The sequence below is a fragment of the Nelumbo nucifera genome, chromosome 1 (genome assembly GCF_055504915.1).
Source record: "Nelumbo nucifera cultivar China Antique chromosome 1, China Antique-T2T, whole genome shotgun sequence".
NCBI lineage: Eukaryota > Viridiplantae > Streptophyta > Magnoliopsida > Proteales > Nelumbonaceae > Nelumbo > Nelumbo nucifera.
This window is the reverse complement of record NC_142649.1, coordinates 133,330,305-133,402,177: the sequence shown is the minus strand read 5'-3', so window position 1 is coordinate 133,402,177 and position 71,873 is coordinate 133,330,305. Positions and strand designations below refer to the sequence as shown.

The 71,873-nt window shown below is 37.2% G+C and overlaps 5 protein-coding genes, 1 long non-coding RNA gene and 1 pseudogene across 7 annotated transcripts in view; 3 read left to right on the top strand and 4 right to left on the bottom strand.

Annotated features, from left to right (window-relative positions):
- LOC148803844 (uncharacterized) overlaps positions 1-3,050 on the bottom strand; it is a 6,840-nt gene extending 3,790 nt beyond the window's left edge. Inside the window, exon 1 of the mRNA XM_088894329.1 lies at positions 1-3,050. This exon is cut by the window's left edge and continues 2,964 nt beyond it. The gene's annotated coding sequence lies outside the window, so the exon portion shown is untranslated.
- Positions 3,051-3,194: 144 nt separating this feature from the next.
- Positions 3,195-4,238, bottom strand: LOC104608236 (uncharacterized). The gene is made up of 2 exons (XM_010274171.3): positions 3,964-4,238; positions 3,195-3,568 (listed from the first exon to the last, which is right to left on the bottom strand). The coding sequence occupies exons 1-2, from the start codon at positions 4,090-4,092 to the stop codon at positions 3,446-3,448; spliced, it is 252 nt and encodes an 83-aa protein (XP_010272473.1). The 5' UTR covers positions 4,093-4,238; the 3' UTR covers positions 3,195-3,445.
- Positions 4,239-30,744: 26,506 nt separating this feature from the next.
- On the top strand, positions 30,745-37,745 carry LOC104608235 (ATP-dependent RNA helicase). The gene is made up of 2 exons (XM_010274170.3): positions 30,745-34,469; positions 37,114-37,745. The coding sequence occupies exons 1-2, from the start codon at positions 31,216-31,218 to the stop codon at positions 37,505-37,507; spliced, it is 3,648 nt and encodes a 1,215-aa protein (XP_010272472.1). The 5' UTR covers positions 30,745-31,215; the 3' UTR covers positions 37,508-37,745.
- A 1,209-nt stretch (positions 37,746-38,954) lies between these two features.
- Positions 38,955-40,697, bottom strand: LOC104608234 (riboflavin synthase-like). Of its 2 annotated transcripts, none has more exons than XM_088894328.1 (2): positions 39,786-40,697; positions 38,955-38,973 (listed from the first exon to the last, which is right to left on the bottom strand). In XM_088894328.1, exon 1 carries the CDS (start codon positions 40,641-40,643, stop codon positions 39,792-39,794), a length of 852 nt encoding a protein of 283 aa, XP_088750454.1. In that variant the 5' UTR covers positions 40,644-40,697; the 3' UTR covers positions 38,955-38,973; positions 39,786-39,791. The 2 variants fall into 2 exon arrangements, with proteins under 2 accessions (XP_088750454.1, XP_010272471.1); XM_010274169.3 differs by lacking the exon at positions 38,955-38,973 and adding an exon at positions 39,083-39,596 and having other exon boundaries at positions 39,786-40,696.
- Positions 40,698-40,798: 101 nt separating this feature from the next.
- Positions 40,799-42,618, top strand: LOC148803843 (QWRF motif-containing protein 2-like; annotated as a pseudogene).
- A 17,383-nt stretch (positions 42,619-60,001) lies between these two features.
- On the top strand, positions 60,002-60,901 carry LOC104608233 (CASP-like protein 1C1). The gene is made up of 3 exons (XM_010274168.3): positions 60,002-60,279; positions 60,361-60,463; positions 60,564-60,901. The coding sequence occupies exons 1-3, from the start codon at positions 60,125-60,127 to the stop codon at positions 60,792-60,794; spliced, it is 489 nt and encodes a 162-aa protein (XP_010272470.1). The 5' UTR covers positions 60,002-60,124; the 3' UTR covers positions 60,795-60,901.
- A 3,528-nt stretch (positions 60,902-64,429) lies between these two features.
- On the bottom strand, positions 64,430-68,755 carry LOC104608232 (uncharacterized). The gene is made up of 5 exons (XR_737067.2): positions 68,455-68,755; positions 68,075-68,132; positions 65,358-65,580; positions 65,023-65,146; positions 64,430-64,666 (listed from the first exon to the last, which is right to left on the bottom strand). It is a non-coding gene; the product is annotated as an uncharacterized LOC104608232 (long non-coding RNA).
- Positions 68,756-71,873: the final 3,118 nt, after the last annotated feature.

The window sequence follows — 71,873 nt, the reverse complement described above, 5'->3', positions numbered from 1 at the left end:
ACTTTAACTAGCTTGACTGATCAATAATCTCCTGAGATCCATTTGCTGATCTCATGAGCTACAGCGGTCGGTTCAGATGAACTGAATTTCTAATTTCCTGGGTTTTGAGTGCTGTTTATATTCTTTCATTAAAACTTAAAAATTGTTATACCTTTCAAAATTTTTCTTCTGAGAATGGAGATAGCTACAGCCTTCATGTACAAAGTTGGCACTGGCCATTATGATAACTCATATGCCGACATCTTTTCTATTAATTATTAGAAAGTTGCAAAACTTTGAGAACATCTCTAACATTATTATAACAAGATTAAAAAGAAAATTTCTAGTAAGCGTTGAATCAAACGAGTGAAGTGCTTAATTTAATATATTTGCATAGTGTTAAGATTATACAATCTAAGATGCCAAGTTTCTTCTTTGGGTTAAATAAGTACTGTATCATGTCTGTACATCATTTTGGTACGTGGTAGACAAGGCAGCAGCCCTAATGGACCACGCATATATCCACTCACCTAACTCCGCTTGGCATGTATCAAGCTACCAGCCAACCTTTTCCATTTAGCAAAAGTTCTTGTTGAGTTGGAAAAAACTCGGAATAAAAAATTGAGTGTATTATCACCAGAGATTTAAGGTACATGCATGATGGAATGTGAATATATGGTGATGACATGGGCAAACAAGATAGACATGACTAACCCTGAAGGCTCCTCATCATATAGATTTGAGTAGGATTACATACTCCATTCCAGTGGCGAGCCAGGAATTTTCTTATAAGGAGCCAAGTTAAACAAGAAAATGAGGTTAGAATAGAAGAGGTAGGCTGTATAGGGAAATGAGATGGGAAGGTTTGGATCTATTATAGATTTTTTTAAAGAAAAAATAAATAAAGTTTTTAATAGATTTTTAACATGTTAGTTCCAGTTTTTTTAAATGAGGTGGGAGTAGAAGAGGTAGGCTGTGTAGGGAAATGGGGTGGGAAGGTTTGGGTCTATTATAGATGTTTTTAATTTTGAGAGTTGCAGGAGCATTAGAAAATGATCCTTTTCTTTAACATTTTAGTTCCAGTTTGGGGGGGAGCCGCCAAGGACCCACTTTATTACATTTTTTACCTTACCTCTCCTTGGCCAATATTTATGCCTCCGCCCTACATGTCATTTGTCATTATATTGTTCAGATTCTGAAAGCATAGCACCTTTGCTATAATCTTCAATTTCTGCAGAACATTCAACTGAAGATTGGGAGTAATTGTGGCACATGATGAATTATGAACATATGATGATGGCATGGTTCACTCTGAGAGATCCTCACCAAATGGCAGAATACATGTCTAATCATTATATAGCTCAGATTTTGAAAGCACAATTCTCAGGGATCCTCACCAAACTAAAAGACTGAAATTTTTATGTTGAATTTAGAGAGAATTGAATCTCTAATAGCTTCAGCAGCACCGAGTTTTGTATGAAAAAGAATGCCAAATGATCTCAACCGATAAAAATTATAAAGAATTTTTCTTGGATCTTATTTACGATAAAAAGCCATCAGTCGCCTTTGTTGTTGTACAATTAAATTTGCTTTTGCTTTTGGCTCCATTTGGTTCTGCCTCTTGTACCAAAAGTTACTGCCTCCAGTAGCTGTACAAAAGGTCGAGATTTGGATCATATGTAATATGGATGTGGGAGACAAAGCATTTTCGAAAAAAAAAGGACTACTAATTTTAGAAAAATGGCATTCCTTCTAATTATCATAATTTATGTTGCAAACAGAGGGTGATCCTCTTGATTCATATCTTGCAACCTCCTTGCATTTCTCAGCTATTCAGGTTCGTTTTCTCAATGAATATCAATTTCCAAGGAAATTATTCATTTTCCTTTGCTTTACATACAACTGAACACAGCATTCGTCCTTCTTAGGTGAAGCTCACCTTCCAAATCCTTGATTTTGCAAATTGACAATTGTTTCAGGGAATCAGGCACTGAAACAGGTGTTGATCTCCTAAGAATAGGGAACCACAGCATTAATGTGTCAAGTTTTCTGTTCACAATATTTCTCTGAATTTATGCTACCTGAATTTGGATTTTGGGATTCAAGGATTGGTTACATGAATTTGTTTTACCCGTTTTACTGCTTCCATGTTATACATATCAGTCAATGAACTATGAATCTTCATATCTTTTTTCCATTAATTCTGCTTATATTTTTTTAATTTTTATGGGTCTTCTCTTATCCTTCTGTAGCCTTCCAATGAATTACAGCATTTGTCACTGGTTCACCATTGGTCTTCAATGCTCATTGCCATATCAAATCAGTTGATTATTCTTAATTCTATCACCCGTTAGAATCACCCCTGAATTTTTAAGGATATCATTTGTGTTCTCCTCTTACCCAGTTTGGTTATGCTATTTATCAAATCTCAACATCCTCATCCAAGCTCTGCTCATTTTATCAACAAGTCATTTCTCCATCCATGAAAGGTATTAAATTGCCCTGTTAAACCTTTCATTCAGTTTAATTACCAAGTCTAAAATCTCATTACATCTCTCTCTCTCTCTCTCTCTCTCTCTCTCTCTCTCTCTCTCTCATTCAGTTCCAGAAGGAGCTCTGGACCCCAAGAGATAATTTTAAGTTCGGTGCTCAGCATATTGATCCCACTCAACATTCTGACCATTGTATTCCAGAACATTTTATAAATTATAAGAAAAAAGTATAATAAATTAAGAAGCAGCAGTTAATATGAAATGATAGTTATATGCACTGTTACCAGTACAGATCATCAACATAGGTTTAGAGATTGAAAGATATCTTATGAGAATTCTGGTTCCAGTTCCTACCCGAGGAGGTAGAAATTCAATCTCTTCTGATCCCATGTCGGGTTGGATGAATGCCTAATCCTGGCCCCATCCAAACCCAATGAGCTTAATCATTTCTACTGGAAAAAAGAGGTAGACAACTCGCCTTTATGCAAAATCTGGGTCGGGTCTGGGTCTAATTAAAAAAAGAAAAGAAAAAATCAAGGTAGGAATAGGCAACAACTAAGATCCGAGCTCATTAATTCCATAGGTTAGCAGTAGCAGAGCAACAAAATAGGGTGGTGTTGATGGGTCAGATCAAGAATTGTCACTATCTGCAACTGAAGTCAGTAATAAAATCAAAGCCAACCGACCACCAAACAACTAGATTTTTAGATTTTAAGAAAGAGATTTGGAGAAGTTACGATGCTAATCATGCCACTAATTAGAAATTACAACAACATAACATGTAATGTTGCAATTTAGCAATGAACCTGATGCCATTAATTCCCCCACTCATAATCACCTCTGTCTCCTAACAAATATCCTACCAAAACTGTTAAATTTGAAAATAAAATCGAGCAAACAGAAAGGAAGAAACCACACCATATTTCTTTAAAACACTGAAATTATGGGATGTTCTTTCATGTGAGGGATGTTGCTCATCTATGAGCCGTGACGAGCGTCTCAATGAATCTCAATCCGTCGAACCTCGGCGCAAATTTATCCGACGAGGGCTGCATCCTTGCAGAAAAATTATCTCGGCCCTTGCTTGACACAGAGTCCTGGATTAAACAAAAAAGTATTAGAATAAGATGCCATGTTAGTTTAAGATGGATTAATTGCGTTGTATTCTTCAAGAATAAAATCATCCCCCCCCTCCAAAAAAAAAAAGAAACAGAAAACAAAACCTTGGGAGAAAGAGGGAATAAAGGAAATGGACCCAAGAAATACTGACGAAATATAAAGAACGCAAGAAAATCTGAGCCTAAAATCTTACAAACAGTTTAGCTCAAAGAAAAAGACTCGAAAAACCATTAAAGGAATTCGACAATTTCATGAAATAATAAAAAACACATGAGACAACAGAAGGAATGTGCAAAGAAATGCAAATGCTTAAGAAGAGCAGGATGATACGGTGAGCAGAAAGAACGAAAACACGGCTTTCATGAATATTTACCTCGCAATGCGTTTGGATCTTCGAATTGGCGAAGAAATCCGAAGATGAAGAGGAAGAAGTATTAGAAGCAGAGATAGCGGTGGCAGAAGCTGCAGCCATGGAAGCCATCAAGAATCCTGATTTCTTCATTGCCGCCGTATAATCTGAGAGATTCGAGCACGCAGAAGAAACAACACCTTTCTCTCTGCCTCGTGGCTTTGTTGGAGAGAAAGAAAGGTCCTCCCTCCTCTGCAGCTTAACGAGAGGTTGCGTTGAGTTCGGACTTCGGGGAGGGAGCCAGAATGAATATATACAGTAGATTCTGCTGAAAGGGTTGATACGTGTAATTACAGTCTTACCCCTTCAGCCTTCCCTTTTTTCGACTTTATTTTCATTCATCAATGTTTTTAACTCACGAAAATACCCTTTGGGGTCATGAGAAGTCATAGTCAAAGGACACCGTTCTAAGTGGGTGAACCGGGTAGGGTTAATTTCTATAGTCTTAATAAGTCATTCGGTTTCAGCCATTTCAGCCGTTCATCAAAAGATTCAGCTATCGGCTCTCCTGGGATTTCATGTTATCGGTGGTTTTAATGGTTTATTTGGTCAATAGGGTCATTGGTGTGTAATGGAAAAATCTTGAGCTGACAAGTGTGAGAATATGAATTCGAGTCTTAGAACAGCCACTTTGTGAGGCCAAAAGATTAGGTCTACAACTCCTCTCAAGACACTGGATAGCCAGGATTATCGTTGAGAATGGTTTGCTTGGATTGAGCTCTTGATTCTTGGTGGTTGAATGGTCAAGATCTGGTGCAGTTTTTTTGTGATGAGCTTGTTGTTCACTTTCATTTAGTTTGTGACAAGTGTCTCATTGATCTTGCCTTGTGGTTGAATATTTTTGCGGTTTTACGGTTTATAATAAAAATGGTGTTTGGAAGCGTAGACATTTATTGGAACCGATTTTTAAGAAAAAAATGCCCATGCTTCTAAGACCTGTTTTTCACAAAAAAAAATGTTTTAATTTTGTGTGTGAATGTTTTTGCCACATAAGCACTGAATAACACTATGCTGTTTGATAAGGTGATTTTCATCACCGCTTTTTATGTATGCTGACAGGTAAGCACCACGTAAGATACACGTAATTGTCAATCAGTCAACCATTGAGGGAAATAGTTCATCGATGCATGAAACGCCAAATTTGATGTTTCATGCATCGATAGGGTCTCGATTTACGAGACATGCTTGATTTTTCAATAAACATCTGAACCAAACAATGAAATATATGGACGTTTGTTGGAAAAACGGCCACGTTCCAAACATCCCCAAAGTAATCATAGAGTTATTGTGTTTGATTAGTATCTATCAAGATCCTAAATTAATAAGAGATTGGTTAAAAAAAGTAAATGCACCGATGAAAATGCAAATTTGATTCATATAATCAATCCTAAATGGTTGAGGGAGTGCTATACTCCTTGGCTCATTTGCCTAGAAGGTATAAAAACATACTTTAGTGCGATTCCTTGATTACTAGATTTAATGTGCAGCCAATATTAATAATTACATGTTAATAAGACTTGAAAAAAAAATACTTAAAGGAACAGATCCTTGTTTTAATCCACAAATAAACTTTCTTTCGATACAAACCTAATATAAAAAAGGAAACTACTGATCTAAGAAGGCATGGGTGGACATAAACCTTACACCAAACAACTCTACATCCAATAAACTTGATCTGCAATTGGTTGCATATAAAATGGAAGAACATGAAATTTCTCATAATAAAAAATAGTCTTATATAATGCTTGCTTGGAAGTGCAATGAAAACAATCAATATAAAAAAAAAAGAAATAAATTAAGAGTCTTTTGGGGAAATAAATTTTCTATTAAATATCATTCTAAGAAAAATCATTCATTTTCCATTTTTCTTTGGTAAGAAGGGTTTAGGGATTCAATGGTATGGGTTAAATGTCAGATCAGTGCCTCACGAGGGGGTGCCCTACAACGTCCCACAGAGCATCCCCGCCTTGTATTGGCACGACCTTGAGGTCGAATAGTATCAGCTTTAATTGGGTGTTGGGTTAGGCTTGCCACTTGTAAAAAGGGAAGTAATATCAAATCATTTGAATAAAGATTGAATTGCCACATCAGCCATCTCATGCATAACTTGAGTCTTGAGTGATTTCAAAGGGGCTGTTTGGTATCATTGACCTTTCTAAGTATAAATGCCTCAACATCATTGCCACGTAACTACATAAGTGTTTTGAGCAATTTTAATTGAAAAAGTTCAAACAGGCCCAATGCAGGTTTCTGATTTTCGTTGCAGAGCTATAAACATTCAAAATGTCAATAAACCACACTCTATGTACCAACGCACCCCGCCTATGAATTAGCAACTGACCTGACACCTACCCTAACAATACTTTAGGCCTACAAATTCTGACTCTGGGCTGAACCATCATTCTCCTCTTGTAATTGGTCAAAGAATTTAAGTGAAAATAATGATAAAACAATTTGCATAGAAATCCATGTTAGGGGTGTGTTAAGAAATATCAATTATTTTTTCCTCAAAAGCAAAATCTCAACATCAGTCAGAAGAAAAATCTCGAACACCCTGGCTGATGCAGCGCTAACATAGATGAAAGACACATTCTCACCTAACCAGATTCAGATACAAATAATGGTGATTGTGTTTTAACATGGTGTTTGGAAGCGTGGGCATTTTTTAGGACCGATTTTCAAGAAAAAACATCCATGCTTTCTAAGACCCATTTTCACAAAAAAAAAACACTTCTGCCACGTAGGCAGTAAGCAATAATATACTGTTTGGTGAGGTGATTTTCATCACCGTTTTTTATGTATGTGTTGACAAATAAGCATCACATAGGATTTACATCAGTCAACCGTTGAGGAAAACAGTTCACCGATGCATGAATGAGTCCCAATTTTCGAGGCATATCCAATTTTTTAATAATCGACTGAACCAAACAATGACAGCACTTTCGTTGAAATACGGGGGATAGTTTCGTGAATGGGAGAATTTCACGAAGAAAATTACAGGGGTAAAATGGGGATATTGTGGTTCAAGTCATAGCGGAAGTCTTGCCGCGGCATCTCGAGACCTTGATTTTTTCTCGGAGAGTTCACTTCGGCGCTTTCCACAGAATATCTAACCGTATATTAGGAATATCTTTCAGTGACAAATACGATAGATATAACTAATGCACCTTGGGATGTGCATATGTGGCGCTGGTGTGATCTGTTTCTGAGTGCTAGGAAAGGTTAATTTTCTCGAGACAGTGAATGATGTATCAACGCGTGTATAGTACGCGTCATTGGACAACTGTGAGCTGCTGGAGGAAGAAGTGCAAGAATTTGGAGGGATCAGGGAAGGTTCTGCTGGTTCTGCACCTCTAGTACCATAATTATCCTTCATTTCTCATCGAATTACGGTTGTATCCTATTCCACGCTACAATTTTGATCTTGTCAGGTTTGTAGGAACCCAACCCGTATAAATTGGATATAACTGAAAAACCAGTTTAACTCCGGACAACTCAGATTGATGAGATCAAATTAAAAAAAAAAATTATTTATTATCGATGATTTAACCCCGGTCCGGTTTTATTTAGTAAGTAAAGTTGAGGGAACACCTAATTTGGATCTGATTAGAAATTCAATTTTTGGTCGAATCCATAGCCAGCAAAAATGCAATTCCATAAAAAGAACGGCTATGATCTTTCATCATGCATAACGTAGTCATTGCGTGCGTCATTTTGTTCTGACCGGTCGATATTTTGTTTCATATGATCATCGTGACTCGAAAAGGTTTGTGCAGGGGCGGTGATGGTTCGGGTGAACCGAAGGTCTGAATGATAATTGAAGAAGATCAATAACTCCGCATCAGACACGAACCCTCAGGAAATATATGCTGCCGGAAATATATGATATCGGCAAAAACTTTTAACCAATTAATCGATATCATAAAAGTTATAACAAATCAGATTGTTATTTATCAAATTCACGGGTGGTTTAATCGGCCAAAGCCCTTCCGGTATCGAGTTCACTTTTGCTAAGCACATGGCTAAAACTAAAAATCAAAGCCTTTTGATTTAATTCAATTCAAGGTGGGGCCACATCTATAAATCAAAGGTTTATAGATGTTAGCTTCAATCAAAGCCTTTGATTTTGATTTTTACTGTTTCAGCGCAGCGCTAGCAATAGCAAATGTGGTTTGTCGTCCGGTATCATGTATTTTCTGCAGCATAGATTTTTGCTCAAAGGAATTCTCAACCGTTCCTTCTTCAAATACTTTATTCTTTTGGATTTTGTCTTCTAGCGAATCGGGGAGGGTAAAATGACAGACTAACGAGAAACACGTTTTACAAGGGCGTGGGGTACCACGCGTCGTTGTCGTAGAACCACTTCGTGGAAAATGATTCGATGAAATCATCGTCATCAGATACAGCCCAATCACAACCGTCTGACTGGAATAAAATGTCTCAAAAATTTGGGCCCCAATAATGATAATGCGCGAAGGTTGGAGTTGGTGGGTCCCACTGACATCTCTGCTTTTATAATGAATCCTGTGGCATCAGTTTCTAGAAGAACGGGATAGTTCACAGTTCATACTTGATAGATGTTTTATTTTCTGATTTTTTTGGTTGGGATTGACAAGGAGTTACAAGGACACACTGTCTCACATGCCATAGCTGTGTGGTACTGTGGTGGGAGTTGTGGCTTTTACTTAGGTTGTGTTTGGATAAAGTTTAAATCACTTAATTTAAACGATTTTACAAGGGCCTCACCGTTTTAGACTCAATATGCAAAGAGTATAAATATGTACAGTATAAATATATATAAAATAATATAAAATATAAGATTTTATACTTTATATATTTGTATTTGTACTTCTTGAGCTTTAGGATTTTAACATTTATATTAGGGTGTTTAAAAAAATCTTACCAAATATTTAATACACTTTTGACTGAATTTTACTTTTCAACCCCCAAAGCTTAAGGGAAGGATGCATTAAGAGTCTTTATGTTTTCATAGGCAAATATCAATTGAGCTAAAAAAAATAATTATAAAGTAATTGTAAGGCCAGCTACGTTATATGGATTATAAAATACTAGACATTTAAGAAGTGTGATAGAAATATAAATATATATATATATATATATATATATATATATATATATATATTGGGTTCTGGATGAATGATAAAATAGAAAAATGATAAGGTTTGAAATAAAATCATATAAAAAATTAGAAATAACTCTAATATGTAATAAAATGAAAAATAAAAATAAAAATAAATTGATGGCGTGCATGAATAATGGATGACGTGAGGTTGTTTTGTCCAAGGCGAAACATGCAGCACCAGCAGGTCATGCTGTGACATGCCGTACACGCATGCTGGTTCATGAATCATGAGCCATCTCTCTTATAAACTCATCATTTTGTACTAATGTGGTTGCACATTGTTTGTCTTTTTAGTTATTTTCAGCCCCTCTGAATCGATTACGAAAAAAATGAAAAAGAAAACAATAAAAATGTGTATCAATTCACCTGATATGCCCCTATTAACGTATTGGGTGTATCAATATTTTGAACCTTGTTCTTGACCATTGACTCTTTGCTTACCTGTTTTATTGTTTGAAATTTTGTACGAGTCAGGGCAGAAATCCTCTAAAGAATTTAACCAACAAAACTTTTTTGGGCATTCTTTGTTAACCAATTATTTTATATTAATTCCAATCACTTTTTTGGGCTAGAGAGGTCTGATGGACCAAATATTGGTCCAATATGAGTCCATTATAGATGGACCAGGCACAATTCAATCCAATGAATACTTTAGACTATTTTGGACGATTCAATTCAATGCCTAGACTGTCCAATCTGTTCAAATTGGTTTTAATTTAAATTAGATCAAAATCAAACCAGGTCCATTGATACTTGTATTCTTATGTTCTGCTAATAGACCAGATATTTGTTCAATTTAACCCAATCCAATATAAATCCATTATAGATGGACCAGTTCCAATCTAATAAATACTTTGGACCATTAAGCTGATGTTTGGCATCGATGATGATTCCTCACACCTGATTTTTCGGAAATTGGTGATTACTCAATTCAGTGACTTTCCAAAAGTCATCCTTTTAGTAATCACTTTTGAGATTGTTTGGTATTGATTTTCAAGAGTGATTATTTTTCAATGAAGCACTGGATCACCTTCTCTCCCCTTCCGTGTAGGATGCCACCTCACCCAACAAAGATATTTTGTAAACTGATCACATTGGACTTAAACATACTCCCATCAATGAAACATCCTACATGAATTCATTTAAATTTTTTAAAATCCTATTTTTCCCTTTAATAGATGAGCATCTGTTCTTTACAAACCTCTGTTTTCATTAGACAAAACAAAATCAACTTGAACTGACAAAAAAATTTCTCTTGAATGAAATCCAGGCACCCAAAATCACTATTCAACAATATTTGAAATTTTGAAATACATGTTTTAACAGCTTTAGATATTATGATTTATAGTTGTAAAAAAGAACTGGTTTAAAGCACTCAGAAATAAGAGCTTTCTAACTATGTTTGAGAGCACATTTTGGATATTTGAATCATCAATCAACAATGTTGGAACCTGTATAGGGTTTAAATTGATGTCAGAATTTGACTTGAACTGGGTGGCATTCATCAAAAAGCTCAAGATGAGCTTTTTGATTCTGGATACAATAATTAAATGGCATTGTATAATCGATATCTATTCTTGTCGGAATCTGTATAGCAAAAATTCAACTTGAATTGCATGAGATTCATCAATCAATCTCTTCATATTTGGATTTATGATATCTATGAATCTCTCTAAAAATATGAAAAAAAATGAATGACAAAAGAGACAAAGAATCCCAATATATCTTTAAGTCTTTTTGAAAAACTCAGGGTATATTTAAGTCAATTAATAAAAATTAAGGTATTTTTAAGTCTTTTAACAAAACAAACATTGACTTGGTCAACAATCAATTAACCCATATGATCTGTTCAATATATTATTGACTTTTTGTATTTTAATAATTAATATGGCATATTTCTAGTGCTTGGATGTTCTCTTGAATTTGTGAACTTTTATTTTTCTTTTTTTTTAGGGGGAGGGGGGGGGGGGGATTTCATATTCTTCAATAAGAATTGTCAAAATGCACAATGAAGGCTTCAATAGTTTCATTATTCCTCTTTGGGCACCATCAGTTGAGTCATCTTCCTAGAAGAGATTTGTTGGAGAAGGAAAAGCTCCTAGCACCCATTTTATCATTTAGGCTGCATTTGGAAACAATGCAAATAAGTGTGAATGCAAATATGTAGAGTGTAAATCGGTTCATATAAATTGCAAAGTTGGGTTAGTTTTGCACTGACAAATTTACCTTCTTACCAAACAGACTTTTAGCTGTAATGGATGCAAATACGAATTCTAATAAAGCATATGTTTTTTTTTTTTTTTTTTTTTTTTTTTTTTTTTTTTTATAAGAAGCCCATTTGAATGCAAATTTACTTCTTTTTTACTGATGTACTTTTACATCTTATTATCAATGTATATATGCATTGGTTTGTCATTTGTCAATACATAAATGTAATGTTGCCAAATTAAGGCAAAAGTAAAACAGAGCACAAATTTACCCTGAACCAAGATTTACACTCCATTTGCATCGTTTCAAAATGCAGCCTTAAAAAAATGGTGATGCAATGGTGTCTTAGTTCCATTGCTGCCACCCAAGTGTCTTCATTGCCATATCAAATAACCATTATTTGCAATTGTATGGAAAATGAAAAAAATACCCCTTTTGATGTTTTTTTCAGATCATGCCTCTCCAATTTCCTAGGAGGGATTGTTTTTTTTTGGGAAAAACATCAACTAAACAAAGAATGTGACTTCAAAACTCGAAACATCAATGGAGTTCAGATCTGTTCCTCACAGTGTGCCTCACACTGACCTTACAGCACGTATCAGTGGTGCATCTGGAACATCTCTAAATTGTAAATTTTTATTCATAGGAGATGTTCTCAATGCACGGCTGAAATTTACTGTGAGGTCAGTGTTAGGTGTGCTCTCTGAAGAGCAGATCTGAATTCACACTAATGTGGCTCTGATGTGCTACCATTTTCAAAAAAAAAAAAAAAAAAAAACAGCATTGGTCCCAATAGCAGATTTGCAATCCCATCTAGCTGATTGGGCAATCCATATTAAAAAAAACTGCTTAAAAAAATTAAAGAATAAATGGTCATGTGTTCATGAATCTTGAGTAGAATGTGAAGGAAACTTGGGGAAAAAAACTATTGTGGGTTCAAAGTAAAATAGTAGTTGAACAATCCAAAACTCAAATTCTTCGAATAAACCAAGGAAAAAAAATCTAATCCTCTCAATCCAAAGGAAAGGAGTTTGGTCGAAAAAACAATATGGAGTCAGTTACAAAAGAATGTTGAAAAGATGTAAGCCTTTTTGTTGACATGACCAATTTATATATAGCATAGCAACTTCCCTGAAATTTCTTTTTTCTCTTCTTTGCTTTTCATGACTTTGCATAAGAAAGTCAAAAATGCAAATAAAAAGGAAAAAAAAAAGAAAAAGAAAAAGGAAAAGAAAAGTTGTTGGACCTTAGTTGAATGATCAATTATTGGACAAGTTCAATTGCGCTTCAGATGCATTTTGATGAATGATGAAGTCGTTGTATCAAAAGGGTCTTTATTTTTTTTTCCTTTTTCTTCATTTTCCCTAAATAAAAAAGTGTCAATCTCGATAAAAAGTTCCCTAAAGAGGTCACATTTGTTGGTAGTAAGACCCATTCTTTTTCTTTTTGACCGAGTTATTGGATGCTACTTTCTTTCTCATAGATATTGATCTTGAATTCATCTTGCTCCCCACATAAAACATAGTGTTCACTGGCATATATGTTCCTTTGTGGAAGATTTGGTTGTGACATCCTCCATTATTAGCAAGCACTAAAAAAATCCTATTTGAATTCAAACCTTCATTCCATTGGGCCTTCAATTCCCCTACACTTCATAAACTTTGGATTGTTTAGGGATTCATGCTCCACAATTAGTAGCTGAACTCTTTTTTTTCTGGTATTAGTGGAGACACAATGTCCTGAGGCTATGTTTGGTTTGAAGGAAAAGGTAGGGAAAGGAAGGGAAAATGATCAAAAACCTATACCAAGTTGTTACATGGGTTGTGCCTATGCCAAAAAAAACCCAAGCCTGACTTTAACTTGGGTTGAAGTTTTGGGTAGACCCAGCCCAATAATAAAATGGTTATATACGTTATATACATAAATCCTTTTAAACCTGACGACCAACCTTGACTAACCCAGCCCAACCAAGTCTGAGCTCGAGCCCAACTTGAGCAGTGTTGGGTTAAGCTTGGGTTGGGCATGGGTTGATGGGATTAACCTTGGGTTGGGTCAATATCGAACCTGAGGTTTGCAGCTTTAGGATTGGGCTTGGGTTAACCATCAGTCCAACCCAACCCAACTCGCCCAAGTTTCAGTACTAATTTAAACCTGCACTTCCTCGATACGAGGGATGCCTTATGATCAACTGAACATTGAGTGGACTAGGATCCTAATTTTGCACCCTAAATCCTAAATTGAAATGAGGCTTGTTGGTGGTTTACAAAAATATACATCTATTTTTTAAAGATGTTGCTTGTTAGAAAATTAAACATGCAAATGCAATCACTTAATCATCCAATGATGTTTGACTCAAGGTTCAAAATATCGATATGCCTGATACGCCGGTAGGGGCGTATCGGGCGAATCGATACTTTTATTTTTCAAAACCGGTTCAGGCGGCCAGTTTAGGGCTCCTCCACCCCCTAAACTGGTCAGACCCCCGATACATCTACTATAGGGGCGTATCGGAAGGGTCCCGGAACAATACATATCAGCCAATACGAGCCGATACGTGTCGATACTTTGAACATTGGTTTGAATCAAACTGTACGATTATATTGTGATTGTATCCTGAATTCTGAGGTGGAGTGAACGATAAACTAGACGGAAAAGAAGTGTCCGAGGAAAATAGATTAGACATGGAAAATAATTGCTTTTCCCTCTGGATGGTGGCTTAGTGGTTCAACATTATGTTTCATGGATATTTAAAAATATAAAAAATAAATTAAAAACATAAAAAACTACAAATAAATTCATTGTTTTCAAAACCGAACCAGACGGTCAAACTGGAAAAACCAGGAACCGGTCACCTAACCGGTTCCGTTTTCCTCCAAAACCACTTTTTCCCTCAAAACCGTTGATTTTGTTCAGCAAACCGCTGAACCGGCCGGTTAACTGTTTGAACGGTTTTGACCGTTTTTCAATTTTTTTATTTATTTTTTTAATTTTTAATTTTTTTTGTCAGAACGGGCCGGCCGTTTGGGTCGAACGGCCGGACCATTCGAATCAGTAACGGGACCCCTGACTGGTTCGTTTTTAAAAACCATGAATAAATTTGTAAAAAAGATGGGGTGTGTTTCTAATATTATATATTCATCATTATATTAAATAGAGATAGGTGTAAGAAATAAGAAATATTATTATTAATGATTAAATAAATAAAAACACCGAATAGTGTAAAATAAAAATAATAAAAAGATTAACCTATTCCCCTATATGACTAACATGGAAACTGGAATTAGATTCCATAAGATATACATGACTCCCAACGAGGGTTTGATCGAGTAAAGAGATATAAGTTTGTGGGGGGGGGGTACTTTTTAGATTCTTGTTTCCAAGGGGAAAGGCCAAAATGGCCGTTCCTTTAAATGGGAGAATGGCATTCTGTAAGAATGGGAATTAAAATCTCATTCCGTCCAAACAAATGAATGGATTTTCATTCCAGAACCCTATTCTTGCCAACCAAACGAATGGTTTCATTCCCACCAAAGACAATATTGGTATGTGCTTGGATGGTTCTATGTTTTATTTGTGTAATCAGTCGATAGAAACTATTGAAGATTTATTTTGCGATTGTCATATTATTTATATGGTTCTCTTTGCATCTGAGATTGTGTGACATTTTTCAATGCTCTTGGGTCATGGTTTTCGAACCGCTGTTGATTTGGATGATCGGACCATTCGGTCCAGGAACCGTTCAGGCAATTAGTTCCATTTTACCTCAAAATTGGTCTTTGGCAAAAAACCGTTAAATTAGTCAACGATTCATTGACCCGGACGGTTGAACTATCGACCCGTTGACCTGTTCAACGGTTTTGACTATTTTTTTATTTTTAATTATTTTTATCAGAACATGCCATCCATTCAAACCGGATGATCGAATTATCAACCTGAAAACCAGTGGCCAGAACAATTCTATTTCCAGATCGTTTTTTAAAATTATGACTTAGATTTAATGCTTCTCAAGGCTTTCATATAGTTTCATATAGTATTCATACTCATTCTGATCTAATGGAAATTTTAAGCAGCTGGGTGGCTGCTATTTTATTATATTTGGCCTGCTCGAAATGAAAAACTTTTTAGAGATCAACCAATGAATCCTCATTAGGTTGGGTTTAAGGTGAAGGATAAGTTGAAAACATTGATATAGAATATTAAATCCTCACTAGCTGTCTTCCGATGGTGGTGACGAGGAGTGCAACATCAAACATTCAGGTCCCTTTGTAGCACAATATGGGGAATTGCAAGTCGACGCCGTTACATTTTCATTGAATTTAATTGTTTCATGTTAATAATCATGGTGGCAGTAGTGGTGGTGGAGGTAAGAGTTGCCAATGTGTTCGGTCCACTTGACAGAACAAAACTGATTATATAGATGATTTTCATGATTATATATAAAGGGTAAAATACTTAAATTTCATAAATTGATTTAAACATAACTTTGAATTTTGCAATTAGCTAGACTTAAGTATACCTTAATTTTCATCATTATCTTTGATGATTTGAACAAAAGACAGTTTTGTCCTTCAGCTTCTACCTTGGGACTAGAGGTGCATATGGATCGGATTCGATTCGATCTGATCTTATTTGGTCAAAATTCAGATCACCCTTGATCGGATTTTTGGATCAGATCGGATTTGGATCACCTCTATTTGATTTGAGAAGATCCAATCTGATATATATTATATATTTATAAATATATAAATATATATATATATATATATTATATTATATTTATAAATATATATATAATACATATACATGTTATTTATTTGTTTATAAATATTTTTTTATATTATATTTTTATAAATTTGTTATGTTTTTTATAAAAAACATGTATATATATGATGAAAATAATTAAAAAATACTTGTATTTTCTTATTTTTACTTTATTTAAATTAGTATATTTTAATTTTTTTAATAATTTTTAAAGAATACAAGTCGGATTGGATTGGACCCAAAGATCCAACTTATCAATAGGATTCGAATTCAAACCGAGTCCCATCAGATCTTCGGATCAGAATGGATCCAACATGAACGATGTTGGATCGGATCCGAATATACCTAGATTCAAATCCGATCCAATCCGTTTAAATTCCTACTTGGGACACCATCTTGCAAAATTTACTATCTACATCTCTTCTAATTGGTAGCTTACTATTCCCTAAAAGTCCCTTAAATCCCCTCGCAGAACCACCATCCTTAGAATTCATGGCACAATGCACATAGAGAATCCTCCGGTGGTAGGAAACCATTTTGTTACTATTCCCTAAAAGTCCCTTAAATCCCCTCGCAGAACCACCATCCTTAGAATTCATGGCACAATGCACATAGAGAATCCTCCGGTGGTAGGAAACCATTTTGTCTTTGGTTGGGATGCCATTCCAGTAGGCTTTTCACATAAATATTTAGAATCTTAGGCTGTGTTTGGTTGCAGTGCAATTTTATTTGCACTAGTACAAAGGAATGGGAGTACAAATAAAAAATGCACATTCTGGTTTAATTTTGTTATGGATTTTATTTTATTCTACTTAATTTGGGCCTAATTTGACTTCATTTTTATTACAATCAAACAAAGTAAGGTAAAATTTGAAACAAAATTAAATGAAACTTATACCCATATCATTTGCCCTATCAGAGTTTTGCATCAGTGCAAATGAATTTGCACTGCAACCAAACAGAGCCAGATTTGGTTTTCCATATCATATTCCAGTATATAGTCTCATCAGAACTAGATGATAAAGTCTTGTGAACACCTTATAACCAGATTTGATAGTATACAAACTGTTTTTTGTCCTTTTCCATGGCAATGCATCAAGCTGAGGAGACCTTGATAAAGGAATTTGCAGAATATGAGGGACTGAAAAAGGTGTAAAGATATTATGCATCAATTGTACAATCCATGAACCATGGTCCATGCTCATTTATGAGATGAGAAACCTGAGTATCAATCCATCTCTAAAAGTAGGGACCCATGAATCAACAATGGAAATGATATCACCATTTCTTACTAGCCATAGTAGATCAGTCCTTCTTCCACCATTTTCAATCACTTCATTTTTCGGTGACATTAAACATTAACTTAACATGGTATTTGTCTTTTATAACTCGGGCCCAAAGAGATGTATTATCTCTCAACAATCTCCATATTTATTTAACAAAAATAGAGCTTATTGATTCACTTCCCACAAATGTATGTCTAAATCCTAGTTCACCTTCTCTCTTTGTCCTACAAAGTTTGTCCCAAGCAATTGTGTGCAATACTTAACTTATTTGTAGACCCTCCTCACTAGTTTCTTTGGATTTGTTCCATCTTTTTCAAGATATGTTTTGTAAACAAAGTAGTGGCCATTGCATAATGTGGGTGTGCCTGTAACATAGATTTGACCATAGTTGTTCTTCTCGCTTAGGACAAGTATTTAGATTTTCATAAAGCAGACTTCACTTCTATTCTATGTAGATTATGACGAAATGAAGAAACACTGTTCTACCCTTCCCACAACTTAACCCTTAAATACATGTCTTCAATCTTGATTTCCTTCATCTCAGCGATATATTTAGGGGTAAATTTCTTAAACTATTCTTATGGCTTAGCTAATTGACTAAGTGTATCTTTACTATTTGAAAATTGACTAACACTACCCTTATTGTTTTTGGCAATTGACTTAGCATCTGTTAATTTTTTGTTACATGTGACATCACATGACTGATATATTTATTAAAAATTTCTAAAACACTGTTTCCACCTCCATTCCTAAAATTACCCTTTGACTTCTGTTCCTAAAATACCATCCCTAAAACCTTTCTGTCTCCATCTTTGGGTCTCCTCTCAGTCTCGTATGGAGGCTTTCTTCATTATTCCAACATTCTGAAACTCAAAGGCTTCTGAAGTAGCTAGTGTGCAGAATAAATCTCAGTTCCGGTGAAGAGATCTTAGTTCCAACATCCTCAAAGGCTTTCTTCTTCATTACTTCTTTATCTGTTTCAAACAAAAACCCAGGAGCAGAGATTTTGATCTCAGTTCTGGCAAAGAGATCTTAACCAGTATGCTTGTTACGTAGTGATCCCCTCCCTCGTTTTAAAAGATCTAATGGATTCTGGTGAATTGTTGAGAGGTACAACCTACCCAATATTAGATATTTTAATGGGTTTTAAAAGATCTAATGGGTTCTGAGGGAAAATATACTACATAACCAGCATTCTTCCTTACTTCTTTATTTGTACTCTCTTTGGTTTCGGCTGCAAAGGAATCAAATTAGATCCCTTTTGCAACCAAATCTTGTCTAACAAGCGCCAAAGGGAAGAGAACGAGGGGGAGAGGAAGAAATCTACAGAGATGTCGATCTCAGTTCTAGTGAACAAAATGGGAGTGTAAATCTCAGTTCTGGCGGGTTCTAGAGAAGAAAACAAGAGGGAGAGGGAGAGATCTACAAAGATGTCAATCTCAATTCCGACAAAGAGAACGAGTGTAGATCTTAGTTCCGATGGGTTCCAGAGAAGAGAACGAGAGGGAGAGGGAGAGATCTATAGTTAGTTCTAGCCGTAACTAGAGTCTTACTGTTTCCTAATCTACAGTTCTGACAGTTCTAGCGATTCTGAGAAGAAAATGTGAGGGAGAGGGAGAGATCTGAGAGATCTACAGTTCTGACAGTTCCGGCGGTTCTAGAGAAGAGAATGGGAGGGAGAGATTTGAGAGATCTATAGTTCTGGTGGTTCCGGAGAAGAGAACGAGAGGGAGAGGAAGAGGTCTGGGAGATCTACAGATTCGGTAGTTCTAGTGGTTCCAAGAAGAGAATGAGAGGGAGAGGGAGAGATCTGCAGTTCTGGCCCTCCGAAGAAGAGAACAGACGGGAGAGGGAGAGATACACTTTTTGAAAATTTAAAGAAAAGTGGAGGGTAAAATAGTCTTTTTCATATTTTCGTTGACACATTAATGACAAAAAAGGATTAGTCAATTGTCAAAAATAATAGGAGTAGCGACAATCAATTTTCAAACAGTAAAGGTACACTTAGTCAATTAGCTAAACCATAAGGGTAGTTTAAGAAATTTAACCTATATTTTAATACCTTTCTTCTTTTCCGGTGTAGTCCTTTACTAAAGTTGACCCTTGATTTCACCAAATTAATCTTTTGCCCCTACATGGTTTCAAATTTCTTGAGAATGACTTTGATAGCTTTTAATTGTCTTGGTTCATCTTTACACATCACTAAACAATCATCAACAAAAAGCAGATGGGTTCTATGATTGCCATTAGAGGAGACTTTAATTCCCTGAATATTCTTTCTTTACTCAACTTGGTGTAATAAGCAAGAGAGAATCCACATCCCTATTATGAACAAATATGGGGAGAAAGGATCTCCTTGTATCCCATTCTTCAATGTAAAGAATTCCTTTTCAATACCATTCAACTTTATGGAAATTTTAGGAGTATTGATACAAAAATTAACTAATTGACACCACTGATATGAGAATTCCATTTCCTTAAGTACCTTAATTAGAAAATCTCGTCTCATTCTATCATAAGTAAGGGTGTAAACAGATTAAATTCAAAGCAAATCAAGCAATATCCAAATTCGATTCGATATCCAATGGATATTGAAAATTAATATTCAAATTTGAACCTGATTAAATATTTGAATATTTGATTTAATTAATTATTTTAGGTAATTATTGAATATATAAAATAAATATTTTATTTATATAAAGTATATAAATATATAAATTATTCATATAATTTAATTATATATATATATAAATTATATAAAACATTTAAATATTTTATAATATTATATACAAGAATTAAATAATCGGGTGAATTCGGATATTTATCGAATTGAATCAGGTCATATCCGAATTCGACTAATTAGATATTTGAATTATCTAAATTCAATTCAATTATGTCAAATCTCAAATTTAAAATCAGATTTTTTGAATACCATTGACACCTCTAATCATAAGAAAATGACATGTCAATCTTTAAACAAATCCACCCTTCTTTTGTTTATGTATTTTATGGAAGATCTCTTTAGCCATAATAATATTGCCTATACCCTATCTTCCCTGGATGAAAGCCAATTGATTTGGGGCAATATGGTTGTCCAATTTATACTTTATCCTCTCTACCAAACACTTTGTAACTATTTTATAAGCTACACTACATGCACTAATTGGTTTGAATTATGAGACACTAGAAGGAGTTCTCGTTTTAGGAATGAACACAAGGTTAATTAGTGTAATTCACTTCCTTGGGAAATGTTGCTCGGTGAAAGAACTCATGAACCAAGGCAGGTCCCACAATTGACCAATATTTTTGGTAAAAGTAGGGAACAAATCCATCTAGACGCGGAGCTGAAAAGGGTCTCATAGATTTCACTGTATCCCTTATCTCTTCATATAAGGGGGCACAATCATCATTTGTACGTTTCATACATCTTTTCAACTTATATATGTATAAGATGGTCCCTTTTTCCTTTTGTTAGTGGGCAAGGCCAGTTCTCTTTACACTCATCTTCCTTTGACCACATAGGGAGGAAGTGAAATTGTTTAGGACCAGACACTATAGTTTGATTAGTGCTTAAGATTAATATAGAATGGTCTAAAAATGCAAAGAAGAAAGATTTTGGATTTTAGCTTTTGGGTACTTAGAACACCACCAAGGAGTAGCTAAACCATGGTTAAGCTTTTCTTTTACTAACCTTTTTCCCCCTTGTCCATTGGTCCAGGTGAAATGATTACCCACCATTTGAATCTCTTGGAGCATATGAGACTAAATTAATGTTTGAAGGAATTTGGATGTTTTATTACAGGACTCTTTACTCCCTTGATAATCACCATAATCACTTATATCGTCCAAATCCCCTAGCATCATCTAGTGTGAATGATCGTCTATGAATGAAGAAAAGTCCCTCCAAATTTTAGGTCTTTTCCACCAATCAGGATGATCATAAACTAAACACAACAACCAGCTTTCCTCATTTTGACCGACTAATATGTTTGCAACTATCATTCTCTCATCTTTTGAAATAACTAGTAGAATGGCCCATGCAATGCAAGAGATATTTGAACCAATGAATGATACTACAACCAGATATAGATCTTAACCAAGTTGGGTGTAGCCACTTGTTTGATTCTTCACAACTTGTATTAGTGCCACTTTGTTTGGTTGTCCCAAAATGAAATTATATTTCAGTTACTTCACCATAGTTGAGTGTAAGTGGTAATATTAAGAAAACAAAACTGACTTAAAACATGATCAATGATTCCATTTGATATATAATGTAATGTATGTGTGTATATAAGTACACAAAAAGTTCCATATTGCAACATTAGTACAATGGCTTAGAGGGATGTGGAACCAACCATAATGCTTCGTGCTAATCATAAATTAAAATCTAAGGACTGATCCTAATTGGAATGATGTGGCATAGGTTCAGTTCAATTAAAGAGCCTAGTAGTAGGGGGTTTACTCTCAACTTTCTAGTGCAGGATGTTGAAACCAAACCTAGAGGATGCCAAAAGTAAACCAGCACAAGGGTTTTGCTCTTAGCTTGCAAGTGCAAGATGTTGAAAGCAAATAACTTGGATTCTTCATGTAGAACAAGCACTAAGTTTTAGTATTTTTATGGTGTCTTTTGCTGATGGTTAAGAGAATTAGGTGTGTGGGAACTTACAAATTACAAAACACCAGAAAAATGCTTAGAAATTTGTTTTGGGCAAATGTAAGCCTATTAAGGCACATGATTAAACATTGAATTAAACCCAAAGATGAAAAGTGCTTGAAACTTATAAATCAAAACCTATTAAACCAAAACCCTAACTGCTTAAAATTAATTAAGAAAAAATAATTATCAAAGAAACTCAATTTTAATCTACAACATGATGTGAAACCAAAACTCCTATTGCATTTTCAATACTTAAAAGAGTAAAAGAGATAATAGAACTTTGCAATTGAGATAAAGATGATGTTGAAACTTCTTGAAATGAAAGGCAAAATACTGAATATGATTGAAAATGAAGAACAAAAACACTTGGAACTAAGTTCCAAGTGTCTAAAAACCTACATTATTTATGTTCACATATTTTTCCATTCAGTCACCTAGAGGTGTAAACCGGGCCATGCTGGGCTGACACGGCATGACTTGCATGCAGCCTGTGCAAAGTGCAGGTCGTGCAGTTGTGTCAAAATGCAGGTTGAGTCAGGTTGTGCTTTCCTCCCCTGGGATATTTTGGGGGGTTGGCCTGGCACAACTCACGGCCCGAGCCCGCATGGACCCGTGTCGTGCCATGCCGTGGGCCAAGACTTGGGCCAGGCTAGGCTGCAGATCAGGCCAAGTCACGTTTTTTAAATTTTTTGAAAAAATAATGAAAATTTTAACATAAACTAAAAAATATATACAAAAAATTAAAAAAGATATTAAAATTTTATTTTATCTGAATTTTGATGTATATAATTGCTTATATTTGCAATAATAAAATGAAATAATATAACAACATTGAAAATAAAATCATATATATTAATATATTATATATAATATGTATATATATACATATTATATATTATATAATATATATGGGTTGTGTTGGGTTGTGCCGTGGGCCATGTCGGCACGCGGGCTACAAGCGGCATGACCCACTCATTCATGCCGGGCCGGCTCAAAATCATGTTGGATCGTGCTAGGTCGTAGGTGGTACAGCCTGATTTACACCTCTACAATCACCCGTTATTATTGGTTTTTAAGAAAATAAATTAATAAATACAATTAAAGGAATAAAGCATATAAATGGTATAATAAATAATTAGGATAATTTTGGAAATAAAAATCAGAGTTTCTAACACAAAAACTAATGGGCTTATAAACAATGATAAGGCAAATAGAAATAATGGTGAGGATAATTTTGGATATTAAAATTAGGGAGTTTTGACGAATGGGATGGTTACCATTCCCATTTTTATTAATGGTCAATAGAAATAGAAATAGATATCCAAACCCATGTTATGTTTCCACTTTCTAGGCACAATATAACCCCCTAGTTAGTCCCTGTGCTGCACTCCACGGTATTCAGTATATCCAAGTTTTTGGCCCAAAAGTTTGTATTTATTATTTGTAGACATATTTGTTTTTGATAGGAAAAAAATTAATGTCTGGATTATAAATGCGATAAATCCTTTTCAAGAATCTTAAAGTTGTAGGGTTGTTACACCCTCAGACATTCCAGGATAAGATTTTCATAATAACGGAAAGCTTCATTAGAATGAAAAATATAAGATACAAATACAATTGTCAATATCTCCCAAGAAACGATTATGGAATACCTGAGTCAAGCCAAGAAATGGTAGGGTGATGCAAATATGTTTGAAATGCTGAGAATTCTTGCTCTAACCAAGATGGTGGATTGGTTGATTAAACCATAGAGCAGGTATTTCCACATTTAGTCTCCTTAGGTGTCCAACATGAACCTTTGTGGGCTTATGGATAATTGTTATCAGTTGATAGGAGGTAGAGTGGTTTAGTCACCAATATTTTGTAGGAGCTTCCATGATTAGAAATTGGATGATATGCTAAATCTATTCGAGTTGTTATGAAACTAAAATATTCATGTTGGGAAAGAGGATGACAGGAGTTGTAAGTGGGAGAAGAATGGTATTTTTGCAATCAGATTTTTGAATTGCTGAGGAAGATAAACTTATTGTTATTAGTAAATATGAGGTAGAGTGGTTTGGTGACTAATATTTTGTAGGAGCTTGCAAGACTTGCAATTGGATGATATACTAAGGGGCCGTTTGGCAAGTTTTTTTGGAAAGATCTTTTGGTAGCTCTAATAATCAAAAGACACATTGAGCTTTTGCATGAAGATCTGAGCAGTCCGAAGCTAGTTTGGCTACTGCGCATCTTTTCATGTCTTTCTTGTGAGAATAAAGCAAGAAAGACGCGAAAAGCTCCATTTAGAGCTTCCCGAAATCAACCCAAAATGGGCTTCTTGTGTCTTTTTGACGCACTGACTTTTGATCGCTAGATCTGTTATGAGCCAAACGAAAAAAAGACCACAACACGGTTTGTCCGACTTGTAAACAGCCGAAAGACCGTGCGGAAAGATGTGCCAAACGGGGCCTAAATCTATTTCAATTGTTATCATAACCAAACCCAAAAATACCATCTACAGTTATGGTTTCATTTAAATCTACATAGAACCAATCTCTTCAAAGTTTTACTTATTTTTATTCAAGTGAACTCAAATTCTAGTCTTATTATAATCAGAACCAAATTCTAACACTCAAGGTAAGGGTGGATTTGAGCTGAGTTGAGCCGAATATCTAGTTATTCGAGCTCGGCCCGCTCATAAAGTATCAGGCTTGAGCTCGATTCGAATTAGGGACCTGAACTCGAGCTCGAGCTTGATTTGAATTAGATATTTGAGATCGAGCTTGGCTCGAGTCAAAAGCTCAAAAGTTCAAGCTCAACTACCTTTGATTGCAAGTCTTCCTCAGTTGCTGAAATGTCGATCTAAGGTGCTGAGCCGAGATCTCCCTTAGTTGCCGAGGTGTCAAGCTAAGGCCTCCCTCAGCTGCTGAAGTGTTGAGCTGAGGTTTCCCTAATACCAAGGTGTCAAGCCGAGGTCCCCCTTAGTGGCCAAGGTGTCGAGCTGAGGTGACACCCTATGTACATATATACTTGATTAGGCTTGCGAGCCTCATGAGCTGAGCTTTATTAAGCTTGAGCTTTCCTTGATTAGCAAACAAGCCTATATATTAAGCTCGAGTTTGACTTGAAGTTCGGTTTAGACCAAGTTGAGCTGAGCTTGAACAGTTCATGAGCAACTCGGCTCGTGCCACAAGGTCAAGTAAGAACTAACCTTTACCCCAATTGCTATAGTTTTCTAGTTTTACTAAATCTACATAGAGCCAATCTCTTCAAAGTTTTACTTATTTCTATTCAAGCTAACTCAAATTCTAGTCTTTTTATAGTTAGAACCAAATGCAAAAATATGACATTCAAGGTCAAGTGAGAACTAACATTTAGTCCAATTGTTATAGTTCTTTTTGGTTTTACTCAAATCTACATAGAACCAATCTATTCAAAGTTTTACTTATTTCTATTGAAGCAAACTCAAATTCTAGTTTTATTATAGTCAACCAAATGCAAACATATAACACTCAAGGTTAAGTGATAATGGCCCGAGAATCCCATGCAAAGAAATGACATGAGAATCCCATGCTCCATCTCCAACTTTTCTATGGGGAGGGAAGCAAAGTCAGATTGCCACTCTTGCATATTCAAAATAAAGTACTAAAAATGGTCATCCATGCAAAGAAATGGACAAATAATAGAAAGATGGATGGAAAAACAGGGTTTTGCCTTTATGATCATTTCAATAACATATTACCATATTATCGTAGGAGATAACCAAATTAGATATCCCAACAAAAGAAGAGAAGATTTACTGAACCTTTTCCCTTTACTAATTTTTTATCAATAAAGAACTAGTCTTCGATATTTTTTTGAAAATGCCCGAAGGGTGATCCTTTCAACAATTACTCAGTTACATCAGATTCCAAAGAAGGAATCAAAAAAGTAGGTGCTACAAACGAAGTGTGTGCTGAATAACAGGGCAAAGCATGTTTAGCGAGTCTATGGGCAACCCGATTACAAAGCCAGGGAGCAAAAGTAACTGAGTAGTCTTGAGGTGGGATAGGAATCTCTTGCAAAGCATAAGAAGAGTGTAGATACTCCATGGAGAGGTAAGGGTATCCTCCAACAAGAGATTAATCAAGAGTTGTGCATCACCTTCAACTACAACAGTAGAAATATCAAGAGAAGAGGCAAATCAAATGCTTTACAAAAGAGCTAAGGTTTCACTGAAGAGTGCAGGCTGAGGTGCTATCGGAATAGCATGTGCAAAAAGAAATGGTCCATTATTATCTTGAATAATGATACCAATGCCAGATTTATCAATAGCAGTGGCACCATCGAAATTGATTTTCACACTACCTCTTGGTGGTAGAGTCCAATGGATCGTTGTAGTTGGGGCCAAAGAATTGTTCTCATTAGGTACTACTAAAGAGTGATGAATAACATCAGAATGCAACTGCCAATCCACACAAGCCTTTTCTATAATGATTTCTGGGTATTGGTGTTGATGATTGAATATGAGGGCATTCCAAGCAAGCCAAACGTGCCAAAGGATATTGAATTACTGACCACAAATCAAACCAGAAGATTGACCATTACTCAAATCAAGAAAAATCCATTCAACAGTCCATTATGATAAGCTTCTCTCCTGGTATGAATTAGGCCTAAATCTCATAGAGGAACCAAACCATACCAATCTAGAAAATTGGCAGTGCAGAAATAAATGATCCTTTGTCTCTATAGCCGACTCACACAAAGGACATATGTTATTATAGAAATGAAGAATTTTATGGGGTTTACTTCTAGTGGGTAAAGCATTTTGGAGCAACCTCCAAGAGAAGATGAGCAATTTAGGATTGACATTTTTGAGGCTCCAGAATTGACACCAAGTAATGTTAGAAGCCAGAAATTGCTGTCTTGAAGAAGCGAGATGCATAAAGGTTAAAAGTTTGTAACCTGATGCTGTGGTATAGCATCCATGAGGTGTCAGCTTCCAAACTAGTTTGTTTGACATTTTTCCTACCTATAAAGGAAGTCGAATGGAGACAATAGATTGAGCAGTAAATGAATCAAAGGAAGCTGCAATCTGATTATTGCGCCAAGTCATAAAGGAGTGCTCAATAAACTTTGCAACTTTAATGTTGTGGCTTGGTATGGGAGCCATGATAGAGGGAATAACCCAATTTGGTAGCCAAGGGTCATGCATTGCATCAACAATCCACCCATCCCCAATAAGCCAATGAAAACCTTGGTGCAAGACATCTGTCAACTTTAAAATGCCTCGCCAAATGTACGATCTTGAGGGCAATAATGGTATAGACCAGAAATTTTCAGTCTTGACATATTTTGCCCTTAACACTTTCACCCAAAGAGCTGATGGGTTGGAAAGGAAGCACTAACCAAGTTTGAGTATCAAAGCTTCATTAAGAGCTAATGCATCACGGAATCCAAGTCCTCATCATCTTTTGATCTCAAGAATGTATCCCAAGAATGCATATGAAGACCATGCTTATCTGAGTCAAACCACCAAAAATTCGTACAAATATTATTAAGATCAATACAAATAGCTTTGGGTAAGAGATGAGACTGCATGATGTACTGAGGTACAACATGAGTGGATTTGATTAAAGTTGTGTGACCCGCATGGTTCAGAGTGTGTTTCTTCCAAGAACTAAGTTTGGACTTCAATCTTTCAACCAAATAATTCCATTCAGAAGTTTTTGATCTACCTAAGAATAGTGGGCCTCCAAGATATTTCATTGTATGGTTCATAATATTCATAGCAAAACGATTGGCCAGTTGAGTTCGCACTCGTCGGTGAGTATTAGGACTAAAGAAAATTGCTGATTTTGAAAAATTAACTTCCTGATTAGACCATTTGCAAAAGTCATTTAAAAGATGAAGAATAGTTGTAGTTTCACAATGTGTACAACGACCAAACAATTACAGATCATCAACAAATAAAGGGTGAGATAGACGAACTCTAGAGTTTCCAAAGTGGAAATCGTGCAGTGTGCCCTATTGGATGTTTTGCTCAAGTAATATAGAAATATATACTTATTTATACTTTGTAAGGAGGTCTTCGATATTTCTTAATTATTATGAAAGAACGCTATAAATATATATATGTGCCTAGAACCCTAAGGCTATGTTTGGTTTGAAGGGAAAGGATAAGAAAGGAAGGAAAACCTATATAAAGTTTGTAAAGGTTTCCCCACTTTTTCCTTCAAACCAAACACAGCCTAAGTGAAGGGTCTGCAGTTTGTGCCATCCTTTTTATATATCCTCGATTGCGATGTTCAATACAAGTTCCGTCCTTTGAGGGATCAAACCTCAATATATAGAATTGGCTACTCCCTGCCCCTTGCCTGATCCATCAATACTACCTACTATTATTGGTTTGGGAGAAACTTTGAAGAGAAGAGGAGAGGATTCTTTTTAACATGGTATAGAGGGAAAAATAAGGGTTTTTCAAAAATTAAATAGGTCATCTGATGCCACATTTAATAGTTATTAACGTGTTAATAATAATAGAAGGTAATTTAAGTCCACTAGGGTCAATTCGCTAAGTATGTTTAAGTTTATTTTATGTTTTAAAGGGTAAATTTCACAAATCACACATAAGATGATGATTATGATTAAAAATAGGGAGAATCTATGATGCAGAAAAGATATGATATGGAAAGAATTTTGACCAATCAAAACCCACCCATGGATTTTGATAAATAACACCTTATTTGCTATCACGTTTATAATTTCAGTTTATTGGTCAGTTGTTTTTCCATATCATAGTGGAACCCTTAAAAATACTAAACAGATGGCCTCCATGTCTTCTTGTACTTCCAACACTGAGTCAGAATTTGTATATCAGCCAAGAGAATGGTTCTAATAGATACCAGGATCAGTTGGCCTCCATAGCTTCCTCTGATTTACATCCAAGCAACCAATCAGCACATGATAGATTCCTTTCACCAGTTCTTAGCGCTAACTCCGAATTGTGTAGGGGTGTTGATTGGACTGGATTTGGTCCAATCCAATCCAGTCCAATGTGAATCCATTACAAATGGATCAGGTCCAATCCAATCCAATAAATAATTTGGATCATTTTGGATTGGTCCAATTCAATGTTCAGACCATCCAATTTATTCAAATTCATTTTAATTTAGATTGGTTTTAACTCAAACTCAGTCCATTGATACATATATTCTTATCTTATATCAATGGACCGTGCATTGGCTTAATCCAACCAAATTCAACATAAATTTATTATGGAGTACGGGCGGACCAGGTCCAGTCTAATCTAATAAATATTTTGGACCAAATTGGTCCAATCCACTTTGTCTTTTTGGTCCGTCCAATCTATCCAAATTGATTTTGGACTAGACAGGGTCCAGTCAAAAACCAGTCCATTGACACCCTTACTTGTTTGGAAGCTCGGATTGGTATTCATAAATAGGCCTTATCAGATTGTGGATAGGGGTGCAATTTGGGTTGGTTTAAAATTTATTATATTTGAAATGGGCCTCAACCCTAATTTGAGTCCAGGCCAGCTCAGGTTTTTCACCATTGTGGATAAGGGTGCAACTTGGCTCGGGTTGGACTGAAAATTTGTTAAACTTTTAATGGGCCCTCCTTACCCCAAATCCCCTTTCTTAATTTCCTGTTTTTTTTGATTTTTTTTTAATTTCACATAATTAACTATTAAACCAATAAAACTTAACTATTTCTAATAATCATAAATAAAGAATTATTTACTTTTCTAACGTTTAGCTCTGTCAGTCTGAGACACTGTCAAAGTAAAAAAGAATTTTAGATTTTTAATCATATATGTGAAATTTTGAGATTTCACCTATTTTTAAAAAAAGACCTATTCATGAGCTGAAGAAACTAACGGACTAGTCCTGCCTGGCCCATTCTTTATTGCACATGGACAAAATTTTAGGCTTATGGGTTCAGGCTTATACTTTAAGCACCAGAACATCAGACCCAACTATTAACTATTTTTTGAACCAGGTTTATATTTTTTTAAATAAGCGCAGTCCGAATCTGAGTTCTGTCTGATAATATAATATTAATTTATTATGTTATTATCGAATTATTATAATATTAATTTATTAAATTACACCTTTAGGGAGGACTTCTTATAAGTTATATCTAGAGCGGGATTTGGGCTCAGGCCCAGTCTTGAAGCTTTACTTAAGGGTTAATCCTAGGTTTAAGATCTAGGCCTGATGTTTGGGCTGATTTAGGTTCGGGCCTAAACATTTTACCTGACCCTGCCAGTGAAGAGAAGAGGCCCACTACTTTTTACCATGGGTTTTGAACGGTTGTTGACTCAGACGGTGGGACTGTTTGGCTCAGACACTGTCCAAAGAACCGATTACGTTTCACTTTTAATCTATTGCTTAGCCAAAAATTATTGACTAAATCAATCAGCAAGCAGTTGACTTGAGTGGTCGAACCATCGACCCATTTGATCCAAACAATGATTTACTTTTATTTTTTAAATTGGAACGGACCATCCGTTCGAACCTGATGTCGAACTTCTGACCCGAAAACCGGTGGGCGAAGACGTTCCGATTTGGTTCGATTTTTAAAACATTGCTTTTTACCGGTATTATTCCGTTGTCTCCAAAGGGGCCAAATAGAAATTTTCGCGAAAACTCGTGACGTTTCGGCAAAATAAAAGTCTGATGTCGAGGGACGGACTTTTATAGCCGTGCAGGTGCAGTGCAAGGGGCCGAAAGATTTTTCGCCTAACTCTGAACTCTGAAGTTTGAACTCGATTACGATAGACGATAGTATCGGCAGCGTAAGATTTGAGTGAGTAATTGCTGACCGCCAAAACGAGAATTTGGAGCTTGAAGGAACCGAGGCTGTTCTCGTTATCACTCAGGAGAAGGGGGCGTATTTTAGGGTTTTCGGTGGGGAAGATGCTGGACTGTCTCAGACTCTGGAGCATATATTCTAGCGGAGTGCGGTTGGAGGAAGCTTGATTTATAGAGACTTTGCCAGTTCTAAACCTAAAATTTCTGACTGCCAAAAGGAATTCTCGAAGATCAGAACCGCCGCAGTTTCAATCCCCGCGGCTCAGGCGGCTTTCAATCTCAGGTGCGCAAAAACCCTTAACCTAACCCTCATTTCCTATAAATTTCTTTCTGTATTTCATTAGATCTCTTCTCTGGAGCCCAATAATGGCGGTTGAGGTTCAAGATGAGGGTTTGAAGAAACTTGAATACTTGTCCCTCGTTTCAAAGGTCTGCACCGAACTCGAATCCCATCTTGGGTTCGGTGACAAGGTCTTGGCCGAATTCATCACGGACATGGGTCGAAATTGCCAGACTGTCGATGAGTTCGACGCGAAATTGAAAGAAAATGGTGCCGAGATGCCGGATTACTTTGTTCGAACGCTACTTACTATAATCCATGCTATTCTTCCTCCAATACCTAAAACTGAGAAGGAAAAGAAGAAAGATGCCGCCAATGGTAAGAAGACGGCATTCCCAGGTCTTGCAATTGCAGATAGTAAAGAGAGAGCGAAGGAGCTGGAGAGGGAAATCGAGCAAGAGACGAGGGGACGACGAAGAGATGAAGAAAGTAAACCAAGGGATAGGGAAAGAGACAGAGACAAAGACAGAGACAGAGACAGAGACAGAGACAGAGACAGAGACAGAGACAGAGACAGAGTTAGGGATAGGGACAGGGATAGAGATAAAGAGAGGGATTGGGACAGGGACGGTAGAAGAGATAAGCATAGGGACAGATACAAGGATGAGATGGATGATAGGAGAGACAGACGCAGAGACAGGGATAATGACGATAGAAATGATTCCAGGAGTAGGGCAAGACACAGGGATAGGCATACAGGAGATGGGAGAGATGGATATGAAGAGAACGATTATGATAGGGATTCTAGAGAGGATAAAAGAGACAATAAGAACCGGCAGGACAGCTTTCACCATTCAGATGAGCCCGAACTGTTTAAGGTTTATGCAGGAAGGGTATCCAGAGTGATGGACACGGGCTGCTTTGTCCAGCTGAATGATTTTAGAGGCAAAGAAGGATTGGTCCATGCCTCTCAGATTTCCAGTCGAAGGGTTGCAAATGCAAAGGAAGTAGTGAAGAGGGATCAGGAGGTATTTGTGAAGGTCATTTCAATGTCAGGCCAGAAAATGAGTCTTTCAATGAGGGATGTTGATCAGAACACTGGAAAAGATCTCCTTCCAATGAAGAAGAGTACAGATGATGATGCTTTGAGGGCAAACCCTTCAGGCACAAACCAGGGTCCTGTAACAAGGACAGGACTTTCAGGGATTAAAATTGTGGAAGAAGACAATGCCATCCCTTCAAGAAGACCCTTGAAGCGAATGAGCTCACCAGAAAGATGGGAAGCAAAGCAATTGATTGCTTCAGGTGTTCTAGATGTAAGGGAATATCCTATGTATGATGAAGAGGGGGATGGGTTGCTCTATGAGGAAGAGGGTGCTGAAGAAGAGCTTGAGATTGAGCTGAATGAGGATGAGCCAGCTTTCTTGCAAGGGCAGAGCAGATACTCTATAGATATGTCACCAGTGAAGATCTTCAAGAATCCTGAGGGTTCATTGAGTCGTGCAGCAGCACTGCAATCTGCTCTCATTAAGGAACGGAGAGAGATGAGGGAGCAGCAGCAGCGGACAATGCTTGACTCCATCCCAAAAGATCTGAACCGTCCTTGGGAGGACCCAATGCCTGAGACAGGGGAGAGGCATCTTGCACAAGAGCTGAGGGGTGTGGGTCTGTCAGCCTATGACATGCCTGAATGGAAGAAGGATGCTTATGGGAAAGCCTTGACATTTGGGCAGAGATCAAAGCTTTCCATACAGGAACAAAGACAGAGTTTACCCATTTATAAATTGAAGAAAGAACTGGTTCAGGCGGTACATGATAACCAGGTGTTGGTTGTCATTGGAGAAACTGGATCAGGCAAAACAACACAGGTAACACAGTATCTAGCTGAAGCAGGATACACAACTAGGGGTAAGATTGGATGTACTCAGCCTCGTAGGGTGGCTGCTATGTCTGTTGCAAAGAGAGTTGCAGAAGAGTTTGGGTGTCGTTTAGGTGAGGAAGTTGGATATGCTATTCGGTTTGAGGATTGCACTGGACCAGATACAGTCATTAAGTACATGACTGATGGTATGCTCCTTAGGGAAATTCTGATTGATGAGAGTCTTTCCCAGTACTCTGTGATCATGCTCGATGAAGCTCATGAGAGGACAATCCATACAGACGTGCTTTTTGGCTTATTGAAGCATCTTGTTAAACGGAGACCTGACCTTCGTTTGATTGTCACATCTGCCACATTGGATGCAGAGAAATTCTCTGGTTATTTCTTCAATTGTAATATATTCACCATTCCTGGAAGAACATTTCCAGTTGAAATCCTGTATACAAAGCAGCCAGAAAGTGATTATCTAGATGCAGCATTAATTACTGTCATGCAGATCCACTTGACAGAACCTGAGGGGGACATACTTCTATTTTTAACTGGTCAAGAAGAGATTGATCATGCTTGTCAGTGTCTTTATGAAAGAATGAAAGGCCTGGGGAAGAATGTGCCAGAACTGATAATATTACCAGTCTATAGTGCCCTTCCTAGTGAAATGCAATCAAGGATTTTCGAACCTGCTCCACCGGGAAAGAGAAAAGTGGTTGTGGCTACGAATATTGCTGAGGCTTCTTTGACTATTGATGGGATATTCTATGTTATCGATCCTGGATTTGCAAAGCAGAATGTTTATAATCCCAAACAAGGACTTGATTCGCTGGTCATAACTCCTATTTCACAAGCATCTGCCAAGCAACGTGCTGGACGTGCTGGGCGTACAGGACCTGGTAAATGTTATCGTCTTTACACTGAGAGTGCATACCGTAATGAGATGTCACCCACTACAATTCCAGAAATCCAGAGAATTAACCTTGGGCATACCACACTTACAATGAAGGCTATGGGTATAAATGACCTTCTGTCCTTTGATTTTATGGATCCCCCTTCCCCTCAAGCTCTGATCTCTGCCATGGAGCAACTTTACAGTCTTGGAGCTCTTGATGAGGAAGGGCTTTTGACCAAATTGGGAAGGAAGATGGCAGAATTTCCACTGGAGCCACCTTTGTCTAAGATGCTCCTTGCTAGTGTAGACCTTGGATGCAGCGATGAGATTTTAACTATCATTGCAATGATTCAGACAGGAAACATATTTTACAGACCCAGGGAAAAACAAGCTCAAGCAGATCAGAAGAGGGCCAAGTTTTTCCAGCCAGAAGGAGACCATCTGACTTTACTTGCTGTTTATGAGGCCTGGAAAGCGAAAAACTTTTCTGGGCCTTGGTGCTTTGAGAATTTCGTTCAGTCTCGATCTTTGAGGAGAGCACAGGATGTCAGAAAGCAGCTTCTTACCATCATGGACAGGTATGATGATTCTCCAGTTTCTTTTGTTTAGCCATGGTATTGATGAAATCTTTGATGTTAACTATAAAGTAATAAAATAGTTGATGTTTTCATTTCTTCTCTTAAGATTTTTTTTGCCATACAATTGAGCCCTGTTTGCTGATGACATCATATCATCATTTATTATCTTCCAAGCCTTATCCCAAATATATGCGCTTGGCTACATGAATCCTGTTTCCCCAGTCTGTTCTATTTAATGCCATATCCATTGTTAAATTATTGGCACTTAAATCATTTCTTACTACTACCCATGCCTTTTTAGTCTACCCCTTGCCCTTATAGGTTCTAGCCCTTCAACTTGAATCACTTCTTATGGGTGCTGTTGATGGCCTTCTACGCAGATGATCAAACCCTCTTAGTCTAATTTCTCTCATTTTATCACCTAATATTGGAGCTACTCTTAAGTCCGACCTAAGCTGATGACACTACAAACAAACAAATAACAAAGAAAAAAAGTTAGAAATGATAGCAAAAAGAATCCAAAATCCACCAAGAATTGAACTAATGATTAATTATTTGCATATATTCATTTGTTCCTACATATAATAATTATTGTTGGTTGGATCTGCATTGTATACATTTTGTTATTGTTGTCATCTTTCTAGTAAAGTGATTAATTCCCCTATATCCTTACTCTTTTTTTTAATGAACGGGAAGTTTCTTATGATCTAGAAAATTCTCTTATTATGCTCTTTTTTTGTTCTAATTTTCCTGTCTTTTATGTGCTTGAAGTGTTGAAAATGTTGCACTCAAACCCATCATGCACTGTTCCCGTTTGTTCACTTTTACTGTTTTACATGAATCCTACAAGTCCAATCACACGGGAGACAGTTATAACCATAAATAATAAAATATTTCCTGTTCAAGGACCGTCTGTCTAAACACACACTGGTCGTCTAGTATTTGGTTCACAAGTCGAAGTGGGTGGTGAGGTTATTCTTATGCTTTTACTGCCAATTGCTTCAGCTTCCTACTTCCTGTGTAGGGGTGGAAAATGGGTGGGTTGGGTTGGGTGTGGGTTGAGTACCAATCCAACAATATTGACCCACTAGCCCATTTGCCCACCCATGTTAGTGGACCCACCTTAACCCACCCATTTGACCCTCTAATTCAAATTTTCAAATTAGACTTTTTTTATTTTTTTTCTATTCTAATTGCAAAAAAAAAAAAAACATACAATTATATATTTCAATTACAAAAACATAAAAAAAATTCAATTTTTTCAAATAAAAATAAAAATGCGTAATAATACAATAAATGACAAAAAATATATATTCCTTGTAAATCAGAAATTGCAGAAAAAATTAGAAAACAATAAAATTAAATAAAAGAAAAGATAAATTGTAAAAGCATAGAAAATTGAAGAAAATACAAAAAATTGCAGGAAAATGCTAAAAATTGCAGAAATGCACAAAATTGATAGAAATTGCTGAAATCATACAAATAATAAAAATTTCCAAAAAATTTATTTTTATCTAAAAAATCAGAAATTTCAAAATAATAAATTAAATATAAAATCCAAAAAAATTGTATGTTTCAACTAAAAACAATAATCACAAAAAATACAGAAAATGATAATAGAAATCTCCAGAAATTATACGTTTCAGGTAAAATAGAAATGATTACAGAAGAATGATGAAAATTTTTATATATATTTCAACAAAGAATATAATAAAAGAAAAATTACAGAAAATGATTAAATATAATTGACCGCGGCAGTCACAGAAAACGATTTATCTAAAAAAAACTAAAAAATACATTTTGACTGCGGTGGCGCCTCCTAGATCAGATGGTCCCATTGCACTCGCCGGCATCATCTTGCTCGCCCCTGTTGCTCCTTCCTCCGTTCAATCATCGGCATCAATAACGCTGACAGTAAGCTGGAACCTTCATTTTGCCACTTATTTGAGATCATGGTGCAACGATTCAACAGATTGATGTCGTTGCTGGTGGAGGCGAGAAATGGAGGCAGCGATTTGAGCAAGAAACAATGCACTTGAGCAAGCCCTAAATAGTGAGAATGGTGGTGGCAGGAGTGATCGTTGGTGGTTTTGCAAAGTCCTAAACAGAGAGAGAAGAAAATCCCAACTGAGAAGAAGAGAGAAGAAGAAAGCCCTAACTAATAAACAGAGGAAAAGATTCGAGGGTCAATGGGTAACCCTTGAGCCAACCCCACCCTGACCCTTTCCCCCTGACCCTAATGGGTCACTCGACCCATGTTGACTCATCATTAGAATGGGTGGGTTGGGTGGGTCAGAATTGCCAGCCCTATTCCTGCGTTTTCCTTGAGTGATTTGTATATTAGACTCAAGATTTAGGTCCTTTGAATTATAATGCTATGTATAAGGTGAAACAATGAACCCCATTGAATAATACTTAAATACTTAGGAATCCATTTATCAAAAAAAAGAATAATACTTAGGAATCCAGTCCTTTTATTTTTCAATATATAGATATAAAATTTGCTAGTAATTTCATATTATATTGAGTCCTGGCACTGGTCATTTGCATGGAGGAGAAAACAAAACACAAGGCTTCTGCACCATCTCAGTTAAAATATATATATTTTGGGAGTTGTTCTAATCCATAAATGTTGCATTTTCAGGTACAAGTTGGATGTTGTGAGCGCTGGGAAAAATTTCACAAAGATTAGGAAGGCAATTACAGCAGGATTCTTCTTCCATTCTGCCAGAAAGGATCCGCAGGAGGGTTACCGAACATTAGTTGAAAACCAGCCAGTCTATATTCATCCCAGCAGTGCTCTTTTCCAGAGACAACCAGACTGGGTCATCTACCATGAGTTGGTGATGACTACAAAGGAGTACATGCGTGAGGTTACTGTTGTTGACCCGAAATGGCTAGTTGAACTCGCACCGAGATTCTTCAAGGTTGCTGATCCAACCAAGATGAGCAAGCGCAAACGTCAAGAACGCATTGAACCGCTTTATGATAGATATCACGAACCCAACTCTTGGCGATTAAGCAAACGGCGCGCTTGACAGTTCTTATCGGCTGTTTTACCATGTTCCATTTTTCCTCTTCCATTTAACTGTAAATATTTTCATCAATGGTTAACTACTTTAGATTAATTCCTTGTCTGGGTCTGTTCTTTTGTAACGTTTTTTGTGGATGATCCTGTTTCCTGAACATCTTCTATATTGGAGATGGAAGAGTTGTCATAAATCTATACCTATTATAAAAACGAGAATGGTGCTCTGAGCCTAATTTTTTGTATTCCAAGTCTGCTTCTACCCTTCTTGTTTTCAGTCCCCTTACAGAAATTATCACTCACCCCAATGGATTTCAATAGGGATGCATGCCCAAATTGTATTAAACATTGCGTTTCTTTTTAGCAATTGTAAAGGTCCGTGATCTTTATCTCTCGCGCACACACAACTTCATTCTTGTTGCTTATTTAGTTTTAATGGGTATTGGTTAAACAAGTTAGGGTTTTGAGTTAAATGTAGATTGTGCTTTTCTGATTTTATCTTTAATTAGGTTTAGATTTGTGGACGCAAATCCATTGCTATCTCCAGAAGCGGCAATGACAGTGGGAGCGACTGATTCTTTCTTTTTCAAGGCACTTCGTGGAGTAACACTGATATCGAGTATTGGTCGTACGGTATCTTTTGGTCTTGATACACCCTATTTACAGGTGTTTCAGGACCCATTTATTTCAATAAAAAAAGACTTGGAAAGTGAAAACTTTCCGAAATTTGTTATCAGATGGTATTTGGTTGCATGCAAAATGGCTACAGAAAACATTCACTTTTCAAAAAAAAAAGGGTATAAAACTACAAATTAAAGGAACGTTGCCTTCTAATTTTCTGCACAGTAATTGGTTCTTCCGGATCATATTCTGCAACACATTTTTCAATTACTCAGATTTGTTTTCCATGTTCAATGAAACAGGAAAAATTTTGATACGGTTTTCTGTTCTTTCAACACCAAATTCTACTAGGCCATAACTAGTTCTGGCTTTGCAATTTGGAAAGAGCACGAGTGCATCACCATCGTAAGACTTGAGATTGGCCATAGTATTGAACAACGCGATTCATTTAGTTAAAATTCGAGCAAATTATACTTCTAGGTTGACCTCAGTGGGGTCTTTACAGAGATATATGGTGAAAAGTTACTGCTTTGCCTATCTTTGATTTTTCATTCTCTGGCACTCTCATATTTCCGATCACTTTGTTTTGTCAATGAAAGGGTAGTGACACTGTAATTTTAGAAAAACAGAACCACCAAAAGGAGCATGGTCAACTCCTATCACTAAGCCAGCAGTGACTCAACAGAACTAGGTCGTGCTCTGAATGAACTGGAACTGCACCCCTGGCATTGCTGGTGTAATTGAAATCTTTCAATTGTGCACTTATCCTTCTATACTTAAATGTGTTATATAACCTACAAATGTTAGGTTTCAAAGAGCTTTTATTGTGAATTGTTGCAATTGCCTTTCTCCTTCCTGAAAATGCATAAAGCTCAACTCAACTCCATTAGATCTAATACTGAAGAGCTACCATAAAAACATATTCTTCCGGTTTTTGTCACATAAGGTGAAAATTTAATTACCAGAGAAAATCTAAATGTGGCATTTCCATACTAAAGCATTTCTCAATGAATTTGCCTATTTCAGTTTTCAAGGAGATTGATTAAGTGGAGCCACAATTGACAGATGCAATTGCAATCATCAACACCATGATAACAAGCAGAACAATGGACTAATAAGAATTACATGATATCACTGTTACACATTTGATTCTGTAAGTGGGGAGTGGTAATTTTGACATGACCAACCAACTGCTTCTTGGTTATTCCAGGTTTGGGATGGCTAATCTCATCCATTCAAAATGGGATCATATTTGAGTGAATCCAGTTTCAAACGAGGATCAATTCAGTTTCCACCACATTCTTTCTTTATAGAAGATCACAACTAACAGGCTGGGATTTTTTTTGGCTGTTAATAACCTGGTAACAATCCAGCCCCGTAACCCAACCAGTCAGTCAACCATTGCCGCCTTTAGTTACAGCAAGAGAGATAGGACCAACAAAAGCAAGATTTGCAGATTAGTCGGCCTATAGATGTCCCTATAGCGACACAATGAACACACATAAAGCCTAATTCTATCAGACTATCCCCAATGTTGGTAACAGAAAAACAACATACAAAATCTATTTCTGTTCTCCACAATAAAACCTTGAAACATAAATTGAACAACATAAAAAAAAGGGAGCAACCGGAAAGCCAAAATGAAAAAAAGATATAAACTTCAGTACCTTTGATCACGAGGATGCAAAAGAGCTGGTGAACCCACTTTTAAGGAGTCTCTCTACGTACTTCCCAAGTATATCCACCTCCAAATTCACCTTCTGCCCAATCTTCTTCAGAGGAATGACTACCTTCTGCTGTGTATAAGCAACCAACATGAAATTAAAGCATTCCTCCTCATCAAACACCTTGACGACAGTCAAGCTTGTCCCGTCCACAGCTATAAACCCTTTCGGCACAATGTACTTCAACAACTCCGGCGACGTTTTAACCTTCACCCACAGAGAATCTCCTTCTGGCTCCATGGAAACAATCTCACCAGTTCCATCAACGTGGCCCTGGACGAAATGCCCACCCATACGAGTAGACGGTTGGAGGGATCGCTCCAAATTAACGAGAGAACCCGGAACAAGCTCAATGAGTGAAGTCTTCCGGAGGGTCTCAGGCGAGAGACCCACCGAGAATTCTGACGTCTCCTTGTCGAATTCGGTCACGGTGAGGCAGGTGCCATTGACGGCGATGCTGTCCCCAAGCTTGACATCTTCAAGAACTGTTTTTGCTGAGATTTTCATCTCAAACCCGCCGTTCTTGACGAAACCCAGTTGCTTGATTTCGCCCATCTCTTCGACAATTCCAGTAAACATCGACTGAATTTGATTATAACGAGAGAGGTTGCAGCGGTCAAGATATTTGACTTGGAATTTGGGTCTGTGGCTAGTGAAGAAGGTAAAGGACGATCTGAAGCTGAGATGGGTTGCAGAGGAAACACGCAACTGAGGATTTGAGATGAGGTTCTTTGGTGGTTGATCAAACCTTAGATATTTGGATAACGAGAATGTGAGATAACAGCAAGAACAAACCGCCATTTTTCTCCTCGTTCTTGGAAGGAAAAAAAAAAGGGTAAAATACAAAAATCTCCCCTCAAGTTTCTGACAATCATAGGAACCTTTCCTATAGTTTTATTTTAACAAAAGCCTCCTCTTTATTTTTGAAAAATTCAACAAATACCTCCCTTCCGTCAATGATCAAGACGGAAAACGTAAAGAGATTATCATTTTTTCAAAATACCTATTTTACCCATCTCTCTATGATCGGCTCGAATACTGTTCATCTTCTTCCTCACACGCATTGCGGCAGAATGGCGGTGCACTCTCCCCTCCAGAAGATTGCAATAGACTTCTCCATCAAGGCACTCCACTTACCTCCTCACAACAAGAAGAGATTCACCGAAATCCAAAAAGACTTCCTCTATTACCTTTTGAAAAGGACAATGGCGTCGTTGGTTCTCGGAGACCGAAATCCAAAGAAATCACTTCTAGGTACATGTCCCCTTCCACTTCCACCTCTTCTATTTCTTCCTCTTCTTCTAGACAATGCCCACCTCCTCTTGTTTTGAGGTCCACTACCTTGACAACCGCTTCAACACCATTGTCGTCTTTGATCAAACAGTCTCAGTCTGCTGAGTAGAGGCGTCTGGTCACTCCTCGACCCACCACCCAACTTGCCTGATTCGATGAGGATGGGCAATGCTGCCGAAGTTTCAGTAGCTTCAAGAGTTTATTAGTTTCGTTTCATGGGGAGTTGTTCTCACTTCCGATTAGTAAGATGAAGGCTGCTCCAACGCCCAATTTGGCTAATACTAGAAAGACTACACCGGAGCAGAGGAGGACAACGCCATTGATAGGGAAGATTGATGGTCCTGGAGGAATAGATCAGATGGAGAACTCAAAATCCATTGATCAGCAACGTTGGCTGGGCAGAACTAGAACGACAAGTCCTTTAACAAGAAGTTTAGATTACACTATTGACAAGAGAAAAACTCATTGGATCTAGAACCGTGGTTCATGCATTGCAGCAATCAATGATCTAGAACCGTGGTTCATGCATTACATCGGGATACAAGCATTGCCGACTTTGTAAAGACTGCTCATCATGCAATGGATGCCAATTCCACAAACTCCCGTTGAGGTTTGTAACCGCAGGTTTTTTTTTTTTCAAAATTACATGGGGGTTTGTTAAATTAAAATCATAGTTCATTCTTTTCTCAGCAATCTTTCTCTGACTCTCCTTTTGTTTTCATTCCAATATTCTATTTCCACCTAAATCAGGTCCTTTAAGACCTTGAGTTGATCTCTTTTTCTGGGAGGAGAACATAGGTGCATTCTCGATCTTGAATTTTCTCTTTTGATTTGTCTGGTAGAAATTTGTTTTTTTGAGAGTTTGGTGTAGGGTCCTTGCATCCCCTTTTTTTCCCTTGCAAAGTTTGTATTATACAGATGAGTTGCTTTTCTTGTACGAGTCCTCAGGGAAAGGATGTAAGAAAAATTGAAGACAGTAACAACGTTCGATCTCGCTCTCGCCATTTCTGTAGTTCTTCAGGTCACTCTCTATTCCTTCATTTCTCTTTGTCGATTCAAACCTTCTGTTGATCTCCTTACCATTACTTTGGCTTACAGGAACCCGTTTGCAATGGATGCCAATTCCAAAAATGGGTCATTAGTTCCCTTCGATCTCACTGCATTTGATATTGAGAGTGTCTCCTCTGGTAGAACTTCTAGAGTACAGGAGCGCAATGGGGTTTCTCAAGCTTGGGTTGGGCCTCATGGAATCAATGTACCTGCTAGGTTTTGGTAGGAAACAAATAGCCGGTTGCGGCATTTACAAGACCCTGGTTTGCCATTGTCGACGAACACTAGTTCAAGGATGACAGCTCTACCAAAACTTATTTCATCCAAGAAACCATTGAGTTTAAGCGATAGTCCCATATCATCTCCTCGGACTATCTCTACTACCGGCAGCAGGACGTTGTCAGATATTGGTGGGTTGCAGCATCTTTCGTGATGAGGAGGAACAAAGTGGCTTGTGGGGAAGCCTTAGACAGAGAAAAGAAGAAGAGGGAGAGCAAGAGGAGACGTAGAGATGCCATTGATGAATAATGAAGAATGATAGAGAGAGGGGGAATGATGAATAGTGCTATTTCGTGTTGGTGGAGAGAGAGAGAGAGAGAGAATCAGAGGGAAATTCAAGAAGAGGGAAGGTTGGAGGGGGAGTGCACCACCATTCTGTCATTGTGAGTCGTGAGGAAGAAGATGAATAGTGTTCCAGATGCACATTAATTCGTAAAAGGGTAAAATAGGTATTTTGAAAAAATATCATCTCTTTAACATTTTATGTCTTAATCATTGACAGAAGGGAGGTATTTGCTGAATTTTTCAAAAATAAACGGGAGGCTTTTCCTAAAATGAAACTATAGGGGAGGTTTTTATGATTGTTAGAAACTTCAAGGGAGGTTTTTGTATTTTACCCAAAAAAATAAAAAAAGATTCTTACTATGATACCGAAAAGATATGATATCGGAAAAACTTTAGACTTTAAGGTGAAAATTTGGTTTAAAGGTTTCAAGGTGTCATTTTTTTTTCTGTTAGTAAAAAAATAAAAACCAAAATAGATATAAAAAGAAAGGGGCTTTTGTATAAAAATTAACAAAGTTACGATTATTGACAAAATCAGATATTTTTGAAAAAAAAAATTCAAAACAGTGAATCGTACAAAAAGCTTATTATTTATGACCAAATTTCCCTTATTAAAATCCCATCCATGGTTTTCAAAACCGGACTAGACCGGGAAAACCGGGACCGGTTCCATTTCCCCCCAAACTGGATTTTCTCAAAAAACTGTTGATTTTGGTCAGCAAACCACTGAACTGGGTGGTTAACCGTTTGAACCATTTTGACTGTTTTCTATTGTTTTTAAAATTTTTTAAAATTTTATATTTTTATGTCAGAATGGGCCGACCATTCGACCCGATAACCGGACCCCTAACCGGTTCGGTCTCTGAGTCGATTTTAAAAACCATGATCCCATCCATTAATCATTAGGCCAAACTTTTTCTTTTTTTCTTTCATTATCTCTCTTTGGTGTCTTTCTTTTTTTATCTCCCTCCTCACTTTGTTAGACCATTTGTTTATTTTTCTATCATTTTTTTCATATTTTTCTTGTATGTTGATATGAAGTTGGAGGCTTCTATATTGTAGAAAACATGGCTCAAGCTCCTTACAATGGGAAGATAGGACTTGTGTAGCCGACTACAAATATCTCTTGCAAGAATGCCCTCTATACTTCCTAGAGAGTAAAAACCCTAGAAATTCATCGTTGTCTTGCAACTTTACGTGTTGTTGTAGTCATGGAGACTGCTAGAACGATAAAGGATGTTTTGCCTCATGAATTCGTGAAAGCGTATGTTGCTCATCTCAAATGATCGGGGAAAATGGAGCTTCCTTGCTCACCAGATTGATATTATGAAACACCATCCGGTCTTAGGAATCATACAAAACCTTGTGGTTTATTGGGTTCTAGGTGTATTTGGTGGTATAACTACAACTAGATCGTCAGGGCGATAGATGTTTCCAACTATAAATGATGTTCCAAACTTGCAAGCAATCATCCAGTCTTTTCAATGTCTTATGGTTTTTAAATCTTTAATACACTATCCAGTCTTCCCCATACCAGATGGTCTATGCATCTATGAAAATCATATATAACCATGTGGTTTGTTTGGTTTTAAAGGAATTTGAGTGTGTTAGATCACCTGTATAATTGATTATTGTAACTAGGGGTAAGCAAATGGGTAGGTTCTATGTAAAACCAACCTAAAACCAACCTTAAACTGACCCTATCCAATTTGTTAAAGGTCCTTTGCTTTTGATAATTGTCTAGATTAATAAATTGTATGACAGTCCTATTTGAATAAAGCGTCAAGTTTTGCATTTGATAGGGCCATTAACTTTGGCATGGCCACTCGAACTTCTGCTGATATGATGACACTCACTACAACTGCTGCAACATGTAACGTATTACATCCAATCTTACTATAATTCAAGCTCTTCAGTTCAGATTGACATGAGCTACAAGCTGATTAGTAGAAGCCAAAACTTGGATTCACTCATCCATTCAATGCATCTCACTCCTCAGTGATAAAACCAGGCTGAAGTGGGTGCTTTAAGTCTGAATTATGCCACAGATTTGAACAGTAGTAATTGAACTATTTCAATATCCTGATTATTGTTCTAAGCTTGAAATCTGGTGCATCATGAACAGTAAGGCATTCACATAGACTGATAGAAATTTGTGTTTATGTGCATTAATTCTCCATGCATATACATTAAGTAGACGTAGTTGAATCCATAGAAGCACTCCATGCATGCAAGTATACGCCTAGTTTCTTTCATTTAACCAAGGTTTTGTTTTTTCTATAATTTGATTGCTTTGTAGTTGTTGTAGTTGCTAATCTGGGTATTGACGCTACTAGGTCTAAGAGGAGTTGCAGTGCTTAAATCAAGAGCTACAGCTGATACATGCTTCTCAAGGGAAAAAGAAATGCTTGCCCGAGGGACCCAACTATCAGTGTGCACATCGTTCGGTGAGCAAGAGACTATTTGAATGAAAGAGAGAGAGAGAAGGTTCTTAGTTGATAATTTCTATGGATTTCATGCTGGGCGTACACAATTTAGGTTGGTATGCATCTACATCAAGAACAATAAGCTCATCCATAGACTGCTGGGAAAGTAGACTGGGAAAGAAATGCCTAGGAGGATTTCTAACAACTTCTAAGGAGTGTAAGATCTCTTCACCTTTATAGCATGTTTATATGTATGTAATTTGTGTCTCAGAGAATGCATTTTACTGTAGAAATGGTGCCCTCTTTTAGATTAATTTATTATTTGATTTGTTTAGTTTTCTGCTCTGTCCAATGTTGTTCTTATTGTTCAGCCCAACTCTACTTGGGTTTTCACACTCATTTACTTAATTTTCTCAGACAAGATTATCAATGTGATGGAGGAAAGAAAGGAAGTTCAAGGTTTCTACTGGCTAAGCCTTAATACCAAGTGGAGGCAATATCTATTTATTGTTCGAAGATGAGAAGCAACGTAATGTCCGGCAATCAACCACCTCGCACCTGTTGCATAACCAGAAATGCCATTGGTGATCAATCCCATCAAAGAACAAGATCTATCTTTCCACTGTTACATATAAATAACATAGATTTGATTTGCATTGGAGAAGCAGAAACCTCTCCTCACAGAATGTGAGCTATATGAATAGAAGTGCATGTATGTAAGATATGAAACAATATTTGGACATATATATGAATAGACGTCCACGGACATATATATGATCATAAAAGTATTCAACTAATTAAAACATTTCTGATTGAGAGGATAATGTAGGGAGAGAGCTGTAGACTTTATGCAATGGATGCATTGCCTTGCTGTTGCCAGTCTTCTCTTGGATATGTGGGTGGATACATCGGACCAAATTTATGTGCTAATTGTATTATTTATGATATTAATTTGGAAATTGTAATATATTTTTAACATATTTGTGTATAAATACAGTTGGGATGTAATTCAACAACCGTTTACAAATATTTATGAGAAACATTATTCAATTGTCGCCACTTTACAATTAGCAACGATTGACTTAATTGCTGTGTATGTAACTTTAAGGTAACAAATTCTTGATTGTTGTTAATTCAACAACAATTCATAAAAAATTGTTGCCATAAATATTTATAAGAAATAATTGTTCAGTTGATCGTTATATAAAGAACTTTGGGGCAAATTTATAATTAGCAACAACTAACATAATTGTTAGGGATGATACCATTAGGCAACAAGTAATCGGTTGTTGCTAAAAAACTATGTAGGTAACCATTTTATATATTGTTGCTAAAACAATTTGTTTGGCGACGGTTTTAAATGGTTGTTTCCAAACATTATTTTTGTCAACAATTGGACTGACTGTTGTAAAAAACATATTTCGCAACACTTGGTTGTTTTAAAACACTTTTAACAACGACTTCGCTAGCAATGGTTTATCCTAAAGGTCAATTTTCTATATTGGAAACAATATTAGAAACAGTTCTTTTAGTTGTAAGTAAAACATTTAGCAACAGTTCTTTTAGTTGTTTAGCAACAGTTTTTTCTACATTAGAAACAATATTTGGACCGTTGCTAAAGGTCAATTTTCTTGTAGTGGTAGGGTCTAGTTCCAAATTCTTAGAATCGACCCCTACCCAAATCAATGGTTTATCTATCCTACCCAAACCGACCCAATGAATTAGCCTTGGTTGGCCTTGGTGGAATTGGCCTTGGAATCGAACTTGCCTTGAAATAAACTTCAAAATATTTTTAAGAATGTGAACATTTTAACTTAGGCACTCATTGTTACAAAAGTCATGGTTTCACTTGACCATTGAGTTACTTAAGTAATTTGATCATTTGTTTTCATTTTAATATTTGAATGTGTATAATAAATAATATAAAAGGTAATTTATAAAGTTTAAATTATAATATGATAAATTTGGAGCCATATATTAATATATTATAATAATCTACATATTAAGTTACTCAATTTAATCAATAAACATAATATAAGTTTTAAATTATAAATTATCATTATTGAAAACCAACTTTTTAAAGGACATGTTTCTTTTTTTTAAGAGGGAGAGTAAAAAAAGAACAGGTTCCATGGGTAAACCCTAGAACTGACCCCAGAACCGTTAAGGCCACAATCGACCTTAGAATCGATCTTTACAGGGTAGGTTCTGGTTCCAAAAACTTGGAACCGACCCCTATAGGGTAGGTTCCAGGTTCTACCATGGAACCAAACCAAACCGACCCGTGCTCACTTCTAATTGTAACTATAATTGATGACTCAAAATTGTAAGCAACCATCTAGCATGTATAGTGCTGAATGGTTTCTAAGTTTGTAAAACACAATCTGGTTTCTATTATACTAGATGGTCTGTACAATTGTGGGAATCATATAAAACTTTGTGTCCTATTGGGTTTTAAATGAATTTGAGAGTGTAAATACTATTTTGTCACATGAGTGATATATATTTGCAATCGCAAATTATGATTCAAAACTACAATTAACCATCCCGTATTTGTAATATCGGATGGTTACCAAGCCTGTAAAATACCATCCTATTGTCAAGTTGTTAATTGTGTGTCTAAATTTTTTCCATGCAATAATGCATAAGTGAAGTGATTTCTTGTACCAAAGTTTTAGCGACCTGTTTGACCTGTATGGATGCCCTTTTTAAGATTTCTACAAGAATTTATGCTAAAAGTGGAATCCAACAAGAGTGGTTTTTACCAATGAATTCATTATCAAATGGGACCTCTATCAATACAAGGTGGTGGTGGGATTTATATTCCATTAAAAAGTTAGAAACAACGAACACATAGATAGAAAGAGAGAACACCCTCAACTATAGAACATGTTATTTCAATATGGTCCTTTGAGCTTATAGGGGCGAGCTAAGAACCAACAGAGGCATGGAAAAATGGCACAGACTCCCTTTTTGCTTTCGTTCTTTCAGATTGAGATGCCAATAGAGTCATAAAGTAGGTTTGCTTATGGGAGAGATAGATTGGAGATTGGGGGAGAGAGGTATAGAAAATAGTGAGAAGAATCAGAGAGATAGAGATTGATGGTGCGCAATCTGGAAGCTCCTAGCTAGAGGATGATCTAGACCTTAGTCGTGTAGCGAGTTGGACCAAGCTACAAGACATAGGATTAGAGCACCCGGGGCGGTTAACCCGATAAGGTCGCTCCGATGCTTAAGTTAGTACTATGTTGTGATTGTGAGCTAGAATTTGAGTGCTAGAGAGCTTGGATGCAAGTACCTGGACCATGGAGGGGTTGACGCTTTTATATAGCCGAGTTATTGTGGGTTTCCCAGAACAATTCCGAGATCTGCGGCCTGAATGGACGAGATCCATTCCTGCTTTAGTCGGGGAGTAACGTATCAGTCAATGAACTTCATTATCACCGTCCGATTCGGACGGGGAGAAGATAAGGCTTGCCGTTATGCAGTATGATCCTGCAATATCCGAAGTCTGTTGGGAAGCTACTTTGATTTATTACGTGTCACTTCGGTTCTCAAGAGCAAGGATGCAGTGTTCACAGAAGAGGTCGCTCGTTGGGCCGACTTGCTAGTTGCTCAGCTCGGGGCCCGAGCGGCCACACACCGTATGGTGGTACGTTCTTGAACTTGTCTTTCAAATTGTCTTGTACTTAGATATTTTGTATACCGATACTCGTTTTCTTCTCTTGGTAGGTGAACTCCTCCATCCACACCTGGCTTATCAGTCCAAGGTGAATCTAAAGCGGGCTCTTGAAGTCGATGAGTCTTCTCGAAATGCCCACGCCGAACTGAACTTAGCTTGCAACAAAATTAACCAACTGAAGGACGACGCACGAGCTAAGAAGGAGCTGCTAACTCTGCTGATGTCAGAGAAGAAGGAGCTCGAAGAGCATGAAATGGCATTGAAGAGGGAGGTCGAGAACCTCGAGGCCCACGTGAAGGAATGAACCGAACTACTACTTCAGGCGATGGAGGAGGCCAAGGTTAAGGCAGTTGAGGAGTACAAGTCCTCAGTGGAGCTTCGGGAAAGGCTGGTCGAGGCAGGGACAGCGGGTTACCGCAAGGGGTTCAAACTAAGTAGGTGGTTGACCCGGCGTGAATTTCCCCACCTCGACCTCAACGCCATAACCACGTCAAAGATCACCGAGGAGATGGCCATCAAAGCTGCAAAAGATCCGGACTTCGAAGCGGAGAGTGATGGCGACCTGCTTGATGACAAGGAAGAGGAGACCAGTGCTGGCGAGGACCGTATGGTGACAGATCCTCTTGCCAAAGTCTCCAATAAGGATGAAGAGCCCCAAACAAATTGAAGCCTCTTTCCTTAGACCTCCCCTCCTTTTGTAATGCTCAATGTTCCGAGCCTCCAAGCTCGGTCAGTTGTAATCTTTCTCTTTTTTTTTGTACTTGAAGTTCTTTATTAATGAAATACAAGTGTTTTGCAATTTTGTGTGCCAAGTTTTCTAAGTGTAGATTACTCCCGAGCTGGTGAGCTCGACACTAATAGGAATACTCTAATCGCCTTTGTATGCCAGGGCGAAGAGACACTGTAGGGTACATACCCGACCTATCTGTGACTGGGTCACTTTGCTTTATGCCAAAGAGACTGGATTTTAAGTTGCCTGTGCCGAAGAGGCGACTACGACTTATCGTGCCGAGGTCTGTTATCAGCTCGACACCATAGCCCTTAGGCTTTTGGGAGTCTCTTATGGTCCTCTCTCCAACTCGTTGTCTATTTGACCAGTTTGGTAATTTCATGAGTGACTCATACTTGGAGTTGTGGATTCATACATAGTATCTTCTTAAGTTGTCGATGTTCCATGCTCGAGATACTAGTTTCCCTTTCAAAGTCTCGAGCTCATACGTGCCTTCCCCGTACCCGTCTTATACGGTACGGACCTTCCTAGTTCGGTTTGAGCTTACCCACACTGGGCTCAGGTACCATAACTTTCCGTAGGACTAGATCGCCAACACGAAACTGTCATTTATTGACCCTAACATTATAATACCGACCTACTTTCTGTTGGTATGTCATAGTATGGATGTAGGTCAGGTCTCGTACCTCTTCTACAAGGTTGAGGTTGGTACAGATCTCGTCATTATTTGTTTCCTCATCATAAGCCTCAAGGCGCAACGTGGACACTTCGATTTCTAGTGGGATCACCGCTTCTGTACCATATGTGAGGTTAAAGGGGGTCTCACCTGTCGCTGTCTTGATGGTAGTCCGGTAGGCCCAAGGAACACTGGGTAGCTTGTCCACCCACAACCCTTTAGCTCGTGCAAGATGAGTTTTCAACCCGCGAATGATGGCTCTGTTCGTTACTTCGGCTTGCTCGTTTGCTTGTGGATGTACTACCGATGTGAAGTTCTGTTGAATCCCCATCTCAGCGCACCAGTTCTGAAATTTAATATCTTTAAAGTGCTTCCCGTTATCCGAAATCAAGATTTTGGGGAGTCAGAAACGACATATGATGTTTTTCCAAAAGAAATTTTGCATGTTCTGAGTTGTAATGCTTACTAGCGGTTCGGCTTCCACCCACTTCATGAAGTAGTCTACCGCCACGACTAAGAACTTCCTCTGTCCGGTTGCTGGCGGAAATGGACCAAGGATGTCGATTCCCCACTACGTGAAGGGTCACGGGCTAGTAAGATACTTTAAGTCGGTAGCAGGTTGATGGAGGATGTTGGCATGCCTCTAACATCTGTCACATTTCTTGACAAGTTCGAGTGAGTCTGCTTTCATTGTGGGCCAATAGTAGCCCTGCCTTAATGCCTTTTGGGCAAGGGCCCTACCCCCCAGGTGTACTCCACATAGACCTTCACAGATATCATGAAGTACAAGCTCAGCTTCTGTGGGTCGTAGGCAATGTAGGTAGGGGAGCGTGAATGATCTCTTATACAGTCGTCCATCTATGAGGACGTACTTGGCCGATTGTCGCTTTACCCTTCGAGTTGCATTGCATTCTGTAGGTAGGGTTCCATGGAGCAGATAATCAACAAGCGGGTTAATCTAGCTCGGTTCCACTTGCAACACGAGAGTAGATAATCCGATTGTCATTCTACCCTCTATGTACACAGTTCGCATAGTGTTGTCGCTCGTACTTGCTAGTCGTGACAGGGCATCGGCCTCGACATTCTCGGACCTAGGGATTTGTCTAATAAAGAAGGAACGAAAGCTCGATAGGATCTCTCTGACTCTGGTTAAGTAGGCTGCCATGGTCGTGTCACGAGTTTCGTAGTTGCCATTGACTTGGTTAACTACCAGTTGAGAGTCACTACAGACGATGAGGTGCTTCGTTTCCATCTCCTTTGCTAAGTTGAGCCCGAGAATTAGCGCCTCATACTCCGCCTCATAGTTCGATGCCTTAAATCCGAAGCGGAGAGCATACTTTAGCTTCACCTCGCTCGAGCTGTACAGTATCAGTCCCGCTCTGCTTCCTCATTGGTTAGATGAGCCATCGACATAGAGGATCCAGGGCTCCTCGTCCCAGGTCAGTACTGCTATGACCGGGACCGGTGCCGCACTGGTTGATGCCTTTAACATGCGAGTGGGCTCAGTCAGTTCAAGGGCCGGTGTGCTGAACGTGCATTCTGCTATGAAGTCTTCCAAGACTTGGGCTTTGATCTCTGGTCATGGCTCGAACCGGAGGTCGTATTTGCTGAGCTCCATGGACCACTTTGTCAACCTCCCGGAGACCTCGGGTTTAAGTAGGATGTGCCTCAGAGGTCTATCCGTAAGGACAACAATGGTATGGGTTTGGAAGTAGGGGCGTAATTTTTGAGCTGCTACCACTAGTGCGTACACTAGCTTCTCGATGTCGGGGTATCTGGTTTCTGCGTTCTGCAGTACCTTACTTACATAGTAGACAGGCCGTTGAACCCAGTCTACCTCCCTAATTAGTACCGAGCTGACTACCTCATCACTTGCGGAGAGGTACAGCTTCAAAACATCACCTTCCTCAGGTCGGGTTAAAACGGGGCGGTACTTAGATACCTTTTGAGCTCGTTAAACGCGAGTTGACATTCTTCAGTCCATTCGAAAGTCTCATTCTTTTAAATAGCTTTAAAGAAGGGGAGGCATCGACATGCTGACTTGGACAAGAAACGGCTTGCTACCCGGCCAGTCAACCTCTGGACTTCTTTTATTTTTCGAGGTGGACTCATGTCCATAATTGTCTTTATCTTTTCTGGGTTGGCTTCGATACCACGCTAGTGGACTATGTAGCCTAAAAATTTTCCCGAAGTGATTCCGAAGATACACTTATTCGGATTTAATTTCATATTATATTTTCTTAAAATTTGGAAAACAATGTCTAAATCATTAATTAAAGATTCAGAGAACTGGGTCTTTACAACCATGTCGTCAACATAACACTCCACTTTATTGCCAATTAAAGGGTCAAAAATTTTATGTACAAGTCGTTGGAAGGTTGCTATAGCATTTTTCAAACCAAAGGGCATAACTTTATAGCAATATAGCCCTAGTTCAGTTACAAAGGTAGTTTTGTTTTGGTCACCTGTGTCCATCCTAATCTGATTATAGCCAGAGTAGGCGTCCATGAAACTCAGCAACTCGTGCTCTGAAGTCGCATCTACTAGGTGCTCAATTCTGGGTAGGGGGAAGCAATCCTTTGGGCAGGCTTTGTTCAGGTCAATGTAGTCGACGCACATGGGCCACTGATGAAGTCTACAATGTAGTCGAGCACTGGATTTGCGACCCAACTCGAGTAATGGACCTCCCTGATGAAGTTTGCAGCGAGGAGCATCCCGACCTCCTCATCGACTACCCTCCACCATTCCGGGGCGAGGTTGCGTTTTCTTTGTCGGACTGGCCTAACTAAAGGGTCCACATTCAGTTTGTGAGTTATGACACTAGGGTCAATTCCGGGCATTTCTGTCGCAAACCAGGCAAAAACGTCTAAATTGTTAAGTAGAAAACTTACTAGTTGATTTCGAAGCGGTTCGCTTACGAGTGCTCCGATCTGGAGAGTCTTGGTTAGTTCGGTTTCGGACACTGGTGTGTGGACCGTCTCCTCCACTGGGGCAGCTCGCTCCTCATTGTAGTCTGTCGGTCGTTCCAGTTCGACGTCCTCTGCTATCTTTGCTTTTCTTTTGAGAGCAGTCGCATAACACCTTCGAGACTTGAACTGGTCGCCTCGTACAACATGCGTAATAAGCCAACCTATGATTCTGTTGTACGGGGATGGGGTAGTGACCACCAGGAATGTGTGTTCGAACCGGACAATATTTGGCCATGTGCCCGCCTCCACCGGTACTATGACACGACCTATAGGCCTAACTTCTTCTCTGATGTACCCTACTAGTGGGGCGTCTGCCGGCGTTAGGTCACTCTATTGTAATTGTAGCTTGTCAAAGGTTTCCTTGAAGAGGATATCTGCTGAACTACCTAAGTCCACCAATATCCGCCTTACTTCAAAGTCATTGATGACCATCTTCACGACTAGGGCGTCATCATGAGGATACTGGATCCCGCAAGCGTCGTCCTCGGTAAAGTAGATCGGTTCTACAATCCGAGGTCATTTGGGTTGGTTCTCTGCTTCGTGCTTTAGCTCTCAGAATGATGTTTTCCCAGCCGCCACTATGCACCCCGCTATAATAGATCCCCCGGTGATCATATTAATCACTCCGCGGATCGGTCTCTCTTTTGGTAGCGGGCGAGGTGGCTGTTCGTTCTGTTTGCTACTCTCTGGGGCGTCTTTTTTCCGTTCTCCTTGTCGGTTCCCCTGTTCCTTTTCTTCGTGTAGAATGTACTTTTTCATGTATCCACGACGAATTAGCTCTTCAATTTTGTCGTGGAGGTTTCTATAGTTTTCAGTATTGTGATTGTGGTCCCGATGAAAGTGGCAATAGACGTTCGGGTTCCTGGTCATTGGGTCTCCGCGAAGTCTAGGTGGTCATCTGACGATAGGGGAATCCTTTATTGCCATTAGGATTTCTCCTCGCTTCGTATTCAAAGGGGTGTAGTTCGTCCTCTCCACTAGAGGGGGATTTGTTTCTTCGCTTGGGGGACTTACTTTTCTTTCTTTTCTTGTTGCTCATCCCCTCTTCCGCCCTCTTCCTTTTTTCTCCTAGCTGGTTGTCAGTTTTTTGGTTTATTTCCTCTTCAGTGCTGATAAATTGGTATGCCAACTGGAGGAAGTCGATGATATTTTTTGGTTTGTTGGCTACAACGTGCCACTTGAACTCTTTATGGGTGATGCCTTTGCGTGCTGTGGTGAGACGTACTGCTGGGTCAAGGTCAGGTATTTGCAGGCATGTTTTGTTAAAGCATTTGATATAGCTACGGATTGACTCTCCCTCCCTTTGCACCACGTTCAGAAGGCTCTCCTATGATTTCAGACACTTCTTACTAGTGATGAAGTGGGCCATGAACATGTCTGCAAACTGCGCCCAACTTCCGATAGAACCCGATGCCAGGTTTTTGTACCAGGTCCGAGCTACTCCTTTGAACATGATGGAGAAAGCCACGCACATACAAGCTTCATCGGCCCCGACGAGGTGCATTTGGGATTGGAACGTGTCCACATGATCATTGGGATCAAAGGAACCATCATACTTGTCTAGTGGTGGGACCTTGAAATCTTTTGGCATGGAGGTTGCTAGGAGCTTGGGTGTTAGGGGAGAAGGCTGGCTCAAAAGAGCAGGTATTGTTCTTGTGGCCACTGAGCTCACCTCCTCTCTTTCCCAACCTTGGTCAGCTGGATGGTTGGGCTTTGCTGCTGGATCATTTCTTGCTAATGAACGACGAGTCTTGCGATGTCGCCGCTGCTGCTTCTTAGGTGGAGCGACATTTGTACTTCCGGCCTCCGTGTTGTTAGGCACTTCGATCTTACTTCGAATAGTAGGGCGAGCTGGTTCGGAGATTCTTCTCGCCACCTCCTCTTCGTCATGTGTTCGATGTTGGTTGCTGCAAGGAACCGAGGGGTTTCTCCTGGAGCCCGCACCTCGGACCTCGGATCGGTGCTCCACGTGGGAAATTTGCTAGTTGGGACTCTCAGGCTGGCTAGGTTCGGGTCTATTCCTCAGGCTTTCTCTTTGAGAGGCAGGGGGTACGTCAGTCACCAACAACACCCCGGGGCGGGGTATGTCCCGAATTGGAGGCCAGTATTTGCGAAGTTCTCTCCCTGTGAGGCGGGGACTAGCACTGGTTGTTCGCTGGCTGGTTTGGTTGTAGTGGTGGGAACTGCTGCTGATACTGCTGATAAAAGTAATATTGCTGGAACTGATGAATCTGCTGCATCTGAATCTGCATCGTTTGGACACTCTGGACGAGGTTGCTGAACTGCGAGTGTCCAATCCCAAGGGAATCACGGAAGGATCTGAGAATGTGGTGCTCACCTGGGGAAGCGGGACACTCACCTGTTGGGCAGCGTGGGGTGCATACACTAATGAGACTCCAGATATGGTCAGAGGAATGGCAAACTGGCCGATTGTCACCAAGGGTCCTTGGCGAGCGACTATCTGCTGCTCTTGCCCCCTTGTGATGTTCATGTTACCCTTACCGTTGTGGTTGAAAGATGCTATTGAGGTTGAGACTGAGTTTGAAATTGTAAAGAGATTGGGATGACCTTTCGATTGTGTTCCCATAGACGGCGCCAATTGATGGTGCGCGATCTGCAAGCTCCTAGCTTTAGGATGATCTGGACCTTAGTCGGGTAGCGAGCTAGACCAGGCTGCAAGACCTTAGAGCACCCGGGGCAGTTTACCCGGCAAGGTCACTCCGATGCTTAAGTCAGTACTATGTTGTGATTGCGAGCTAGAATCTGAGTGCTAGAGAGCTTGGATGCAAGTAATTGCGCGTACCTAGACCATGTTGGGGTTGACGACTTTATATAGCCGAGTTATTGCGGGTTTCCCAGAACAGTTCCGAGATCTACGGCTTGAATGGGCGAGATCCGTTCCCGCTTTTGTCGGGAAGTAACGTATTAGTCAATGAACTTCATTATCGCCGCTCGATTCGGACGGGGAGAAGATAAGGCTTACCGTTATGCGGTATGATCCCGCAATGTCCGAAGTCTGCTAGGAAGCTACTAGGATTTATTACGTGTCACTTCGGTTCCTGGGCCCCAAACTTGATTAGCAGCTGAGGTGGCATTACGCCGAGGTGAGTTGTTGTCGAAGTGACTTTACGCCGAGCTCCGCATAGCGCTGACTAGGATCCCCTTGCTGAGTTGTCATCCTACATGCAGATCGCGTTCACATGACTTTTATTTACTAGATCATGCCAAATTACTCCTCATCAGAGATAGAGATAGAGATAGAGATAGAGATAGAGATAGAGAGAGAGAGAGAGAGAGAGGCTTTTAAACATGGGGCAATTTGGTCCCAATAAAGACTTTTTTCTTCTCGCTATTTGTTTTTGCAATTTATTTTGAAACATATCTAATTTTGCCAATTCAACAAACTTTGTTAATTTTTATGCAAAAAACCCTAAAAAGAAAGCCTAAATATTAAGGTTACAAAGTTAGAATTTGGAAAATTACAAGAATACAATGCATACATGGAGGGTATCATGACCTGATGGGCCAGGTCAGCCAAAACCCAAACCTGACTTGAATTTAAGAATCAAAACCCTAACCCAGCCCTACACCTAAATAGACCTAACCTTAAATCCAGCCCATAGGGTTAGGTCGGTTCAAGCTGGGTTTACCATTTAACCTAACCTATTGGCATCACATATTTACTTAAACACGTTTAGAAATTCACATATTTACTAAAACCTACCATATAGTTTACATATCATTAAAACACCCTTGTCATTTGCAACTCCTTTATCTAAGCCACCATTCATCAGAAGTTGCTTGTATTTAAGTTGGGAATGGTCATGTTACCCCTTAAAAGTGATTGGAAAATGCGAAAGAACATAAGTCCTGGGAATTTTATTTTTTTCCAAAAATGCCTCTAATAATTCTCATATCATGTGCACTCCATGCCTTCTCTAAACCAAATTATGAGGGGAGGGTTTTATTTTTAAAAGGTTGATATGAGATCCACTAGGAGTATTTTCAAAGTAAAAAAAAAAAAAAAAACCTGAACAAATGACTTTTTTTTTCATTTTCAGAGGTCATATGTCAATTTGCAAATGGAATAAATAGGTTTTGGTGAAAGGTCGATTAAGTAAAGCAATTATAAACTATAGGGTGTTTTAATTAATAATATATGCAAACTAAAGGATAGATTTTTATAAGTATGTGAAACTATAGAAGGTGTATAAGAAATGACCCATAAATATATTGCACCAATGGGAAGACTTGGGGAACAAAAGTCTCCTTTTATGCCTTGTTTTCTTCCCTACTAATCTCTCTGTGCAACATAACTACATCTATGAGTGAAAAACAGAGTATCTGCAACTTGTTCCTTGCCCTCCCATTCAATTAACATACGATTATTTTCAAAAAAAAAAAAAAAAATAGACATACCCTTGCTTCTCAACCCATCCAAAACTGAAATTAAAAAGTCGTGTTCTTAAATTTCTGATTGGAAAAACTTGTTTTCATGTTACATCATCATGTTTCATATATCATAGTGCTCCAAAGTTTCTTTCGTTTTCAGAACTGATATTTAATGCCTTAATGGTTTCAAAAACTTGAATGTTTTTTTTTTCTTTTTTTTATAAATAAAACCAACTTGTTTAGCTAACACTGTGATTTCAAAAACGAAAACCCTCATTAATTTGTTGGCCTTTCCTTGAAATGATGAATATTGAATGTTAAAAATCTCATTCTTACCTTCGATTTTAGAAACTTTTTCATTAGAAGACAAAGCAAGAAGTTTTTCAATTCAGCTGTTATCAAATGGCCCCTTAATTTGGAGATTCAATTTTGTCATAAAGTATAAGAAAAAAGCGGAAAAAAAAAAAAAAAACTAATGTGACAGTGATTATTGGGCAGACCAATTGAAACTATGGAGCAATATGATACTTTAAATAGGGCAAATGTTGTGGTGCATAAACTACAAACCGTGAAGAAAAAACATGAAACAATGAATTAGTGTGACACCTTTGATGTTTTTTAATGTCTTTGACATGATTGATAAATAGCCCTTGTAAAATAAGTAGACTATGTAATACTTTTAACATAATTAATTGATATCAAGATTTAATATGTCACAAATATATATATATATTAATAGCCTCTACTCTCAATGCTGAGATAGAAATAGAATATACTATTAGATTGTAATGTGTATGTTATATATATTTTCTGCATATTAAATCAAGATTTCAAACAATTAGATCAAAGCTTACTTTTCATTGATTATGTTTCATAAGATGTATTTACCATTAAAACTTTAACAATATTAAAGATGCTTGTCATTCTATCACTAGTTTTACATTTTTTTATTCTGCACCATAGATTTTGCTTACTTTATACATTTAAGGTTCTTTTTGCCAAAATCAATGAAGTAACGAAGTCAACAAAAAAAAAAAAACCATTAGAAAAAACATGATTAATAGAAATTTAGTACTGGAAAAACCCTCAATGAGGTTGTATCCACTTTAAAATTTAGAGCGCCCCTCTCTCTCTCTCGCAATTTTTAATTTTATAAGATTTATATTTTTCCAGTTGTACATATAAAATTGCATGTCAATCAATCTATATAAATATAAATTAGTGCAATATCTCAACATTGGTCGTTGATGTTTCCTTCCAACTGACAAGTGACGACAAAAGCTGTACGTGTTATTGGGCCTGACATCTAATCCCTTTGATGGGTCCCTTGTTCTAGAGCACCTTTTCCTTATCTATGCTTGAGACTTTCTAGTGACAGGCCCAGGGCCCAAAGTTGAGTTCATGTTGGGCTGTTGGCCGAGCCCATCTCACTTCTCTCTTATTTCTTTTTTCCTAAGCTGGGATTTGTTGCGTCTACTAAGCTTATTTTCACCAACTATTTTGGATCTGCCTACCTCAGCAGTCTGGAAGGAGTAGGACAAAGATCTCATAATTTCTCTAAGGGGCTGATGCATGCATGCACACCAACCATATAAACTTAAACTAGCGTGAGTCAGATGTATCAGCAGCCATGACCCATGAATTAATAAAAAAGAAGAAAGTTAACAGAAAAAGAAAAGCTACCAGCAACATGTACAATTGCACACTCTTCCAATGGTGTACAAAGACGTCGAGATACAAATTTTGACTTCAGAAATAGTATTTTATATGGTTTTAGTCATAAAAGGACGAATCAATTTATTAAGAGACCAATCGTCTCCTCACTTTAAAATATTTGCACAACTACTGAATTAATAATAGAATCATGCATGATCTGGAATAACTCTTCCATCCTTTTGTTATTGATTTGGTTTGTTCCTCTGGTTATGCCCTTTATTTGTTTCTTCTATTTGCTGTGAACAAAGTCAAAAACATTGTCTCAGGCCTGGAGGTTAATCAGCTAAATCAAATGGGTAAGGATCATAAATGTGAATGAATGATCTGTTTTAGCCTTTCTGAAGTGTGACGAAATTTCAACCAGACGGGGGTTGATTAGTTTACTTAAATCAAACTCGAGAGGGAGACAAATTTTTGTTTGGTTGATACAAATTACTGTTGAGTTTCTAGTACTTGTAACAGAGAAAAATAAATTGCAAATCTGCTCATTAGTCTCTATCAAGTAGATGAACACTCTCAACTAACCTGAATCTCTATTTACAATTGGAGAAAGGGATACTTCACTTAGAAAAACAGTTTAACCAATGGATATCAGTGATGATTGTCAATTTTGAACATAAAAAACAGAAAAGTAGTACACCCTCCCCCATCTGCTTTTGCCAAACATATGACTTCAAAGCCAATATTAAAACTTGTTAGTCTTCTACACCCCCTCCCCACCTTCCTCCTCTCACTCAACTCAACTCAACTCAATCGCCATTGAAACTCACCATACGTAGGTACCATGGAAAAGAAGAAGAGGGCTGTCCTCTTTGTTTTCAGGTTCCTGGCCTTTGCTGCAGCAATTTCTGCCACCATTGTCATGGCGACAAGCAATGAGAATGCTTTCTTTTACGGCATAGAGTTGGAGGCAAGCTATAACAACTCGCCTGCCTTAACGTAAGTTCTCTGCTTGTTCACTCAGTCGTCATCTCTTCTTCCTTGCGCTGGCTACTGAAACTAAGCTTGTCGTTGTTGCAGGTATTTTGTCATTGCTTATTCAATCGTAACTGTTTATGGGTTTCTCCTCCTTTTTCTACCTCCGTCTAGCAAGCTCTGGCAATTCGTGGTGGCCGTCGATGTGGTAATATAACAGTTAACAACTACTGTGTTTCTTGCTTGAATTAATGCTTTATCATTTGATCTGAAACTAATTAAGGTAGCGTGGGTTCTGGGTTTTCTAGATTGCCACAGTGTTGGTCACTTCCTCCTTTTCGGCCGCCTTGGCAGTAGCTTATGTGGGCAAGCAGGGAAACTCTTCTGCGGGTTGGCTGCCTATCTGCGACCAAGTCTCCGACTTCTGCAAACAAATAGCAGGAGCTCTAGTTGCAGGCTTCGCTGCCATGATTATCTATACAGGGCTCCTCCTTTATTCCATCCACACTGTTCTGGATCCTCTTCTTGTATTCGATTAGGTTCTCAGAGAAACGATTCGCCCGATAAAGGATTGTACTGTGATTAATTATAATATATGTTCTCTGTAAGATAAACTTTGAAATGGTGAATCGGTTGAATAATCAAATTTTGTTACAGGGTTAATGCCATTAATGTGGAGTTGGTTAAGTTAAAAACGCTATTAAAAACCCTACTATATATGAGCAATATTAGGCTTGCACTGCAAATTTGTATCGCTAGCTAGCGTTTCTAGGGCGGCCTTATGTAATTTGCCATTTGTCCCAGGTTCCCATTAATTAATTACGTCTCAGTAGAACCCATAGAGGAGATTAATTGGGCCAAATTAAATCAGCTTAAAATACAGTTCCCCAAGTTCTTTTTTTTTCCCTATAATTATATATTTGGAAGTTGAGTCTTGTATTAGAACTCTTGGAATATAATGAAATCATCAGTTGGTCAACTACTCGCATTGGTTCTGGCAGCCTGTCTCTAGTCTCTCCTAGGAAGGACACATCCAGTGTTTAGGTTCTATTAGAACTCTTGGAATATAAAATAGGGTAAAAGAATTAAACCTTTTCACATTGCACATTGTTTGCAAATTTATATATATATACCAAGTAGTAGAGTTTGCCACATCAGAAGCCTTCTTCCTGCTCCATTATTCAAATCGAGCAATTTTAGAACACTCGGAATCTACTCCCCACAAGTTCAAGTTGTTCCCACATCCATATCCATATAGTATCATCACCATGTATTGGGAACATCTTCCTATGAATGACAAAGGAGATATTTCCAATGCAAAACTGTAATGTCTTGTGTGTAGAGATGTGGGAACAACTTGTAGATAGCAGATCCAAACCCATTCTAGAGGGGGTGCAAAAAGATACCATCTAGAAGCACATGGAGTTGCCACCTGGCATGGCAATCTACCATTTCTTGCCCCTTTAGCGGTTGTTTGGTATCGATGGTATTTATAAGATAAACGTTTTATATAATTTTGTCATGAAAAACGAGAGAAAATCTACTTTAAACATGCTGAACTTTTTTTATTACACCTCAGTGCCATTAGGCGCCATAAAAGCCAAACAGTGAAAATTCGTATTGAGAATGAAAAACATCAAAATTGGTGTATTTTTAATAAACGGTTTACACAATTTTTGAGAGCGGCTCAACCAAATAACTTTTTAGGCATTTTTTTGTTAAACACATCTTCAATGCTAAGCTGGCACCGTTTCTTCGAGAAGCTACATCGATACCAAACACCATCTTAATTTACGGAGAAAATCCGGCATGATTTTGAATTTAAAAAGAAAACAACCCAACACCATTCTGAATTGTGATAAAACAAGAAGAAAATAACCCCACGATTCTTTCTATCCTCTTCTACCTTCCTTAACCACAGTGGTTTCTTCACAGTTTTTTGGACGAAGTAGGGGTGGAGCATTCAGCCATTCACTGACAATTGTTCACAAACGTTTGCCACTTTGGTATTTTTACTCAAATGTATCAGTCTTTTTTTGAAAGATCCTTGCCTTCCCAAGAAGTTAATTATTACCTTTTTCAGATTTCTAATTGCCCCTTTCTATCTTTCTACTGAAACACATTACCTAGGAAAGAGATTTTCACTTGATTTTTTCCAATTTCTTGCCAACCATTGGAGCATCTCGCACTTATTGGATCTGGTCGCAGTTCATCTCTCTTCAGATTTTCTTACAAAAAATAGGTATGTTCTAGATTTTTTTTTGTTTTTTTGGTCCATTAAATGCATTATTCTTGGTATTTTTTTAACGTCTGGCATTCGTTTAAACCATTGAAATGGCATCTATTTCTCTTTAAACCACTCCGACTACTTTTCGTCGTGTTCACATCTGTTGTGCTGTGTTTACGGTTTTAAGCGAATACAATAGACAAAACGCGGTGAAGAAGACGATCTCCATATTCGGGTACAAATTGGGTTTATAGAATCATACTCGGTCCATTTAACTTAAGTCACGTGGCTTAAGTTAAATGGACCGGGTGCTTATAAGTGGAAAACTAACCCATATCTAGCCCGTTTTAATTGTTGTTTACTATTTATTAAATAGTTAAATAGATAAATATTAATTAGCAGTACCAATTAACCGTATTAATTTATTAATAGTCTTTATTAAAAAAATTAAATTTCTTGTGAAATGTAGGTCCAAGCCTCCATCGTCTCCACTATAACAGAAATCAGTACCGGAATTGTCGATGTAAAGAGCTTTCCTCTCTCCTTCCCTTCATCATTCATCCGTTCACCAACCCAGACCGGATTGAATCACATAACTAACACCCGAAGTAACATAACCAATAGAAGAAGGAGAAGCAGGGAGCAACAGTTGAAAAGATGCAAATGGAGTATAAATCTCGGTTTAAGGTAAATTTGCATTATGATTCACTTTTGTTTGTATTTGGCAACATTACATTTTTGCATTGACAAATAATAAACCAATGCATATTTACATTGATAATAAGATGTAAAAGTACATCAATAAAAAAGAAATAAATTTGCATTCAAGTGAGTTTTTGATAATAAAAAAAAAAAAAAAAAAAAACATATGCTTTATTGGAATTTATATTTGCATCTATTACAGCTAAAAGCCTGTTTGGTAAGAAGGTAAATTTGTCAATGCAAAACTAAAACTTTATAATTTATATGAACCATTTTACACTCTACATATCTGCATTCACACATATTTGCATCGTTTCCAAATGCAGCATAAGGAGTTTCGTTTGCAGGATGAGAGGACACAACGATAGAACTTTTAAGTTTTATCCCTAACTTCATTCTCTACAGCACCACTCTGCATCGGAAAATGACCCTGGAAACCAAACTACAACTCAACTAACCTGAGTTAATGTTGGGAATAATCCTTATATTTTTCTTTGTGAAAAATCACAGAAATTTTAACCACAAATATCAAGAAATTTTAACCACAAATATCAAGCATGCAATAATAATAAAACAAATAACAAAAAACAGAGCAAGTAATAATAGTAGACACCAAGTTTTTTTACATGAAAAACCCCTCACACTACAAGAAAAATGATCTTTAGCTATGGACAAAATTGTAGCTAAAAATCCAAAAAACCATAGCTATAAGTTTATAACTACGGACTAGCTACGGTTAGAAAATAATAGCTACAGTCGCAGTGGCTATAGGTAATAGCTACGGGTGCTATCATCCGTAATTAAAGCTAACTTATGGCTATAGTTTATGTCTATGGCTAAAGACTGATTCAATAATTATATGTGACGTTTTAGCTACGATTTTTTAGTTAACCGTGGCTACAAATTTGATACTATAGCTATGGTTTGTTTTACAACCATAGCTAAATGTTGCTCTATAGGTACGGTTTCAAAATGCATGCTCGAAGCTATAACATTTAGATCTATAGCTACGGTTCTGAGACCGTAGCTAAAAATATAAATCTATAACTACAATTTATTTTGACTGTAGTTAAAAGTTAAAACTATAGCTACAGCTTAAGTAGTCTGTAGCAAAAAAAAAACATGAATCATAGCTATGGTTTTTAACTATTCGTAGCTAAAATTGTTGATATATGGTTGATGGCATTTTTTTTTCCTGTATCAAATACAAGCACAACATATTCCATTTATAATAAAAGATGAAGCTTGAATTCAAAATTCCAATAAAAGATTTTATAATGAAAAAATGAATTACATCTCAAGGTGTTTTAATTGAAAATAAGTTAGAAATGAAAAAAATGTGATTTCTATTACAAGTTCAAGGTTCTTGAATACATGAAACTCAATCCCCCCCCCCCAAAAAAAAAAAAACTTGACGTGTAAAATTCGATCAAATTGGTGGTCAGCCGCACATGTGAAGTTATCTCCTTTAGCATGTTTAACCTATAAGAAAATAATTGAAAATAAGTTAGAAATCACATTTTTAAAGATATAAAATCATGTATGAAAATATAATTATTAACTATGTAATATAAATTTACCTACTTCATTCCTAGCCTAATGTTTAAACAAATTAGAAGTACAAGGATTGAATATCAACCACATTATGCATTGAGCAATATAATGGCGTGGCAATGTGTATTAATTTCTGTTTTACCAACAAATAATTAAAATCAAGTAGAGAACTTAAAAGCAACAACTAGAGGTGGACTCTTTAAGTGCACAAATGAGTGAAATGCAACAAGAAAATAAACAGTTGAAAAAAGAAAAAAACAAGATTCAACTAAATGGTGTCCCACCAAATCAGGGGTTCTGGGAGAGAAGGCTACTTTGATTTGACCCGAGTGCCTGAGCGATAAGTGAGTGAAAGTAGTGAGGCAGAGCAGCACCACTCCCTTAAGTCTTAGTCGGAGCTTTCACACTCTGTTTCAGGAAGGGAAACCACACAATGAGTTTGGGGTCTCAATCATACATCAATCAAAAGTGCCAGTTAGCACCGCCTCCTTTGTCTCTAACTTTAATTCTTTCCTGCCACCCTATAATAGACAATCTATACAACCATCTCTTGAATTGTAGGATGTAGATTCAGGCCTCATGAAGCAATTCTTTGAATTTTATAACAACAAAATCTAACCTGAGCCCCATGCTCCTAGAAATTCAATTGCTCCAATCCAGATAATTGAGGTAGATGCTCTAACACTAACTAAATGCCCAGGAGGAATTGCATGAAGCAATGTTGCTTTTGAGTTTTGATGGAACAACTTTTGGCATTGGGGAGTCTTCTCTAATGGGAAACGGTTGGAACTTGGAAACTAAACACCACGTACATTGGCCATTTGCATTCAGATTTTGGTTTCCTGGAAAAAGAAAAGAAAAAGGGGGTTAGTCTGCAAGGTACTCGTTCTCTTGCAGCCTTATTAGGCCTAGTAAAAGTAATCACACCAAAAGCAATATTAAAACCATCATCTCCAACTTGGGCTAGCGTTTTCCTGTTACTGTTGGTTTGATTATGAGTTAGTTTGGATTGCCAATGGTGATCAGATCTCTGATTACAATTTATGGCTGGATTTTGGCACATTTAGAACCACACAGACACCTTGAAGATATATTTTCTTCGGCATTTATGGTATGAGGTACCACAGATTTGAGATTGCTGCTGGCCTACTACAATTACTCATGTGGGTCAGTCCATTGGAATGATCTACCAGATCCCTGCATCTACAACAGATAAGTGATCACTATCGCCGACACAGAATTTACTATTGTAGGATTTTAGTAAGTTTACCTATGACTGATTTTTGGTTGTTTTAAGATCCAAGTGCAATTTGGGATATATCTAGTGGCAACCATGATTGGCAGTTCATTTTCTTTCCATTTTGCATTACCCTCTCATTTGTTATTTCTAGTCTCCTAAAACAATTGATTTGGACCACACAATTTGCCATTCTTCATGACCAGACCACTGTAGTATTCAGCTTCCTTGTTGTATTCCTTGCTTCCATTACCATGTGCCTTTGTTTACATTGAACTGGACAGTTTTCAGTTAGCCACTTAATGGTTGTCCTTGAGTCACCTTCCACTATAAAATTTTTGCACCCAAATGACTAGCCCAACTTTAGTCCCTAAAGTACTGCAATTTATTCAGCTTCTATTGATTTCTTTTACTTGATTAGTCCTAAATAATAGCAGTCACCCCTCCTTCATGGTTTCTGAAAACTCCTCCAATGCCTAAAATTCCAGGATTGCATAGACTACAACCATCAAAGTTTAATTTTAAGAGATTCGTTGGTGGTGGACACCATTCTGCCCTCAAGAGGTTTCAATTCCCTGTTTAGTTCTGAAATTTTAAACTCATTTTTTTATCAATAACAAAGCTATGACTGAACCATCATCCATCATGGTTACATTAGGCTATGGGAGACAGGTTCAGGTAAGATGGTTTGGGAAACAAATAAACCAGGTTCAGAACAAAGGAGCAGGTCTGGGAACTCAATTTTACAATGGAGACTGATGGTGGCTTCATTGGTCCTACCCATCCCCTTTAATCACAAAATAACAAAACTAAATTACACATAACCCATTTATTTGCAAAACATCCCCTATTTGGTTTTATCATTTTTCTTGTGATTTAAGGAAATAAGGCCCATGACACTCCTTACCAATAACACTAGCATTTTCTCTTTAATGAAAATGTACTTCATTACAATAGCAAGTAGGCCACTTAGGTGGGATATGCAAGTATTTTCTTATCAGAAAGTCATTACTGTTTGGTTAGTTGCCTGCAGTGGAAAGGAGAAGAGGAAAAAGATTAGCTTTTGTAGAAATTTAAATGCATAGATTTTGGAAAGGGTGAATCCAGTTGTTGTGAAAACCATGCCTTCTTATGAAGACTATTCATTGTGTACATTGTGTAAGTTGGAATCAATCTTATTCTGCAGACACCTGGACTGGTAAATGTGGATTTTGTCTCTACGTTGAGCAGATTTTTAGGATTTTGTCTCTATATTGGTTTTCTAATATTCTGTCCATTCCTTTGGTACAACTTCATCTCAAATTATTGGAATGGGATTTGCAGGTTGTTACTAGCTTGGCCGATCCTCCTACTAATATCTCAAATCCACACTTCACAATATCTGCTTGTTCACCTAAGGCACTCACCAATAGACAATTGTTTCTTGAATATATTAAATTGAAAAGACACTTTAAACATGTCAGTTTTACCCATACAGTGTTGCTCCCTCCATACTATTGATGATATAAATTTGAGCCAAATGAAACTTGCCACAGCCTAATGGCTACAAATCCTCTTTGTCCATCCATTTTCATCTCATAATACTATTTGCAACCGGTTACATGAATCCTGTTCTACCTATCTACTCTCTTTTGGATAATATCTCTATTAAGTAACTAGCTTTCATTTTTTTTTCTTTTTCTCTTTCTTTCACTTCAACCACACCTTTACTTGTGTATCCTTCTATCATTCAGTATGTTTCTAAGCTTCGCTATGTCAGAAGTTAAAAAAAAATAAAAAATTCTTCGTATATATGGGCCTATAGAGCCAAAACAAGCCTCAGAATTGTGCAACCTCAGAGCCCTAAGTAAATAAATCAAGTACCATTTTAATCACCAAGTCTTACAACCCACCCCATAGGTATTCTATGTCAGAATAGAAATAAATATGTCGATGAAAATGTATACATTTAGGAAACCTTGTTCTTTTTCAACACCCAAAACTCTTGTACAGCTGAGGTGGCACCACTAAATATGTTGTTGCATTTATCTGAGCAGAACTAGAAAAATAAAAAACAATGTCGAAGCGAATGAAGTAGAGAGCCAAAAACAGAAACTTACATCAACAATGGCACCAACGGCCTCGGTTAGAGTAGGCGAAATGTTGAGCAAATCACGTCTGATCAGATTTTGTGAACAGTATCATTAGTAGCAGAAGATTTAGATTGAAGGAAACTAAAAATAAGAAAAATAGCGAAAATGAAGTGATAATGGTTATTAGTAGGAGCCTGCAAAGGGATTACAAGTGTATCTTCTCATTAGACTCTTAACTGGCTTCTGAACAAATGACAGTTTGAGGTTTTGTGAGAAGATGATTGAAATTGAAGAGAAAAACAGATAACCTATAAAAAATACAACATATTACACAGGAAAAATTGCAAAAACAAAAAAAAAAGAAACACAGATGGGTTTCTTCACACGCTACATGAAAGGTTACTGACCTGGAATCGATCTTCCTGTTCTAAACCAAATGTTGGTAGACCTGGAATCGCTATCATCTGCTGAACTCCAGTCCTTAACAGTGAGTAAATGACAAGACAACTGCTTAGACAATGCTGAATGGGTGGTCGGAGCGGTCGAGGGCTATGAATGGGTGGCCAGATCAATGAACAGTGGTGGTAGTGCTAAGTGAGAAATGAGAATGAGAGAGGCTGAGATTAGGGCTCGATTAATAGGGCTAAGCCACTACGATGGCAGAGAGAGGAAAGACAAAGAGCGGGAAAGGGAGAGCAGACCGTAAAGACGAAGAGCAGGAGAGAGTTTCAAATAGAACAAAACCCCTCGCATTTGGGGTTGTCAATGGGTTGGTTTTGCTAGACCAACTGAACCGAACCAAACTGATTATGCCGGTTCGGTTCTTTCCCAATTAATGTAATATTTGATTCAATATTTTTGGATTATAGAATAAATTAATATAATTTAAGAGTGGATTGTGTGGAAAATACTTTTTTTTATTGATTTATTATCCATTTAAAATAAATTAAATCCCTAAATTCAAAGTCTATTATAACATATATCTTTTATTCTACCTTAAAAATTTTAATATAAAATATTAGGATTTGATGTCAAAAAAAGGTGTTTTTTTTTTTCCGCAAATATAACAGGGTAAGGTGTGTTAGAATTTTGGAACATGTAGATAGCAAAATAAAATAAAAACAAAAGCAGATCATCCCCATAGGACAAATCAAGTTCAAAAGTTTACAGACAAGATAAATTGAAAGTATAATTAAAAATTTGAGAAAATTGATCAGGGTTACACAAAACCTGGACCGATTCATCGGTTCTTAAGATGGACCAGCTAGGTGGACTGTTTTGGTCCTTTTTTTTAAGAGAACAAGGCTAGCGGTAGGATCGAACTAGTATATAGACCACCGACTAGCTAGCTGATTTAATTGGTTCACCTTTCTAAACATTGGTAGTGTGTATATGTTTTATTATGTTGAATAAATAATATGGTTTTGAAATATATAGAATAAATAATATAAATAGATCTTATTTATAACTTTTTTAGTTTCTCATCTTTTATAAATAAAATAGCTAAAAATTACATTTTGAGGAAAAAAAGGTTTTCTTGGCAAAATGGGTGAGCCAAGGTGCCTTTGGTCCATGAAGCACATACAATTATTAATTAATTAAGTATTCATTTATTAAATAATTAAATAATTATTATACTATTACTTTATAAATAATTTTTTTATGAAATTAAATAATTTAGTTTAATTGTCAATATTATTTTCATTGATAATTAACTATTATTAATTTATTTAAATTATTATTTTGTTTAAATAATTAAATTATTTTTTATGATTAGTTTTAATTAATTAAACAATAGTCAATATTTATTTATTTATATTTTAGAAATTACTATCTTTTTATTAATGTACTTATGAAATTGTTAATAATTTATTTGATAGTTTAATTATTATTAAATAGCAATCATTAATAATTAAATATTATTTTGTTAAATATTTACTTTTTTATTAATTTTTATCTGTTTATTAAATATTTATTAGTTTATTAATTCTTAATATATTTATTGTTTTATAATATTTTCTAATCAATTTATAGCCACGGATAACTATTATCTGTGGCTATAGTTATAAGTAGCTTTTACCCACAAATAAGAGCTTTAGCTACGAACAAAACGACCGTAGCTATAGGTCTAATTCTACTTTTGTAACTTATAGCCACCGATATTTTAAAACCGTGGCTATAAGTATCTTTTAGCTACGAACAAAAAGCTTTTAACCACGGGAAAAATGTCCGTAGCTAAAGTTCATCTTTTTGCTACGGACATGAAATTGTGGCTATATCCCATGTTTTAATTTTAACTACGGTTTTTTACAACCGTATCTAAACTTCAGTAGTTATAACCCCATTTTCTTGTAGTGTTAATGTGAGGGTAAAAACCACAGGATCAAAATCCAAATCATCCACTATCAGTAACAGCAATGGGGTATAATGTTTTTTTATCTAGTTGCAACTAGATGATGAACATCAAGAAAACTCTTGAATACCAATAATAGAAAACATCATTAAAAATGATAACAAACATGAAATCTCTCACCAAAGGTAGAAGTACTGCAATGGAAACAATAGGAGATGCTGAAAATGGATTCGTCTTCTTCGTTTCATCCCTTGTAATTTTTCTTTTTTTCCCAAAAACTTTTTTCTCTAAACCCCTTTCCTATTCTTTGATATTTTCTAGAGAGCTGTTAGAGTTGAGAGAGTAGAAAGTAGAAGTGATCTCTCTCCAATTCGTTGGTTAGCCAAGGACATATTAACTTACCTTGCAAGCCAATACAAAATGTCTCTTGATTTTCTGTTCCTTTCTTTTTTGTCTTTTTCTTCTTTTTTTTTTCTCTATCTTTATTAGTGGGTCTCACCTCATAAAGAGGGAACCTCAAAAGCTAATAACCCAAAGAAAGAAAGATGAATAGAGATCCTGGCAGAGAGAGGTGAGTAAGTGAGTATATGAACAGTAGTAAAATAGAATGAAATTAAAGAATTATGTTAAATTTAGAAGGGGATTTGGGATTTTGCTTATTTATTAAAGGATAATGATTATAAGCAAAATTTAGAGAGGGGTTTGGAGGGAAGATAGAAGACGTGAACGAAGAAGAAGAAGAAGATATTCACATGGGTGTCGTAGTATGTTTGGGGATTGAAGAAACATAACACATTGACCCTTTTCTTGTCAGCGCCATTAACTTACCTCTCTCTCTGGTTCTCTTTGTTTCATTCTTAACTCTAAATTAAATGAAGAAAGAAGGAAAAGAGAGGAAGAAACAAAACCGTTTCAAGTTCTTTTGATGTATTTTTTCTTTCTTTCTCTGTTTGTTAATGTTAATGGGTGTTTGGTCATTTTTATTTTAATTATTTTAATTTTTTAATTTCAGTTGGCCATTGTTCAAATCAGATGGTTGAACTATTGACCTAAAAACCGATGGCCAAAGTGGTCTTGGTTCTAGGTCAATTTTTAAAACCTTAATAATAATAATAATAATATTATTATTATTATTACTTTTGAAGCATTAATAATTTATTACTAGCCATATTTATTGCAATAATAATCAAGAATTAGTGTCATATATTGTTATTAATATTTCATTTTTATTGTAATTTACTGTTATTTTCTTAGTTTTAATTATTAATTATTGAAAATAATAAAATTTAGTGTAATATATTGTTCTTTCAATACTTAATTTTTTATTGTAATTTAGTGTTCTTTTTTACATTTAATCATTATTTATAGAAATTATCAAAAATTAGTATAAATTTATGAAAAACTAATTAGGACCTGTATGACGCACATGCTTTGTTAAAAGAATTTGAGGCAAGAGGATCTAGGGGTGTAACT

What these genes read in the sequence shown, in the direction of transcription:
- LOC104608236 (XM_010274171.3), bottom strand. Translation starts at nt 4,092, where the DNA reads ATGAAGAAATCAGGATTCTTGATGGCTTCCATGGCTGCAGCTTCTGCC. An exon ending in AGATCCAAACGCATTGCGAG is followed by an intron (nt 3,569 to 3,963) that starts GTAAATATTCAT and finishes TGTTTAATCCAG; the next exon opens with GACTCTGTGTCAAGCAAGGG.
- LOC104608235 (XM_010274170.3), top strand. Translation starts at nt 31,216, where the DNA reads ATGGCGGTTGAGGTTCAAGATGAGGGTTTGAAGAAACTTGAATACTTG. An exon ending in CTTCTTACCATCATGGACAG is followed by an intron (nt 34,470 to 37,113) that starts GTATGATGATTC and finishes TTGCATTTTCAG; the next exon opens with GTACAAGTTGGATGTTGTGA.
- LOC104608234 (XM_088894328.1), bottom strand. Translation starts at nt 40,643, where the DNA reads ATGGCGGTTTGTTCTTGCTGTTATCTCACATTCTCGTTATCCAAATAT.
- LOC104608233 (XM_010274168.3), top strand. Translation starts at nt 60,125, where the DNA reads ATGGAAAAGAAGAAGAGGGCTGTCCTCTTTGTTTTCAGGTTCCTGGCC. An exon ending in AACAACTCGCCTGCCTTAAC is followed by an intron (nt 60,280 to 60,360) that starts GTAAGTTCTCTG and finishes TCGTTGTTGCAG; the next exon opens with GTATTTTGTCATTGCTTATT. An exon ending in TCGTGGTGGCCGTCGATGTG is followed by an intron (nt 60,464 to 60,563) that starts GTAATATAACAG and finishes TGGGTTTTCTAG; the next exon opens with ATTGCCACAGTGTTGGTCAC.